This window comes from Perca flavescens, chromosome 1 (assembly GCF_004354835.1).
Source record: "Perca flavescens isolate YP-PL-M2 chromosome 1, PFLA_1.0, whole genome shotgun sequence".
NCBI lineage: Eukaryota > Metazoa > Chordata > Actinopteri > Perciformes > Percidae > Perca > Perca flavescens.
Genome location: NC_041331.1, coordinates 5,920,722 through 5,992,500, shown reverse-complemented (window position 1 = coordinate 5,992,500; position 71,779 = coordinate 5,920,722). Strand labels below are relative to the sequence as shown.

At 40.6% G+C, this 71,779-nt stretch overlaps 4 protein-coding genes across 11 annotated transcripts; 1 reads left to right on the top strand and 3 right to left on the bottom strand.

Annotated features, from left to right (window-relative positions):
• Positions 1-50: 50 nt before the first annotated feature.
• mtch2 (mitochondrial carrier homolog 2) lies at positions 51-15,377 on the bottom strand. Its single transcript, XM_028582138.1, has 13 exons — positions 15,231-15,377; positions 13,774-13,858; positions 12,182-12,288; positions 11,029-11,055; positions 10,879-10,935; positions 8,666-8,723; positions 8,436-8,487; positions 8,251-8,310; positions 7,152-7,245; positions 4,579-4,626; positions 4,414-4,481; positions 3,609-3,684; positions 51-857 (listed from the first exon to the last, which is right to left on the bottom strand). Exons 1-13 carry the CDS (start codon positions 15,315-15,317, stop codon positions 771-773), a joined length of 906 nt encoding a protein of 301 aa, XP_028437939.1. The 5' UTR covers positions 15,318-15,377; the 3' UTR covers positions 51-770.
• Positions 15,378-25,862: 10,485 nt separating this feature from the next.
• LOC114568468 (low choriolytic enzyme) lies at positions 25,863-32,219 on the bottom strand. 8 transcript variants are annotated; one of them, XM_028598479.1, is made up of 10 exons: positions 32,126-32,219; positions 29,797-29,895; positions 29,568-29,658; positions 28,922-28,985; positions 28,637-28,792; positions 28,157-28,277; positions 27,892-28,070; positions 26,407-26,488; positions 26,058-26,182; positions 25,863-25,952 (listed from the first exon to the last, which is right to left on the bottom strand). In XM_028598479.1, coding segments are annotated over exons 3-10 (810 nt in total). In that variant the 5' UTR covers positions 29,649-29,658; positions 29,797-29,895; positions 32,126-32,219; the 3' UTR covers positions 25,863-25,950. The 8 variants fall into 8 exon arrangements, with proteins under 8 accessions (XP_028454280.1, XP_028454103.1, XP_028454178.1 ...); XM_028598302.1 differs by lacking the exon at positions 32,126-32,219 and adding an exon at positions 32,000-32,065; XM_028598377.1 differs by lacking the exon at positions 32,126-32,219 and adding an exon at positions 31,449-31,600.
• Positions 32,220-33,530: 1,311 nt separating this feature from the next.
• Positions 33,531-40,439, top strand: LOC114568945 (low choriolytic enzyme). The gene is made up of 9 exons (XM_028598669.1): positions 33,531-33,744; positions 33,894-33,984; positions 34,569-34,632; positions 34,728-34,883; positions 37,860-37,980; positions 38,067-38,245; positions 39,919-40,000; positions 40,106-40,230; positions 40,354-40,439. Coding segments are annotated over exons 2-9 (810 nt in total). The 5' UTR covers positions 33,531-33,744; positions 33,894-33,903; the 3' UTR covers positions 40,356-40,439.
• A 6,642-nt stretch (positions 40,440-47,081) lies between these two features.
• Positions 47,082-53,364, bottom strand: LOC114568074 (low choriolytic enzyme). Its single transcript, XM_028597484.1, has 9 exons — positions 52,832-53,364; positions 52,644-52,731; positions 52,022-52,085; positions 51,777-51,932; positions 48,298-48,418; positions 48,033-48,211; positions 47,622-47,703; positions 47,352-47,476; positions 47,082-47,189 (listed from the first exon to the last, which is right to left on the bottom strand). Coding segments are annotated over exons 1-9 (870 nt in total). The 5' UTR covers positions 52,885-53,364; the 3' UTR covers positions 47,082-47,187.
• Between the last annotated feature and the right edge of the window lie 18,415 nt (positions 53,365-71,779).

Genomic DNA, 71,779 nt, shown 5'->3' with positions numbered 1-71,779 from the left:
ATTTCACATACTTCTTAAATTCTACACCAAACACACATTTACAAGAAAGACAAGGTCAAAAAAGCTGTTTTTATTCGGGTCGGTCAGAATGAGCTGATACAATTACTCGGCTGCTCAGAGTGCCAAGACAGATTGGTCAGCTCAGGCTAGCCTCCATGCCTCTGTACATCCCATACATGCTCCTGAACATCCGCCGGGTCCTTTCCCTCCTTTCCACTAGCATTACCGCCAAGCAGCGAGCGCCATGATAATTAACACAGACAATACCACATGACAAGAGGTCCCACTTGATCACTAACGTGAATTATTAGCCATAACCACATGCAGACTTAAGTGCTGTTTTCAACAAACAAATCCCATCACGTGGATGAAGGGGAGTCATTGTCGATAATCTATATTAAAAATAAAAATTAAATTAAAAAAAAAAAAAAAAATAAACATGGGGAGGGCTAATCCAATCACATTTTGTACATGTTTTTTGTTTTTTTTTAAATATGTAATGCTCCATCTCATTTTACAGCCCTGCAGTTTCAGTCTGTACATTTGTTAATAAAACAAAACTTAGAAATTAACTGGAAATTAATGTTTTTTTTTTATTTCACATGGCAGGTTATCAAGAAGAACAAGAAAAACCCTCGTAGTAAACAAGTGCATACAAAAAAAAGATTACGTGCCGACTGTCCATCCCCAGGTCAGGCAAGGTTGATATTTTTTTTGTTGTTGTTTAGTTTCATTATCACAACTATGTTCAGCTCAGTTCTCTTGAGGCTTTAAAAAAATCTCTTCTGGTCAATTGCGTACATCTTGCCTGCCGGAAGCTTCCGGAAAAATAAACTGTTGCCTCTGCTCATGTTGCTCTGGAATGAAGAAAAGACAGAAGAAGTGTTTAGTGGTGGCTGGTGGGTTACACTATACACGTAACCAAACGGCCAATCCTCCGCATTGTACGTTGGGATTTTGAAGTTAAAAGAATTTGGGCGTTTTGCGAATTTGTGACTCCTATTGAGAAACCTCTAAAATACAGGGAGTGGGAGCCAAACAACAAAACTCTGTCTACTTGTTTTTTTTACTCTGAGTCCCAGCACTCCAGTCGTCGAGCTCTAATCTTAGGGCTCCTGCACACTGGCTGCGTGGCGTGAGCGTTACAGCTGCGTGGCGTGTCCGTTTTTTATTTCGGCTTCACCGTTAACAGGTTAGAGTTCGCACGCTGCCTGCGTGACACGCACGTGCGCCAAAAAGGAGTGCATGCTGGAAATAGGACCGACGCCTATTTTTCACGCGACACCCAAGCGTGTTGGAAGCGTTTCCAGGCAAAATAGAATACGAAAAGATGTTTATGTGTCATTTTGAGACAAATACATTGAATAAATTGATGTTTGAAAAGTCTCTAGGTGTTGACATAAAATGCAGATAATTGGATTCTGATAAAACAATAACATGGACTTCATTATCTCAGGAAAGGGAATTGAAATATATATATATATATATATATATATATATATATATATATAAAAAAAATCGAAATATGTGCAAACAAATGTACAAACACAAAAATATAGACAAAATAAAAGTTGAAGAACACGCTATTATTTCATTGGGAAATGTGCCACGTTCTGGTTTGTAGGTTTACAGAAATATCTTTTTAATGTGAATGCCTGAACTGACTGTGGTAAACTGTGGTTCTGAGGATCTGTCAGAGCTGATGACATATGTACTTTAATAAAAAGGTGACTACGGTTACCTTTATCATTATTTTCAATAGCTGTAGTCATAAGCAAAAATACCTTGGTTTAACCGACAAGACCCAATCTTCTCTTTGGCATCTCTATTAAAATGTGCTGCTTTATATTACATGTAGGGTTGTCACTTTGTTTTAAATTCAAACTTGTTTGCTAATATTATGCTAATAAGTAATTATGTGTGGCTTTTTGAGAAAGTGACAGCCCCAATTACACGAACGGTCTGAATCTGTGAAAAACTTAAATGCTTAAAGCTGACTCGCATCACCAAGTACAAGCAGTGAGGGAGCCGTGATACATCAGGTCTGGTTTTATCCTCTGCTCTGATTGGAAAAGCCTTCAAAGCACTAAGAATTGCTATAACATGTAAATAACCTGTGTACACACTGTACAGCACTAGGACGTTAGCATGCTGTGATGGTTACTGATGACTCAACCAACGCTAGTCAAACCTCTGCATCCTACCTAGGCCGGCACGATTAATTGTTATGAAATCACGATCTCGATTCACCCCCGTTCGCGATTGAATTTTTAAAATGACTTAAAAAAAAAAAAAAAAAAAAAGGGGGCATTTTCGGCCTTTATTTTGATAGGACAGCTAAAGACATGAAAGGCAAGCAGTTAAAGAGTGTGCTAAGAAATCATTCTGTTTTTGATACTGTACTTACAGTACTTTACAGGCTTGTGGTGATGCGCAATGTGCTATAGGTGCCAAAAAAAGTTTGGTACTGCCAAGTTGTTTTGTCATGGTTCATGTGTGCAATAAACATTACACTTTGTGAGAAAAAAAATCGTGGCAGAGAATCGTGATATCAATTCTAAGCTTAAAAAAAAATTGTGATTCATATTTTTGCCTGATTCGTGCAGGTCTTATCCTACCTAGGGGTTGGGCATCGTTTGGATTTAAACAATTCTGATTCCAATTCAGATTCTTCCTTTTGATTCTGCTTCTTAATTCCATTCTTTTGAGGGTTGGAGTTGAAACGGGCCACGTGCTTATTTCACAGGTAGAGGAAGATTCTTATTTTTGATTCAATGGGGATTTACAGTTTTACTGGGCTTTTTCAACATGAAATAACGCCACACTTTAGAGTGCTGCTTGGACGTCCGGTATATTCGCCGTTCCCGACCGGTCACCGCGCCACATCTGTTTATACTCGCGCGTGGTGGTCGCGACACTAGTTTGCAGTCTTCTCCTGAAGGGAGGCGCTAATGAGGAAAAGCTACCGACTAGAAAAAAAAAAAAAAAAAAGGTAAACAATGGCGAAGAGAAGCATTTTGGATACGTCAGAATGTCTGCCCAACGATTCAATGACCTACTTTGTCGGATCAAGCCTTTCATTCACCATAAAAAGAACTCCTCTTAACCCAGTAACTTTAAAGAGAGACTTTCATCCGGTTGCCCTCGAACTCGTCCATGCTTCGCGTTTCCGCTTTGTCGTGCGCTGCTGGAAAAAAATAGAGCGGGCCACGGCCTCTGGTCACGCACTTAAAATCCTGGCGCTCCAGCGAGATCTACGTTATTTTGACGTCACATTGGGTCGGGTGCGGCGACTGTAAAGAGGCCTTTAATGCGCTCCATGGCTGCAACGCAACAAGCGCCTGCTAGAAGTATGGCGGGCGCTACGGAAACCAAAACTTTGCGTGGTAAATTCGGAACCATAGTCCGATTCGAAACCCAATTTTCCCATTCCAATAAAAAAAAAAAACAAAAAAAAAAATAATGACACCCAACTTGGGATCGTTTCTAAAGTTACGATTCCAAGATGGAACCAGGCGCTTCTCGATGCCCCATCCTAACCCTACCCCTGTAGTGCTTAAATGTGTCTGTATCTCTCTACACAGGCGTTTGGCGTGGGATGTTGTTACCTCTTTGCTTAGATGCCTCCAGCAGTCCACCCAGGTGGGGTATACTGATGCATAGGGGGGCAGGCCTCCAGCAAGCCTGCGAGGACAGCGGAAACATAGAAAGGCGGCTTGATCAAGATTCACTATTCCTTTTTATAGTCATTGAGCAAAACACAAAAGTGAAACATGAAGGAAATTATGGCTCCTTTAGAAAACATAAAATAAATTTTATATATATATATATATATATATAAGAATAAATCATTTCCTCTTAACCCTTGTGTTGTCCTCCTGGGTCAATACTTTTTAAGACACCGTTTTTAACTTTTTGTCGCTCTTTACTCAGTTTACCACCAATTCACCATTAGTTGAACAATCATTTTTGGAATTCATGGTCAACAAACCTCATTTATATGAAGTGATCTCATTTTTGAGTTAGAAAAAAGCAGAAATGATGAATGCTTTTGACTAAGATCAGAGAAACGAAGGTAATGGATAATCAGACATGTCAAAGTTTAGCCAAGATAATGCTATAACATTTAATAAAACACCCACAATTCAATGGAAGTAGAGATCTGATCCTTAATTTCACTTGTGAAGAGCATGGTATGGAACCATCCACGTTATTTTGGGGGAATTTGGTTGAAAGAAACCCAAAGTTCTGATATAGAAACTTTAAAAAAACGGGTCAAATATGACCCGAGGACAACGGGGAGCTTTAAAGGAATAACTAATAACTTAGTAACTTCCAGCAAAGAACAGTGTAGTGGTGTGTAGTTGAGTTGAGAAGTCTTTTTTTTGGGTCTTGTCACTTGATCCTACTCACCCGCAGTTATTGACAGCCATGAGGTTTGACACCAAAACAAACGGGTACGTCAGCATGCTGGCGAAGAACTGGAAGAAAAGAAGCAGAGGAGGAACGTGATCCAACAGCGAGCTACAAGCTGACTGACGGACGGACGGACATGCTGCCGATGTGTGTCACACTCACCCCGGTCACAGCCTGAGAGCAGTTCTTGATTTCTCCTGTGTGACTCATCTGTACGGGGGAACAGAGGAATAGCGTTAACCCTGGATCTGAGCCTGGGAAAACCCTGACGAACTTCCGGCAAATTTGAGATTTGCTCTGCAAGTCAGTCTGGCCGAAAGCCCATTTCTAATTCTTCTAAATCGAGGCACCAATCGCAACCGTTGAGGCGGGCTTTACACGATGACGATAGCGCAGCGACGGCGAGCATCTTCTTGTTTACATTCAACATGACGACCACCGAAGCACAGCGACCCTCTGATGCCGCTGTCGCTGCTACGTCACCCGGATCGCTGGTCTGATTGGTGACACACAACCAGGGCTGTAGTGGTGAAATAAACCTCGCCTCAGAAGAAGAGAAGCTTGGTTTTTAAATTTTTGTTTTTCGGCCTTCTTGCAATTTGTTTACGTTTCTTTTAGAGTTGTTCCGATATTGATGCCAGTATCGGAAATGCCTCGGATACTGCCTAATATGCTGGTATCGATATCGGCGAATACTCAAGTCAATGCGCCGGTACGATGCCACGTAATTTGACAGCGAAAAAAAAAAAAAACTACTTTAAAAAGTAGTTGATGTTCTTTTTCCGTTATGACTTACAAACTAGATAATATAAATAATCAATTAAATAAAGTTCTTGGGCATTCATTTTTTTTTTTTTATCTATTTATTTATTTATTTATTAAAGGGTTTATAACCTGAGCCAGGCCATACAACATAGCAATCATACCACATCCAAACATATTTAATTTGTTTTATTTTTTAAAACACACACTGGTATCAGATTGGTACTCTGTATTGGCGCTACGCAAGTTCAGCTATCTGAATCAATATCGCGATAGAAAAAAAAAAAAAAAAAAAAAGGTATTAGAACATCTCTAGTTTCTTTGTCACGGGACTCCTGGGCTGGTCCAGAATCAGTTTTGGTTTGTTCTTTGCGTTTCTCAGGCGAGCAGTAGCCTGGCTGTTCACACCAGAAGCCCATTGCTCTACGCCAGTCAACAATTCATTCTGCTGCTCTGCCCTTTCCTAATCACGCGTACCACTGTCTGTGGGTTTACTTGGTATTCACGGATTCAGAAAAATCGGTCAGACCGTTTTATCTGCCCAGCACGCTGATTCTCATCTAGTTCAGGTTCTGTGTGCGTGTTTGTGTTGTGCAGCATTAGTTGCTACATTTGACATTTTGAACTTGTCTGATCATTGGGTTAATAGCAACTAAACATAGTGGAAGCATGGCAATTTTAATTGCCTTTAATGACTAACTGTTAACACAAGCAATTACTGATTAAGGAACTTCCTTCATTCATTCATTCATTCCTTCCTTCCTTCCTACCTACCCTTTATCTCCTGCATTGTTCGCTCTGTGTTAAGATACAAAAGTGCTGACATTCCAGATACAATGTTCCAGCTTACGCGTTGGCTACATTGTTTGCGGAGCAGTGAGTGTGCTGCGGAATCTATCTTTTAACCGGCTACAACAACCACGCACACGCGGTGTAGGGTTGTTTGAGTCGCAGGCGAGACGGAGAGCTTCCGCTTTGGGATCGTTCATTCTTCAGTTCTTTTGGAGCCGGCACGGCGCAGTGAAAACATCAATCTACTGTCAGCTGTTATCAGAGGATGCAGATGAGGGGAAATGAGAAATAAAAACAGAAACTCTCAAAATAAATACTGCCAATACGCTCACTGACAGTTTAAATTCTCTGCCCAAGCCCAAACTTGACCCGATACTATCGTCGGGCCGGGCTGGTCCGGGCCGGTCCGGGCCGGTCCGGGCCCCTGATCAAGCATTTGTGTTTTTTGAATCATTACTTTATTATCCTAATTGAGTGAGGAGAAAGCTAGGCCATAATCATGCGCAGCGTCTTCTCCATTCGCATGCTGTATTGTGTAGCTTAAGTGCAACATGGAGCTTGAAGATGTAAAGAAAAAAATGAAAACAGGAGAATTTACTTTGAGCAAGTTTGGAGGAAAGTCGGAGGTATGGAACCATTTTAAACAAGTCGTGGGCAGTGACAACATGTGTGTTGGCTTTGTCGAGTGCATTAAGTGCGGCACGCTGCTCACAGCAAAAAAAACGAGGACTTTGACAATGAACAGACACATGAAGCAAGCTCGCCGTGGCAGAAAAGATGATAGTCAGCCTTCAACTCTTGTGTTACTTCTCCAAGCATACCCCCTCTAAACAGATTTCTGCAGTTCAAACAATCCAGAGTTGTAGTAAAGAATGTCAGTTAAAAACGGCCCACGTATAAAAAAAAAATTGTCGGGTTAAAATTGAGCTCAGGCTCATAATTACAGTTAACGTGTCGGGCCAGGCCAGGCTCGGACACAACGTGCACGGGCTTGGGTTGGGCCGGGCTTGATTTCTGCTGGTGGCTGGTGTCCCCTGTTTTGTAGCGTAGCGTTGGAACGTCCGCTCCGCGTACGTTACGTGTGCAATGTAAACACTAGGAATCTAGAGTGTGCAGAAGGTGTGCTTAGACACCATTTCTGTACATTTACCCTCCACTAGGGCAGAAGAGAGGTGACATACCGAGTCATCGATGGCGTATGTGTTGATGAGGTGAGCCAGCAGGTTACAAATCCAGAGAGACAGGACGTCACCGAGCAGACGAGGAATCAAACCACTGGGGGGGGGGGGAACACGACAAGATTAAAACATCAGGAATATGAGGACAAATCAGCACCCTGAATACAAGATCACACTTCAAGTTCAGGTTATAATCCAGTTTGCCCCCGAACCACTTCCCATTCTCAGGCTGTGTACAGTGACAAACTACACAACCAAATTCATTTGTAACTACCCTCTGTCTTGTTTGGGCTTTTTGCAGCTCCAACAGTGTTGCACCACAGTGAAAATAAAATTAAAAAGCACAGTTTATAATAATGTAATAATATAGTAATCCAATACGTCTACAAAGTACTTTCAGTCCCCCCCAAGGTGGCCAATTTTTTTCCTTTGTTTTTTTTGTGCATATAACCAAACATATTTTGTTCAATCGTGAATTACAGTCATATATACAAACTGAAAAGTCTGAAAAAAAGTCATAATAAAAAAAAAACAATAAGTGTCCACCATCAAAGACGTACAAATCCAGGATCCTGAAATCTATACATAAGTTAGTTAATTAACCTATTTCCACTGCCATAAATCATCCATTTATGAATTTTTTCTCTGACTCTTAGCTACTGTTTATAAGCCATCATATACAACAGGGGTGACACTTTTTTTATTATTATTGGGGCATTTTTAGGCTTTTATTGACACGAAAGCTAAAGACATGAAATGGGAAAGAGTGACAGAATGACATGCAGCAAAGGGCCGCAGGTTGGAGTCGAACCCGGGCCCACTCCGTCGAGGAGCAAACCTCTATATATATGGGCGCCCGCTCTACCAACTGAGCTATCCGGGCGCCCAGGGGTGATACTTTTAAACAATGGTTGCAGCCTATTCAACAACATAGTGTGTACTGTGCACATATTGCAAGCAGCACCAAGGCAAACCATCTAGTGCAGTATTTTGCCTTTAAGTGATGAAAGCACACCAAAACGATTCAAAGTTGACCATCAAATCCCAAAAAAAAAAAAAAAAAAAAAAAAAAAAAAAAAAAAAAAAGGAATGTAAAACTTACGCAAAGAAGCCCAGAATGCCCTCTTCTCTGTAGACTGTGACGATGGAGTCAAACACCCCGCTGAGAACAGAAGAAAAAAATAAATAAATAAAATAAATAAATATATATATTTTAAGTTGTTTTTTTTTTACTGATTTTCATGGCTCTTCTCATTGAGGTTTGTGTCTAAAACATGAAAACTGTACCTGTATTTTGTTTCTCTCCCAATAAACTGGACCATACATCGCAAAGTAATCACTGAAAAACAAGCCGAGTAAAACATAGTTGACATGCAGACCGGTTTCTCTCCAGATCCAACCAAAACATTCAAATGTCTCACAAGTGAAACCACAAAGCTACATGCTTTGAAGCACGGTGCTGATAGCCAGTTAAACCACGCGGAAGATCTGAGCCGTTGCAGATGTTCATGACGTACCATGAAAGGGATGCGTGACGACGGTGGCACAGGAGCGAGCGATCATCTCTTTGGTCGTCTGTGGAAGAGACGGAAAACAAGCGGGATGAAGCGCGACATCATACATTTACGTAGACATGACCGATTGCATCTTTTGTAACTCCATTCTACACATGCCTGGTTTGAGCCTAAAGAGAATATAATAACTTGAGACCAACCGACCGACCAATATTAGGCATTTTCCAAAACTATCTGTATCGACATTTAGAATGGCTGATAAATGATTATTTAAAAAATAAAACAAAAACTGACAAGACACCCTTCAACCATGTTCGGAGTGTTGGCATTACATAGTTTGTCCACCAGAGGGCGCTCTACAACGTCCCTGTTGGCAACACTGATTTTTTATTTTTTTATTGTGTTTTTGTTCAAAGGACTTAAGATTGTATTTTTATACATTTTATTTATCAGAACTTTAATATATTTTGATATTCCTCTGTTCTGTTGTGACAATAAAACAAACAGGTTTTTAAACTGCATTATCATATTATTTTAGTGAGGACTCAAATAACTAATGTTAGGGAAATCTGTTTTGTTACGCGTTTCTGGATAAAAAAAATATATCTTTAATTTTTTTTATTTATCGGAATATCGGATTTTTAAAATTACCAAATATTCGTATCGATATAAAATAATAACCAACCTTGCCAGACCACAATGACAGAAGTGAAAGTGCGGGTAGAGCACAGCACTGCTAATGAACAGCACAGCACTTATCTGTGTAACCACATAGGATATTAGTTTATTAACTTTTGGTTTGTAGAGACACTTTAAAAGACAATGTTATTGTTGGAATATATAACCTACACCAGTAGTTATGTCTAGGTCGTCGCACGTTTGCCATCTTATGGACATAAATAGATATTCCAATCGTTTGAACTTGAGTTTACTTATTTTATTTTTATTTTAGAAGGAACACTCAAACGTCATTTCTGACCAGATTTGACAGCTCTGTGTGTATTGGATTGATCAGAGGAGATGAAAAAAATGAAAGGAGCCTCGTTTGTGCCTGTCACAGTCGTTTGTGCGTTTACTCACTCTAGTTCTAGAACAGCCAATCAGATGAATTGGCTGTATGGCCGAGAGCTGCCGATGCCAAATCAACAGGGTAAATCCTCCGAAAAAAGGCCAACACGGGACACACCGCACAAACTAGGCCGGCGGTCGGCTTGGTGTGTCAGGGCCTTTAGGCCACCGAGTCAACCTTATCTTGACTTCAACTGTTCAACGGACTTTAGCGGTTTAGATAACACACTCGACTGTCCAGCTGCTACAGGCGTGTGATCTAACCACAGACGGGTATGTTTTTTGGCATTAGGCGGGGGTTCCCGTTGTATAACTATAGGGGGAAACACTGGGTTTATTCTGATAGGCAGCTGGGCAGATCGAACATTTGTGATTTGATTTGATTCCAATACATTTAAAGATTAAAAATACAAACTAAATAAATGCATGAAGTGTAGTGGAATAAATGTAATGGACACTTCTGTGGCCTGAGTTTGTTCTAGTTCTTGTTGTGTCCTCATAACTTTACTAGGGCTGCAAAATATTAAAGTGGTCTCAGTTTTGCTGCTTTCAGTATTCTGCTAAAATACAACAAATGAAAGGAAATCATTTCCAACTGTCTTTTATTGAACAAATACAACATTGAATTGAATATAATGCACCACAAAAAAAAAAAAAAAAAAAAAAAAAAAAGAAAGTATGACAGTTGTGTGTAGGGCTGTCTTCGACTAAACTAACACTTATAGGATATTGTCAACTAATCGATTAGTTGATTTAATTGACAGAGCTGTGCGCTTTGAGAGGTGCCATCTGTAAAACTGAGTTTCTCCACAATTAATCATGTAAAAGCACCACTTTAAATCTTGTGTTTACCATAAATGTGCTCAGAAGTTTCTTGGAAATAAGTAATTAAGCATGAATAAGCATAAAAAAAATGACTAATCGACTAAAGAAATCTTAGTCGACTAAGACCAAAACGACCGATTAGTCGACTAATCGACTAAGAGGTGGCAGCCCTAGTTGTGTGTGCGCAGTTTCCTACTGATATAACAAGTGTTATTCGTGATATGTCGCAGCCTTTCGCGGTGTGTATATCACGGCAGTGGATATTGCGAGGCCGATGAAATGAACGATATATTGTTCAGCCGTAAACTGTACCGGTGTCTTACCTCGTTAACCACGTGCTGTAGGGAGCCCTCCGCAGCCTTCTGCTGACCTCCCAGTACCTGGACAACACAAACAGACCTCAGCATCACCGCTCATCTAGCTTCAACTAGTTTCTAAACTAGTACAAAAAAAATTTAAATATAACATCTTACCTGAGGCGTGCCTTGTTCCTGACATTTCTGTAAGAAACTAGAGGTTAACATAATAAAAGTGCCCTTGTGAATGATGTTGTACTGGCAGAAATCAAGAAGTCAGTTTATCCTACCTTAGTAACATTTCAAATCAATGCCATTTGATTTTTTTTTTTTTTTTTATTTGACTGTTCCTACTAAATCTTTTTATAATCTCCACGTAAGTGGCAAATTAGAGCCAGGTGTAAACAGGTAGAAATGTGAGCGGGAAAGTAATGCCATACTGTATGTCCATGCAACACAAGCGTCCTTTTAGAACAAATACACAAGATTTCTTTTCCTCTTCTACGTTTACATATTTAATTCTCTATTTTTGTGAAAAGAAAAACAGGGTGCTGTAGCGGTCTGAAAAAATTAAATTGTGCTAAGACACAATCCTCAGTACAATTACATAGCTATATATAAATAATATAGCCAATAATGAAACCGCACTTTCACTAAATAAAATGTAAAATCTCCATATGGCTATTTTTTTTTTTTTCCTTCAACATTTCTCCGTGCCTGGAGCAGAGGGAACAAGTGTGTCCAACAACAAGAATAATGTCATTAAATGATAAAGGAAATGCTAATAGAACAATAACATGAGCCAAGGCTTAAAAATATTCCGCACTATTTAGTTATTTATTTATTACTCTGTACATGTTCCTGGGACCTGTGCAATATGCCATCTCATATTCATCTGTATATCAGTACATTTTTTCTCCCCCACATGTAAATAATGACTTGTACAATATGCCTTTTTTTCATAAGAGATGAGATCAGTGACAAAAAGAATACAACAAAAAAAAAATTGTGAAGTGACAGAGTTGACACACTGTATATATATATTCTCCCCACCTGTAAGTACAAGAAGTGTTTATAGTGTACATATTACCTTTATTACTCTTTTCTTGTTTTTTGTGTGTGTATTTTTCTATCCTATTTATATTTAATGTGTAGTTTTGTTATTTTGTTGTGCTGCATTGAATTGCTGTGACAAGTGAACGTCCCCAGTGTGGGATCAATGAAGTCTATCTTATCTTACATCTCCGTAGAAGTATATGATTAGACTATTACTTCTATCGGAAGAACAAGCTGGAGGTGTGATTACATCCTGCGATCTGTTCAGGCTTACCTGCAGAACTTTGCTGTGCACTATGGTGCCCATGGAGCCGGCACAGAGCCTGGGAACAAGCCCATTGAAGAGACCCGCTTTCCCATCGATCTGGATGATGTGTTTTGCTGAAACATTTGGAATATACAAAAAGCAGAAGTTATAAAAAGGGATTTAAAAAAAAAAAAAAAAAAAAGTATGATTTTTAAAGTAGATGCCTTAAGAAACCACAATCATGAAATAAAAAAAATAAGGTATTCTGATCTCAAATTGTTATAGTTTTTAGAAAACCGTAAACATGTTACTTTGACACGGGAACTGTGACCCATGACCTCAACGTGAGAATTTGTCACACTAAAGGTTGTAAAGAGGTGTACACCGCGCAGTGGTCAAAAGCAATTAATTACTGAATTTGTGCTTTTACTCCGGTAATCTTACAGCCCTCATTTCCTGAAAATGTCGCTAATTTTACAAGTTGTTCTCATGTTTGAATGTCCAGTCACTTTTGGCAAGAGGCAAAATGGAATCAGACTAGGTCAGATACAATCTCATTAACACTTCCAATATAGCTTAGGACAGACATGTCACATTAAAATAAAAGCTACAGCAGCACAAGGTTAAATACCCACAGAGAGACATTAAAAGCCTGTCTCTTCCTGTCTTCTTAAGAGCACTATAGTCTATTCTGCATCTCATGACCCTCATTTCATGGCTCCTCGACTCCTCGGCTGAACCGGAAGATGTTCTGTCCCTCCTTTGTGAAAGGCCTTCTCAAAGCTCTTATTTCTGCCCTGAGGAGCAACATCGATGAGGCATCATTGAGGACCTATAGGCAAGGAAACACAAGAGCAACCTTCCCGGAAGCTTTGCAGTTGAAGGAATTGCTAACTCCGCCCAAAGATGACAAATTCATGCGACACTTCAGAGGAAAGGACGTCTCATCCCTCTAAAACACATTTGCTTGTTGCCTCTCTCCTCCTGTGATTTTCTCGCCCTTCTCCCGTGCCTCCTCAGTCGCGAGGAAGGGAGGCAAGTGGAGGATTGTAGGAGGCAATTTAAGTGACATGAGAAGCACCTTATTTCCTTGACATTCCACCTCTGGGATTGCTCTTGCTTGGTGAGTCCCCACAGCATTCTGGGATGGTAGAAAAACATGCTCTGGTTTATTGGCATTTCTTTAAACCAATCACAATCGTCTTGGGCGGTACTAAGTGCCAGACAGCAATGGGCCTCTGCAAAATAGTCTCGGGAAGGAACATGTTTTGGTGGAACATTTGCACTTTCAAAAGTTGTTTTAGTCGTGCAACAGAAAACTCAAGATTGCACAGATCAGTCTTGTAAACCGTCTGGATTTACCCTACAGAGATCTGAGGAGTGGTTATCCATAGTCCTCATATATCCACCGGAGTTTAAAATGTCAACACAAAGGAAGACCAAGGCGATGGATATCCAGCCTAAATAAGTGAAATCCGATGGAATTTTCATTGGTAACGGAGCAATCCCAGAAGTGGAACGTTGTGGATATAAACTAGGCAGTGCAAGACTAAGAGCACTGTAATAAGTTTAACAGATTCCGTTTCTGAACAGGGCTTAATGTGGACAGTCAGACTCACCATAAGCAAAGAGTCCAGGCAGCTGGTGAACTTGTCTGCCAAACAGGTTCCTGCCCAGGGTGGGAGGGAGCGGCTCATGTCCTACCTAACACACAAAAGAATAAGAAAACATGATAAGAAGCAATATTCACTGGAACTGCGTTCACTTTCATTATGTCTCAGCTCAACTGGCTCACCCACACTTCTTCTTTTGTGTCGCTCTCCCACACTCCATGCTTTCTATTTGACACATTTAATGTTGCAATTTTTGCCTCAATGTTTAGTCTTCACAAAAGTTTTTCTGTGGGCGAAGTTACTTATTTTATCTTCAGGGTTCAAAATTAACCTTATCATCCCCCAGCCAAATGGTTAGTGAATATACAAATTTTACCAGCCACTTGTTTTTTGGCTAATGAGTGAAGCAACGGTACCAGCCAGTTGCATATTTTACCAACCCGTTTATCTTTAAAAACAACTTTGACAGTAAAGCTAAAAGATGTTTATTTGCTGTAACGTTAGCTAATTAGCAACGGCTAGTGTTAGCTTACAAGCTATTTAGTGGGCCAAAGGACACCGTTCAGTAAATGATACAGGTCCCCGAACAATGTGCTCGAAACGCAGTCATTTGTGTTCTTAATGTGTTGTTCAAGATACATAACGACAGTTAGCTAGCTACCTAAGAGTGGCGTGTGCTGTTAAACTAACTGAATATCCAGAATGTTAAAGCTAAGACATGGTTGCTCGTACCTGACCTTTTAATGTTAAACAGGTCAACAAAGCCAACGTGTGGGAGTCTTTCAAGCCAACGTGTGGGAGTCTTTCAGCAATGGAAATATCTTCGGCAATTCGGGAAAAGTTCGAATATGCAGCAAAAGTGGATAACGTCAGCTAGCTAGCTAGATATGAGAACAGAGCTGGTCGGCTAATGTTAACCCACCTAACGTTAGCGGTTATCTCTAGCAGTTCGATGTAAGGCAACCCAATAGCTTGTTTAAAAACATGATTAGCTAGCTATGTATCTGGGAATATGTCACAGAGCGATAAAGTGTTATTGTACATTATCCATACAGAACATTAACGAAGCAGAACTACACACCAGCAGTACAGTATGAACTTTAAAATTTGGTTCACACACTCACTTCCGCCTGCTACAGAGTATTTTCAAACAGAAGGTCATAGGGACAGCAGACCGACCGTGTAGTTGATGTTGTTTTCGGAACATTTGATGCATGTTTAATTAAAGAGTCCATCATAGTGATTTGCGAAAGGGCTCAAGTCATGTTCTATCGCTACACTAAACATGAATCTACTAATAAGTGAGGCAACATTAAAGTAAGTGGAGTTTGACAGTTGCCTCTTCAGGCTGCTAACGTTAGCTAACGTTAAGTTATGCTGTATTTACATGTCCTAACAGTGACCAAAGCAGCTCCTGGGCCACTGACGTCTTCCCAGCGGCCGCACAAACACTTTCCCCTTACCTGGATCAGGACTTTAATGTACATCAGAGGGTGGGAGAGGACGGTGAGCCCTGATCCCAGCAATATTTGGCCACACGCGTCCGCCATTTTTGGAGAGACAAGGGAGATAGGAAGTTCGTCTTGCGTCAGAGCAGGCGATGGCGCCCATATTTTATGTAATTATAAGGGTACCGCCATCTAGTGTTCTTCTTCCTAAGTACCCCGTACTTTTTATTTTAATAATAACATTGTACAAAATCTATAGAAGAGCATTAGGGCCACATGTGGAAAATGTATTTGAGTTCTAAGTTTAAAGTTAAAATTCTGAGGAAAAAAAGTCTGAATTCAGAGTTTACTTTATTCTCAGAATTCTGACTTTTTTCTCATGTGGCCATAACCCTCATCTGTAAAAGTCAGACATCATAGATTTCACACAACATCCAGAAAGGCATAAACAATAAGGAGACAAAGAAAAAATTAATTAAAATATAGACAGCATTTTAAAATTACTGTAAATTACTCTACACTGTAGAGTACCTATATAATTTGGTGTAGAGTCTACACCAAATAAATGGTTACAATGATGTATGTTAAATAGCTACACTTTTCTTATTATGAACATGTTCCAGAGACTGCATTAAATAAAAAAAATTATCACATTTCTTTTAAAAAGGAAGACTTGGCAAATTCAAATTTGTGTAACGTTATATTAAATTTACCAAGTCCAAATCATGATATGTAGACTATCATGAAATAAAATGAATGAACATTGCTTTCAAAATAAACAATAACATCTTTAAAACTCATTTTAATAGAGGGACCAGTGTTCGTTAAGATATATACACCCATTACATCCCAAATTAAATAGAATGTGTAAGTACCCAGTAGGCTACTTACAAATAGGCTATAGCTCATTTTTCCTTTCCTCTATACCCCTGTAGATACACAGTTCTTACAAAATACTATCCTCCTTCCCTCTAAACTACTCCATAGGGACCCAGTAAATACAAAAACACATATAATTGCATCATTTTCTCTACAATAGGCCTTCTCTGTATAGGCCATCCATTTAATTTAGACAACTTACTAAACTACTTAGGGCATTAGCCTTATCTATCTATCTATCTATCTATCTATCTATCTATCTATCTATCTATCTATCTATCTATCGATCTATCTACATCTAAAATTCCCAGTTGGTACTCCCTTGTTCGACTGTAGCCTACATATATTTAAGTAGGAACCAGTCAGGTTTAAATGTAGGCTACTGATTCATATGACAATATTTTAGAATGTACTTTATTTTGAGGTGACTTTGCCTTTAATTTTCTCAAAAACTACAGTAAAATAATTAATTAATACATTTAATTGAAAAATTAAAGTGTGTGTGCGTGTCCATAGTGTCTAAATGTTGAATTGACTTACTGTTATTATTTAAGCAAAATAATAGGGACTAAAAAGCTGTGTTGTGTTTTTGGACTGACTCAGCATGTGATGGAGCCCACACACAATAATGGTCACACTCTGGATTTAATTATCTCCAAGGGTCTGACTATGTCCAAGGTTATGGTGACTGATGTTGCTCTCTCTGATCATTCCTGTGTGTTTTTTAACCGCACTATCTCTGTGCACACAAGTGTTCAAACAGAGATAATCAGAAAACGGTATTTCACTGAGAACACAAGTGAAACATTTATTCAGCTTTTCTCCTTCACACCTGCCCTCTCTTGGGTCTCATTCAATGAGCATTTGAGCATTTGAATTCTAAAATAACAAATGCTATTGATGCCATTGATCCCACTAAGGTGAAAGCTGTCTCTCTGGTAAGAAAAGATCTCCATGGAGAAATGCCACACTGGTAGGAACAGAAAAAGAGTGTCAAAAAGCTGAACGCAGGTGGTGAAAAACAAATCTCCAGGTCCATTATGACATCTATAAAGAGAGACTTTGCATTTATAATGAGAAATGCAAGGCAGTCTTTCTTCTCTGACATTATTTTTTCTTTTGATTGCTAAACGACAGTGGGCACAACTCAAGCTGCATGTGCAAAACTCTAACCACAGTCTGCACAACAGCAGTTCATGTGCACCAAACAATAGTTTGTTTTTCACAGCTTGAACACACACTGTGGATTAACAGCACTTTGTTTAAATGCTAACACACTGCTGCCAAAAATGTTAACCACACATCATTCAAAACAAAATGGATTTCAGCCTTGTGCATTTCAAACACTGCTGATTGCAATTTAAGCTCAAAGCCTAAGCAGGTGTCTTGCTTTAGGCTAGTTAGTGAACATATGCTGTATGTATATAGGGAAAGCTCAGAAAGCTTTTTTGGTAAACAAACAAATACCAAATAAGAATGAAGCACTTATTCACTGTACCGTTCGACAGAAACAGTGAACAGGTAAAAGAGCAAAGATACCAATATGTCAAGGTAGGATGTCTAAGGTTACAATCACGCTATAAAAAATTTAAAAAACACTACCTTTACTATAAGAAAACTGCACACTTTTTGAAAGTAATGGAGGTAGAAGCAATGGAAACACCATATCCATTTGTATTTATAGATGATGCAGCTGAATGGCAAGCCAGGACATCCAATGTGATGATGAAAACTTGTGGCCTGATGCTGCAGAGAGGCTGAATTAGCCCCACAATTCTTTGTTACTATTACATACCTTTAGTTTGTAATTTTATTCTAGTATTACGTAAATTATTACAGACAAAATTAAAATATATATATTGAAGCAAACTGCTGGTTTTCATTCCTTCTTGTTTATCTTAAAAACTGGTATGTTATAAAATAACAAAATATCATGTGAAAGAATTTCACTGTTTTCTTCAAAGAAAATATTGATTAGTGTGAAGTCACACAAATTATTTAAACTGTAAAGATGAACTAGACAGATTGGAAAACTGGGTTGGACTTTTGTGAATCCTACTTAAAGAATAGGCACTACTTTGTGTCTATAGGTAATGACCATAGACTGTAGTCTATGGTAATGACCCATCTGAGCGGACAAATATGACGTGCAGAGTTCCCCAAGGCTCCATTCTGGGGCCTCTTCTGTTTAACATCTACATGATTACACTGGCTCAGAGTATGGAAAACAAGTTATGCAGACGACACACAAATTTACATAAACTTATCGCCAGGGGACTATAGTCCACTACAAAAACTGAGTAAGTGCATTGGAAAAAATCAACGATTGAATGTGCCAGAACTTTCTTCAATCAAATGAGGGAAAAAAATGGAGGTAGTTGTTTTTGAAGCCGAAGAGGAACGATTAAAAGTCAGCACTCAGCTTCAATCAACAATGTTGAAAACAACGGACAAAGCCAGAAATCTTGGTGTAGTCATGAACTCTGACCTGAATTTCAATGGCCACATTAAGGGCGTTTTCACACATGAAAGTCCGAACCAAGGTCCGGACCAAGGTTCATGTTTTTGTTACATTGTATACATTTGATCCGGTAAGTTGTGGTTTCACACTGCAGCTTTGCAAGCGCACTAAAGATCTATACGTGACAAACCTACGTCCTGCCGTCATCACATACGTGAGCTACGTCTCCAGATACTTCTAACTGATTGGTTTGTTGAAGAGCTTCCTCGTCCTCTCATATCCTCTCTCTACTCTCCCCCTACTGACTGCTGCTCTCCCCCTACTGACTGCTGCTCTTTTTGATTTGTTGTGATGTTGAGAAGCAAGACACGGGAACTTTCTTTCTGGAGCATTTATTCAGAGACAAACTGAAACCTACGCTATACATTTACCAGTTAACAAATAAACTGCTGATGTATTCTCTGCTCTGATAGCCGACAGCTGTCTTCTCTGAACGCATTCACCGTCACTCTCTCTCACTAAGCACCTTAAAGGAGCTTCCCTGGTCTTATAACACAAGGAGAGCCTGCCAGAGCTTCTTGTATTTGGTCCAAAAGTCCGAACCATCCAAAAAATGCTTTCACACTATAAACGAACCGGACCATGGTTCAGTTTGGTCTGGACCGAGACCACCTCTTTTTATCGGACCAAAATTTGGTCTTTTGATCCGGACCGCCGTCCGGGGGAGGTTTCACACCTGTAATTTTGGTTCGGATCAAACTAAAAAGTCCAAAAGTCCGGACCAAACGAGGTATGTGTGAAAACGCCCTAAGACAATTATAAAGTCACCTTAAAGCTTTAGTGCGTATCTTTTTGATATTAATGAACGTCCATTACATTCAAGCCATTGCCAAATGAGCTGCTACAAAGCTAAAATCAGCTCCACACAACTTTCTCTGTATTTCTCAGTATGGCTATGTTCAGAAGATTGTGGCATCCGGTGACTTTCCAGCACAGAAGTGTGAGTGAAGATAATGACGTCTTCTGAAGCACGATCACGGAAGGCTTGTATCATGTGGACGTGCCGACTGTGTTGTTGTCATTACTTAGAATTCCTCATGGGGGCGACAAAAACTACACACTATTGCTTTACAGTTTTTTTCGATTGCTAAACGACAGTGGGCACAACTGGAGTCACATGTGCAAAACCCTAACCACAGTCTCCACAGCAGCAGTTCATGTGGACCAAACTCTAGTTCGTTTTTCATTGCTTGACCACAGTTTTCAAAACTCTACACACTTATCCCATGACTTTAACCACAACGTGCACAACGTGCACAACACTGTAGATTTACAGCACTTTGTTCATATGCTAACACACTGCTGTCAAAACTGTTAACTACACATTCAAAACAGAATAGATTTCAGTCTGGTGCCTATCAAACACTGCTGATTGGAATTTTTAGTTTTAGACTAGTTAGTGAACATATATGGTATTTATACAGAAAAAGCTCAGAAAGCCTTTTTTTGTATACAAACACCAAATAAGAATGAAACAATTATACACTGTACCGTTTGAGACAAACAGGTAAAAGAGGGTTAGGGTTGCACACACTGACTTTACCAAAACACTGGAAATCTGACTCAAAATGAAATTATTCTGTTACACTTGTTTTCACTTCACAAGGTACATGCAGTCAATCAAAGTACACCAGGTTTCAAAATACTGGCTATTGTTGACATTATAAAAACTGCATAGACTTATGTTTCAGGTATTTGCATGCAAAACATGCAATCCACCTTTTACACTAAATGTCTTGGTTGGGAACTGTATGTCCACATGTTCAATAATGTTCACATTCAAACACATTTCAGTAAAAAGCAAATCAGTTTTTTTTCCCTTACTGTTTACTAAAGGAAGTACAGTAGAAACACAGTATACAGTAATAGAACAGAACAAGTTTTACAGTAATGCTTACAGTGAACAAAATATCCATGAAACACAAGATAAACAAGGGGGAACAAAAAAGCACAAAATGACTGTATCTAATCCCTGCGATCTTCAGGGTTAGGCCACATGTTTTCATCAACATCACATCTGATATCATCCAAGGCGATGCACCTGGGATAAAACCGCTTGGCATGTCGGATCCACCCTTGGCAATCATGACCTGTGATATCCCTGCATCCAGCATCCATGGCTTCAAGGAGGGACATCTGGTCATGTGGCTTATGGTCATAAACCTTCCACCTCCATGCAGAACTCCTCTATGGAGTTGAGGAAAGGTGAATAGGGTGGAAAGAAGAGACTTACCAGTCTTGGGTGGTCTTCAAACCATGTTGTTATTGCTTGCGAAGGGTGGAAAGCAACATTGTCCCAGGAAATGACAAAGGTCCTCATGTTTTCACCCTCCTGATCCTGCTCTGGTACCAGGCGCTGGTGGAGATCATTGAGAAAGGCGAGGAGGCGCTCTGTATTATAGGGTCCAACCTGACATTTGTGAAGGAGTAATCCTGCATTTGCCATTGCTGCACACATGGTAATGTTTGCCCCTCTCTGTCCTGGCACATCAACTGTGGCCCTCTTTCCAATTATATTTCGTCAACGTCGACGCCTTTTGGACAGATTGAATCCTGCCTCATCTATGTAAATGAATTCATGAGGGGCCTGGTTGGCCTCCAATTCCATAACTCTCTGAAACAAAGTTTATGTATATCATGTCATTATTGTATATCATACTGTACTGTAACCTATTACTGTGTACGATATCTACTTGCAAAGTGCAAAGCTTATAGAACTGGACATTGAGTTGAATATACACTATACCTGGACATATTGTCGTCGTAGCTCCTTGACTCTCTCACTGTTCCTCAGTGTAGAGCTGCTTCATCCGCACTCTGTGTTTAGACAATGTCCGCGTAATGGTTGTGAGGCTAATGCTTTAGATATTGTTAAATATCTCATGGTCCTCCGCAATTCGGGCTTGAATTTCACTCCGTTTTATTGCATTATTTGCAACAACCATTTCTACAATGGCAAGCTCTTGATCATTATTGAGGAGCTTTCCTCTTCCCCCAGAGGGTGGAAGATGTTGCATTCTTTAGAGGGACAAAAGAAATTCAACATATGCATTTCTGTATGACCTTATTGACATGTCAAGTGAGAATAGAAACAATTCATGTAAAATGCAATACTTACCTGTTGACCGCCTCAACTTGGGTTGCACTCTTTCACCAGCCTCTCTTAGTGAAAGACCGTGGTTGATTACATGGTCAATGATAGTGGCACGAATATCATCACTGACTACTGTTCTTGCAGCCCTTGGAATGCCACCACCACGCATTCTTACACCTCTACCTTGCCCTCTCCTTGGGCCTGCACTTCTCCCCAGCCCTGCTCCTCTCACTGCTCCTCTCACTGTTCCTCTCACTGTTCCTCTCACTGCTCCTCTCACTGCTCCTCTCACTGTTCCTCTCACTGTTCCTCTCACTGCTCCTCTCACTGCACCTGCACCTCCTTCTGCATCTCTTACTGCTTCTGCACCTCTCCCTCCATCTCTCACTGGGCCTGCTCTTCTCCCTGGGCCCCTTGTTCTTCCTCTTCCTCTTCCTCGTCCAGACATTACAGTGTTTGTATTGTTCTGTTTCTGTTTCCAAAAACATCACTCCTCAAAGTCCTTCTTTTATAGTAATTGAAAGAAATAACCCCTGCCACTGAGTCTAACCCAGACTGGAATCAGTTTTGGTTGGCCCACTTTACCCAACATAAATCAGCTCTGTGTCAATTTTTCAATTGTCTTTTTTTTTTTTTTTTTTTCAGCTGAGATATGTTGTTTTTGAACTAATATCATTGCATAAGCAGATGTTTGTTATATTGTATCTAAGGTTTGGATAATTGTTTTTGCTATTGTGGGATGTTGTGTGTTACAGTTTTTTCTAGGGCTGTCAAAATTAACGCGTTAATTTTTGCGTTAATTTTTTTATATTTAACTCGTTAAAAAAAATTCACGAAATTAACGCAGCTGTGTTTGTTTACTTCATGTGGTGGCTGAGAAACGAAATACGTCTCCATAACAGCAGGCGGCGCTACTCTGTATTGTTGCCCAAGTAATGAAAACCGGCAGCTGATTGGACGAACGCGTCACATGGGTTTGTTTTCTCCGGATATTGAGAGCCAGACTGTCGTGGCGGCCGTTCAGAATACGATCTCATATTGTACTAAGATAGTTCACTGAAACATGTTTCTGAAAACATTTTAAGCGAGAAATAGGCCGTGCAGTTGCTGAATCTGTCTTCATTTCAGCTCAACAAAGGTCAGTTTAGAAGATTTTCGTCAGATTTTGAGAGACTCTAGTCACACTCATTCCACTCGCCATTTCCGGGTGAGTCCCGACTGCCCTGCCGCCGACTGAACTCTCGGCTCGTTGGAGATGAACTGAACTCTCGGCTCGTTGGAGATGAACTGCGCCTCGCCTGTAAAGTAGACGAGAGCAGGCGACAGCAGCCGGGGACGGTGACAAAAATCTCGCGGGGGGAGCAGCTCCAGCAGGGGACCCCAAACTTCCCTTTCCCGAGCAACATTAACCAGCTCCGACTGGGGGATCCCGAGGCGTTCCCAGGCCAGGTTGGAGATATAATCCCTCCACCTAGTCCTGGGTCTTCCCCGAGGCCTCCTCCCAGCTGGACGTGCCTGGAACACCTCCCTAGGGAGGCGCCCAGGGGGCATCCTTACCAGATGCCCGAACCACCTCAACTGGCTCCTTTCGACGCAAAGGAGCAGCGGCTCTACTCCGAGCTCCTCACGGATGACTGAGCTTCTCACCCTATCTCTAAGGGAGATTCTTCATATTTGCAAAGTTAAATGATTTAGCATTTAAATATCCATTATTATAAGCTTCAGTCTCAATTTAAAAAAGTGATTAATCGCCATTAATTACAGCAAATTGTGCAATTAATTAGTTCATTTTTTTTAATCGATTTACAGCCCTAGTTTTTTCCGATTGCTAAACGACAGTGGGCACAACTGGAGTCACGTGTGCAAAACTCAAACTACAGTCTGCACTACCAAGAGTCACCTGAGCTGAACAGTTCACATCGGCTGCAAAACAGGCTCAGTGCAGCCAAACACTATGCACAATCCTCACTGAGATAACACACACTGGCACTCAGAACACACTGAGGGTAAAAACACTAGCGTCAAACACCAATACACAAATTACAAACTTTTTCATCTTTACAGTTTGAACAATTTGAGTGACTTGACACTACTCAACAGTTTATTTTAGGAAAAAATATAGATTGTATATTATACCAATTTTTACATAAGGTAAACAAGAAGGAATGAAAATCAGCAGTTTTCTTCAATATAGTATTTTATCTCTAGTAATTTATGGAATTACTGGGCAAAAAAACTAAAGGTACATACGTAACAGTAACAAAGAATAGTGTGACTAATCCTGCCTCTCTCCAGCATCATGTGGCAAGTTTTCTTCATCACATTGGATGTCTGCATCATCTCTAAATAAAAATGAATGTGGTGTTTCTATTGCTTTCACCTCCATTACTTTCTGAAAAACAGTAAGAATGCAGTTTTACTATTATAAAGATATAGTGTTTTTCACTTTTTTTTTATAGCTGTGTACATAACCTCAGCCATCTTACCTGGACATATTGGTATCTTTGCTCTTTTATCTGTTTCTCTCAAACGGTACAGTGTATAATTGTTTCATTCTTATTTGGTGTTAGTATATAAAAAAAGGCTTTCTGAGCTTTCTCTGTATAAATACCATATATGTTCACTAACTAGTCTAAAATAAGACACCTACTTAGGCTTTCAGCTAAAATTGCAATCAGCAGTGTTTGATAGGCACCAGACTGAAATCTATTCTGTTTTGAATGTGTGGTTAACAGTTTTGACAGCAGTGTGTTAGCATTTGAACAAAGTGCTGTAAATCTACAGTGTTGTGCACGTTGTGGTTAAAGTCATGGGATAAGTGTGTAGAGTTTTGAAAACTGTGTTCAAGCAATGAAAAACGAACTAGAGTTTGGTCCACATGAACTGCTGCTGTGTCTCTAACTACAGACTGTAGTTAGAGTTTTGCACACGTGACTCCAGTTGTGCCCACTGTCGTTTAGCAATTGAAAAAAACTGTAGATGCCTGCGCTTCTCTCTGATGCCCCGAAAACGGACGTTAGAGGGAACTGAAACATCGCGGCACGGGACGCTAGTTAACACTACACTCGACAGCAGCTAACGTTAGCCTACCGTTAGCTAGCAGCTGGAGTAAACACGGTTAAAATGCTGACAACTGAACGGTGTAAAAGTGTTTCTGTATTTCACTGGAGAGAATTGTAACACCAGACTGTAGCTGCTGTTGTCTGAAAACACAGACTCAGCCTGAAATAAGTTATTGTTATAAGTTATTGTTATTACATTTTTAATAAATCATTTCATTTTGACCCTGTGGCCTTACAATACACAAGCCATTCTTTAATGTCACCCTGTGCTCCCTCTTTTTTTTAGATCAACTTTTTATTGTTTTATATTTTTGAACAGATAAATACAATTGAACAAGGTGCCCTTTTTTAAATATATATATATATATATATATATATATATATATATATATATATATAAGAGAGAGAGAGAGAGAGAGAGAGAGAGAGAGAGAGAGAGAGAGAGAGAGATGTCACCTTTTTCAGCCCTTCTGAGTTTGCAGGTATGATTTTAATATAACATTATAGTCATTATGGCCTTTAGAAAAATGTTTTTTGTGGAGGTGGGGTAGTCTAGTGCACTATAGGTCCCTGTGGGGGCTAAGCTTTTGTCCTTAATGGCATTTTTTCCCCCTTACATTACTTTTACTTTTATACTTTAAGTAATTTTGAAACCAGTACTTTTAAACTTTTACTTGAGTAAAAAGCTTGAGTTGATACTTCAGCTTCTACAGAAGTCTTTTCAAACCCTAGTATCTGTACTTCTACTTGAGTAACGAATGTGAAAACTCCTAGAAAACTGCAGTTGTGCAGCAACTCTCAGTTCTTTCAAATCCAGGCTGAAGACCTTTCTTTTTGATGCTGCCTTTCTTTAAATAATTGTTAATTTCTAATGCTGCACTCTAACTTTTATTCTCGTAGTTTATTTGTTTGATACTTTAAAGCACTTTGAATTAGTTTGCGAGGAATGTGCTGTACAGATAAAGCTTACTTGCCTTGCCTTTTCATCATTACCAACTGTGACTTTAACCTTTGACAAAACAAACAAGGATGTGATGAAAGAATGAAAAGAGAGTACTGTGTTTCAGTTAGAAAAACTTTATAGAATGATCATTGACTGTTGTGCTGATGAGTTCAGGGCTGCAGCTTCTGTTGGTCAGGGAGCCTCTGATCGTCTGTCAGCACATCTGAAAACACTTCTTCTGTAACAGTGAAACAGCACATAGGGGGATTAGCTCCAAACTCAATGCTGAATACAGGTGTATATGTATGTTTCTTTTTTATAATGTGCTCATGTGGACACTCACAGCACTTGTAGAGAGTGTTGAGCCTGGCCTTGTCGTTGCGACTCATCTCCTTGGCGTTGCCAAAGGACACGTTGGCGTTGGGGATGGGGACCATGGTGGGCTGGTTGTTCTTGGAGAAGGCGTACCTGCAAGAGGACACAGAGCAGTTAGAAGGGAGCAACACACACACACACACACACACACACACACACACACACACACACACACACACACACACACACACACACACACACACACACACACACACACACACACACACACACACACACACACACACACACACACACACACACACACACACACACACAGAGAGCAGGGCAGAAGTGAAGCCAGCTGTTTACTGCCTTACTTGTGGTACTGCATGACAGAGTTGTAATCGTAGGGAGTGCCCTGGTTCAGGGTGGCAATCTTATTGAAGTTGTGCTGCATTCCTTAAAAACAAAAAAAAAGAATAAAGTTAAGATTAAAGTTACATTTGTTTGGTTTGACTTCACATTGACTCTGGACAGAAAGGAGTCCAGCAGCTGGAGAAAGATCCCAATAATCTGCAGAGCTCCGTGGTTTGGTGCTGATGGTTTTATGTTCAGAGAAGTGCAGTCACAGAATGAGCTTCTGTTTCATGAAGGTTCAGGGATTTGCTAAAACGTGGTGTTTCCCCCTGGCAGTGTGATGTTCGAGCTCTTTTTGTCCACTAGGAGGCACCAGGGACCCACCATACTTAAATTGCAAACAAGATGGGAAGAGACATTTCAAATCTTCCCATATGAAGCAAAAGTTTCTTTTATATTTTTTCAGAAAATAATGTTTTTCTTACATGTCTGAAATCAATACACATACATAGATTTAAGTATTAATGTATCACACTCTCTGGAGGAGCAGTGAAGCCTGATGGTCGTGATGAGAACAAGGATTTGGGAAACGTGCCCCGGAGACTGTTGCCACGTGTTAGGACAGAGTCATTGATCAGCTCTCATGTAGCACACAGGCTGCTGGGGCCATGATAGGTACAACTTCCTCTCAAAAGCACAGGACTACAAACAGAGATTACAGCAGGTCCTACTCTTAATCAACCTTTTTTAAGTAGTTTCAGAGTCACTAAATCTAAGAGATTAGAGCTGCAGAGTTCAATGGACTCATCGATAAGTTATCAACTTTTTTTTACCTTATTTATTTTGGGAAGGTTCACTGAGAGGAAGCCTCTCTTTTGCAAGAATACCCTTATCACATTCACACAGTTGCACATTCATACATGGAAACTGCCCAGTACAACCACAGTCTGAGCTGCTGGCAACTGAGAAGCTCCACTGGAGCCAGCTATTTTGATAATCAATTAATAGTTTGAGTAATTTCTTTTAATGAAAAAATTTGAAATGTGAATATTTTCTAGTTTCTTCTCTCTTCTGTGACAGTAAACCAAATATCTTTGAGTTGTGGACAAAACAAGACATTTGAGGACATCATCTTGGACTTTGGGAATAACTGATCAACATTTTCTGAAAGTTTAGAAATAAAACAACTAATTGATTAATCAAGAAAATAATCAACAGATTAGGTGACGATGAAAATAGTCTTTAGTTGCAGCCCTATTTGAGATATGAAAGTGCCATTTACAGTTAGCCCCCCTTTAAGAGCGGCAGAATGTGGTTCATGAGAATAAGAACAAAAACAGAACTGTGAGGTCTATGAGGTTGTACATTTTAAGTGTATTTGTTCACAAGGTTTATGCATTAATTAACATTAGGCCTGCATGATTTCTTGTAAAAAAAAAAATCATATGAGTGTGTCTTATGTGATTATACTTGTCTGCAGTCTGAATAATAACCAGCTCCCTTACCAGACTGAACATTTTGCAGCAAGACTTTGATGTGGTTGTCCCTGTCAGAGCGGGTCTGTTCATGGTTGAAGCCCAGAGCGTGGAGCAGCTCGTGCTGCACCGTGCCATGGTAAAGGCATCCCCTCCGGGCCAGAGACACCACCTGCTTCCCACCACGACGGCCAACGAAGGAGTAGCAGCTGGACAGGAGCACAGAGGAGTTGAAGAACACTCAAGTGTGAGCAAAGCTTCCAACTCAAAGTCTTCTATAACATCACTTTCTTACCCATTCTGGGACTCGATACTCAGCCAGTCGCGGTCGCTGCTTCTGCTTGGCCTGAAGCGGATGCAGGAGAAGGAAGAGAAGGACTCCAGTCCACGGGTGATGATGGCCTTCTCCCGGTCAGCTGCCAGGACCAGAGCACACAGCATTTAGCTTCTTACCATCCCATAGCACACAGCATTTAGCTTCTTACCATCCCATAGCACGAGAACAACACAACACAATATTGGACAACTTTTGGACGGACACAAACAGGATTTTGAAAGGTGGGGGGGACATGTACCCCCTGTCCCCAGTGTAAGTTACGCCTTAGCCTCCAGGTGCGCACACAGCCGTTCTTTACACTCTCCATTGGCTTTTGGTTTTTAAGGCCATTTATGACGTATATGGCCAAATGTTTCCCCCTTGGTGAGCACAACAGGTCATTGTGGTCATCATACTGTAATGGACAGATCATATGTGTGAGATGTGTGTGACACTTACAGAAGTGGTTGGTGATGTAATAAGGAACGTAGACCTTCCCGTCAGCATTTTTTCCCCACTTGCAGCCTCGGCTGGTGCAGGGGTCGGCGTTTCTCTCGTCCTCGCTGCCAATGGCGATGTCTCCTCCAGTCAGGATGGGATCATCGTCAGAACGGACTGAAACACATCACACACACACACACACACACACACACACACACACACACACACACACACACACAGAAACATGTTGAACTGCTGCTGATAAAACAAGGAAATGTCATGGCTTCAGCAGCTCACACTCACTCAGATTACTGTTGGCTCTCTCCAGAAGTTCAGAGACAGAAAGCTCCGCTGAGTCATCCTCTGCACATCAACAACAACACCATTTCACTTTGTGTAAAAATACAGCAGTCACAGCACAACAGGTCTGATCATTAGAACAGATTACATACCTGCCTGCAGGTTCCGCGTGGGATTAGAGGAGAAAAAAACAAATACGTTAGAAAAAGATTAAACCACATGACTTGAAATGACAGCTAAAAGTTAACAGAAAAATCATTTGTCAGCCAAATAACCAAATACTGTGACTTAAAGTGTGATTTTAAAGTGCAAAGAGATGATGAAAGACCTGTTTAGCATCAAAGATCCTAAAAAAGGAGAGGAAAGATGTGTTTCTCTGCACAGCAGTCTTCTCTAAGGGCTGGCCTGTGCCACAACAATTCCAGGTTTCATTTATTAGTAGGGTGTGGATAAAAGCTCAATTTAACATATTTAACAGAACTTTGTGAATGTGGAGAAGATGATCGGCTTCATGTGACACAGGAGTTCTTTCATGATTGTTACTGACAGTCCAAGTTAATAATTTAGTTCATCTGAATGATTTGAATCGTGCAGTTTCAACATGTTTAACATTTACACTGTGACATGATGGGCCCTGTGACGCTCCTACCTCATTGTCGGCCCAACAGCAGGCAGACAGCAGCAGCAGCAGAGCCAGAGCTGAGAATCTGAAAACAGACATGCGAGCCATCCTAGCAGACCTGCAGGACACAGACACAGCTTCCACTCAGAGGAAAGATATAGTGTTTGAACCAAAAAATACAGACAGCTGAGGGTTCACACACTGAAACAAAGTGCACACTTCTTCCCTGCATTCTGCTACAGACATTTGAACTCACCTTGGATCCTCTGTGTGGACTTGTGCAGCTGAGGTTTCACTCCAGGTTTTTATACATGTTCAAATGCGTCACTGAGCCCAAATATGGATTATCTGGGTACTGAGAAAGCTAAAGAATCAGCTAAACTCACAGGCTTATCAGTCACATATGGTTCGGACACATACATTTGAAAGATGTATGCCTACACTCTATGGGTGGGAAGGGAACACTTGTAGAAAATTGAGTTGTCAGCATCCAATATCATGTCTGATATGAGAATGTTCCACGCCGTGGCAGAGTCTGTAAATATTGCAGGCATTATTGTAAGATGCACTGTTTCTCAAAGCATCCAAATTGGGGTGGGGGGACGACAAGGCTATAAAAGAATTCTATATTGGGGTTAGGATGAAACTTTAACCAAGTTGGTGTAGATGGGGAATAAACCGATAAGAAATATATAATTTTATATAGATGATATTTTTCTAATTGGATAATACTTCTAACCTCTTCAGTTTTCCTTTTTTTAATTTAAGACCAAAAAAATGTCAGTATATTAGTTTTAGGATTATCAGTTCCTGAAGACAGAAAGGTAAATTAACTACTGGTATGCATTTCTATACTGCAGAAAGTTCAAGGTTGCCAGACTGGTCAGAGTTATATAATTCACAACTCAAATCCCAAAAGTTCATACAACTAATTCTGCATTAGCAGTTCGTGTTTTGGAAAAACGTAATTTAAGAAAAGAAATGTGATCTAATTGTAATAGCAAATTGTATTCATTGGCACAGTTCAGTGTTCAAGTCAAGTCAACTTTATTGTTGATTCTGACTGTATGTGCCAGACATACAGAGCAATTGAAAACACGTTTCATAAATAAAGACAAAAGCAGATGAATAATATATAAAATAAATTAAAAAAACATTCTAAATAGTGCAAATGTAAGGCAAAACGAAACAGTGTAGAACATGAAAGATAAAGATATTGAAATCTTCACTACAAAAGGAAGAGTTCCTGAGTGTCTTCTTTTCATAAAGTGGCCGGTGCTGATCCTGAAGGGGTTCCAGAGTTCTTGGGGGAAGAGGAGAGGGGAGGGAGAGAGGGGAAGGGAGGGACAGATGGGAGGGTGTGTGTATCACCTATGTGAAATGATATATTTCTTCCCGGTTTATTCCCCATCTACACCAACTTGGTTAAAGTGGTCAGTGGTTGAGTCCTTAAGTCTTGTGCTGGTCAGTTAAGCAAGATCTTTAAAGTGATTTTCACTCAATCCCTCCAGACGCAAACAGTTCCAAAGATTTGGAAACATTCTACAATCATTCCTGTGGCTAAGTGTAAGAACTAGGGCCGGGACTCGATTAAAAAAATTAATCTAATTAATTACAGGCTTTGTAATTAATTAATCGAAATTAATCGCATTTTAATTCCATAAATATTTGACCTGAGAACAGTGAGAAGTAATTTTTTTCACATGGATTTTTAGTATACCATTGAATAATGACTGATTGAATAATTTTTGTTCAACCAAGTCCAGCAGACCAGTGCAATTTTTGCCAGTAAGTGTAGCAATAGCATATTTAGAAATATAGTACATTTCAGAAATTCAGGTAGCCTATAGGTAGGTAGACCTTCTGTAAACTATGTTTTTTTAAGTAAAACACAATACTTTCAAGTACATTCAGACTTAGTTACCCTGGTCCTTAAACCAGTCATCTGGTGGAGTGTGGGTTGGGTGTGAGTCCTTGTACTTGGAGTCGGGCTAACGTCCACGCTAGCTGCTAAATGTTTTGCGTCGAGGTGATACTTGAGGCTCGATGTGCTGCGGTGATATGCGAAATCCTTGTTGCATAGCTTGCACACAACCATGCTCTAATCGACGCTTCCATCCGTTCGTTTTTTTTAACAAAATGTCCCATCCACGGAGCCAACCAAAGCGGTCTCGTCAGCTTCTTCGTTCATGTTCACTGTGGTTTGTTGTTGTCTGAAGTCATGAACGCTAGTTAGTGCTCCAGTATAATCGGTCCGCCGAAACTCATCCAGTGAGAAACGTCCCGCGGTGCAAAAATAAGTGTGATTAAAATGCGCAAAAAATGTTTAACGTGTTATTTTTTGTGTAATTAATTAACGCATCAAAGTCTGTAATTAATTAATCTTAATCAACGCGTTAAAGTCCCGGCTCTAGTAAGAACCCCAAGGTCTTAAATGACTTTCAACCTGTAGCTCTCACCTCATTGGTGATGAAGACTTTTGAGAAGTTGGTTAAGCAGGAGTTACTGAAGCAGGTGGAAGAACAGTTAGACCCTCTCCAGTTTGCTTACAGGGCTAGCAGAGGTGTTGAGGATGCAATACTTACATTGTTAAATTCCCTTTATCAACATCTGGAATCCTCAAAAACTAATGCAAGGCTTCTTTTTATCGATTTTCTCTTCAGCATTCGATACCATTCAGCCCTATACTCGTTGGATGAGAAACTTCAGTCTATTTTTAACTTGAACCCTAACTTAATTGGCTGGATACTGGATTTTCTGTCGAATAGGTCGCAGTGTGTTAGGGTTAATGGTGTCTTAACCTCATGAGCCCTTACTTCCACAGGCTCTCCTCAGGGCTGTTCTTTCACTATTGCTTTTCATTTCATACACAAATGATGTAGGAATAAGTATGAGAATAGGCACTGTGTGAAATTTGCAGATGACACTGTTATAGTGAGCCTTTTGAACAATGATGAGGCGGGGCATGGCCCTGTAGTTGATGATTTCACTGTGTGGTGTGAAAACTTCTTTCTGTCTATCAACGTTTCCAAGACAAAGGATATGATTATTGATTTCCGTAGATCACAGCACAATGTTTCACAAACTGTTATTCAGAACATGAATGTTGAGACAGTAGATGAATATAAATATTTAGGAACCATCATTGACAGTAAATTATCTTTTGAGAGCAACACAGATGCTGCCTGTAAAAAGGCCCAACAGAGACTTTTCTTCTTTTTCATCCTAACCACAATATCCAATTCTTTTATAGTCTTGTCGTGCCCCCACTCCACTTTGGATGCTTTGGGAAACAGTTCATCTTACAATAATGCCTGCAATATTTACAGACTCTGCCACGGTGTGGAACATTCTCATATCAGACATATCATTGGATGCTGACAACTGACAAGCGTTCACTTCCCACCATGACATGACATACAGTCAGAATTAACAATAAAGTTGACTTGACTTGAACATTGAACCGTGCCAATGAATACAATTTGCAATTACAATTAGATCACATTTCTTTTCTTAAATTCGCTTTTTCCAAAACAGAACTGCTAATGCAGAATAGTTGTATGAACTTTTGGGAAATTGGGTTGTGCATTAAATAACTCTGACTGGTCTGACAACCTTGAACATTCTGCAGTATAGAAATGCATAGTTAATTTACCTTTCTGACTTCAGGTACTGATAATCCTAAAACTAATATACTGACATTGTTTTGGTCATAAATAAAAAAAAGAAAACTGAAGAGGTTAGAAGTATTATCCAATTAGAAAAATATCATCTATGTAAAATGATATATTTCTTCCCGGTTTATTCCCTATCTACAGCAACTTAGTTAAAGTTTCATCTTAACCCCAATATACAATTCTTTTACAGCCTTGTCATGCCCCCACCCCACTTTGGATGCTTTTGGAAACAGTGCATCTTACAATAATGCCTGCAATATTTACAGACATTCTCATATCAGACATGATACTGGATGCTGGCAACTCAATTTTCTACAAGTGTTCCCTTCCCACCCATAGAGTGTAGGCATACATCTTTCAAATGTATGTGTCCGAACCATATGTGACTGATAAGCCTGTGAGTTTAGCTGATTCTTTAGCTTTCTCAGTACCCAGATAATCCATATTTGGGCTCAGTGACGCATTTGAACATGTATAAAAACCTGGAGTGAAACCTCAGCTGCACAAGTCCACACAGAGGATCCAAGGTGAGTTCAAATGTCTGTAGCAGAATGCAGTGAAGAAGTGTGCACTTAGTTTCAGTGTGTGAACCCTCAGCTGTCTGTATTTTTTGGTTCAAACACTATATCTTTCCTCTGAGTGGAAGCTGTGTCTGATTCCTGTCTGTGTCCTGCAGGTCTGCTAGGATGGCTCGCATGTCTGTTTTCAGATTCTCAGCTCTGGCTCTGCTGCTGCTGCTGTCTGCCTGCTGTTGGGCCGACAATGAGGTAGGAGCGTCACAGGGCCCATCATGTCACAATGTAAATGTTAAACATGTTGAAACTGCACGATTCATATCATTCAGATGAACTGAATTATTAACTTGGACTGTCCGTAACAACCAGGAAAGAACTCCTGTGTCACATGAAGCCGATCATCTTCTCCACATTCACAAAGTTCTGTTAAATATGTTAAATTGAGCTTTTATCCACACCCTACTAATAAATGAAACCTGGAAAAGTTGTGGCACAGGCCAGCCCTTAGAGAAGACTGCTGTGCAGAGAAACACATCTTTCCTCTCCTCTGTTAGGTTCTATGATGCTAAACAGGTCTTTCATAATCTCTTTGCACTTCTACAATCACACTTTAAGACACAGTATTTGGTTATTTGTCTTAAAAATGGTTCTTCTGTTAACTTTTAGCTGTCAATTCAAGTCATTTCATTCCATCTTTTTCTAACTTGTTTGTTTTTTTCCCCCTCTAACCCCACGCGGAACCTGCAGGCAGGTATGTAATCTGTTCTAATGATCAGACCTGTTGTGCTGTGACTGCTGTATTTTTACACAAAGTGAAATGGTGTTGTTGTTGATGTGCAGAGGATGACTCAGCGGAGCTTTCTGTCTCTGAACTTCTGGAGAGAGCCAACAGTAATCTGAGTGAGTGTGAGCTGCTGAAGCCATGACATTTCCTTGTTCTTTCAGCAGCAGGTCAACATGTTTCTGAGTGTGTGTGTGTGTGTGATGTGTTTCAGTCCGTTCTGACGATGATCCCATCCTGACTGGAGGAGACATCGCCATCGGCAGCGAGGACGAGAGAAACGCCGACCCCTGCACCAGCCGAGGCTGCAAGTGGGGAAAAAATGCTGACGGGAAGGTCTACGTTCCTTATTACATCACCAACCACTTCTGTAAGTGTCACACACATCTCACACATGTGCTCTGTCCATATACAGCAGGCTTCCTCATTTAATGCAGCCTGTTGTAGCAACAACCATTTAAAAAAAGGTTTGAGAGTGAGAACAAACTGTTCTTATACCAGAATCAAACAGACAGCGGCCTGTTTGCTGCTCACCGTTAAAGTAAATTCATTCATGGCAGCAGGCTGGTTCCCTGGAGTTATCAATCCATCAACATTTGTTTATATAGCCCTTTACAGCAACCAGCAAGAATCAGTTACATAAAAGCAGGAGGAAGAAAGGAAAATGTCACAGCGCTACTATTTATTAAAAGCCATTCTAAATAAATATGTTTTCAGGTTAGGTTTGAAAAGAGCTAGGTCTGTAATAGTGCAAATGTCAAGGGGTAACCTGTTCCAAAGTCTCGGGGCAGATCAGCCCACAGTTTATACCTTGACTGTGGGACTTCTAAAATTAAGTGCTTCGATGACCGCGAGGACCTGTTGTGCTCACTAAGGGTTAAAATCTTGGCCAAATACACAGCGGCCAGGCCATTAATAGCCTTCCAAAATATTTTTTTAAATTATAAAATTGATTCTAAAATGCACCGGGAGCCAATGTAGATTGTAAAGAAAGGTGCTAATGTGTGCACGCCTGGAGGTATTTGTTAAAAAGCGAGCAGCAGCATTTTGCACAAGTTGAAGGGGCCAGATGGAAGTTTGATTGAGGCCAACATAAAGAGTATCTCAACAATCCAGCCTCAAAATAAAAACTGATTTGCCTCCTCTAGATCACACCGGTTTAGGAAGGGCTTCATTTTAGCCAGAAGACGAAGCTGGAAAAAGCTCAGTCATGACATAAATTACTACAAATTAAAAAGACAGATGTACAAACAAACCAACAGTCAGCAAACAGTTAGTCTATATCCTTGACGTTCCACTTCCGTGATTGTTCCGTTGTCGCCGGAAAATCTGCCGGATTTCACTCAGTTGCCTTGTGCTTCCTTTGTTTTGTCATTTTACACTCGGGTGGACTAATGAGGACTATGGTTAACCTTTTCTCAGATCTCTGCAAGATAAATCCAGACAGCTAGCTAGACTATCTGTCCAATCTGAGTTTTCTGTTGCACGACTAAACAACTTTTGAACGTACACGTTTCACCAAAATAAGTTCCTTCCGAGCCTATTTTGCAGCGGCACCGCGGCTTTTCTCCGGCACTTAGCACCGCCCAAGACAATTGTGATTGGTTTAAAGAAATGGCAATAAACCAGAGCACGTTTTCCTCCCATCACCGAATGCTACAGTATGTGGAGTAGCCAGACCCTCCTCCAGCACGCTTTGGAGGAGGGTCTGGCAAAGCGAGAATAGCTAACAGTCAAAGATTCAAAAAAGCAAAGAAACCGCTGAGTCACTCATGGTGCTTTCACTCATCATTTATTTCCTCTACAGCAACAAAACATGTTACATGAGTCCAACTGGACTCACTAGGGCTGACACTGCACTCCATTTTAAGAGCCCCTCTTATGCTTTTATTATTTTTCCTGTCTTTTAGTGTGTTATATAGTATTTTTGTGTATGTAATTGATGTATAAATGTAAATGTATGAGTAAAAAAAAAAATGTTTCACTCCTAATGGATCTTTCTCTCTCACAGACAGCACTTTTTCTCAACTGCCTGAAACGCCTCGCCCACATTCCTGTTTCCATTCCTAAATTAGTGATATGATGATGAACCCAGATTGAGAAAGCCAGCCCCGTTTTTCACCTGTTCTCCTTAAGCGAGCACAGCCCGTGGAGTGACTCGTTTGAATTTGGTTAAACCTGTTTGAGTCATGACTCACTCGGATCTGTGTCTTTAAATTAACTCATGAGTCGCAAGTTTCTAGTATCATTAACTCGGATCAGTTGAGTCCCACTACAATTCAATCTAAAATGATAACAGCGCCACACACAAACCTCTTGCAACATTAGCTGCTACTAGGCCTAGCCATCTTAGCTGCCAAAAGCTTTATAACTTACAGTTTCATAGGCAACCACAACTCCACAAGTCAACTCAAGCGACTGAGTGAGCAGAGACTGTCGAGACAGGTTATAGGAACTTCCCGACCCGCAGACTCACAGCCGGAAACATTGCAAGCTCGCAGACTATGGGACTCACTCGAGGACTCATGAGTGAGTCAGTCAGTTGCACGAATCAGCCGGCTACGTTGTCATGAGTGGATCTGTAGAGCGAGTGAAGTCTCTCCTCGAGTCAGGGTTAAAAGCAAATGCAATTAGGTCGAGCAGATAGTCCGAAACATTGCAAGCTCACAGACCATGGCACTCATGAGTCCTTGAGAGAGTCAGTCAGCCAGTCGAATCAGCCGGCTACGTTGTCATGAGTGGATCTGTAGCAGACGAGCGAGTAGGACTGAATTCCTTGGCGATTTAGCAATACTGAATCAAGTGACTTGCACAACCCGGATCAGGTTAGTGAGTGACTCAGAATAACCCAAATCCTTAAAAGGAATCGAGTTTGCCAAGTCTAATGACAACAGAGTAGGCCAGCTGACCAATCAGAGTAGACTGGGCTTTTCAGGAAGGAGGCCAAGAGCTCAGAGGGTTTCAGGCAGAGGAGCTGCAGCAATGGGCAGTATGAGAAACATTATGTTTTTTATACATCAAAGCAAATAAACCTATTCCAGTAGACCCAAAGAATACAAATATAATGCTAAAAAGGAGTATAATAGCGGCTCTTTAAATGGAATCTGCTGTTTTGAATAATAATGAGATTGTCTTTTTCCAATGTAATTTCCAGAAAATAAAAGTTGTCAAACATTAGGGTCAGTATGGTGCTTGTTTGAGTTCTGTGGGATGCTAAGAAGCTAAATGGTGTGTGCTGTCGGATGGTAAGAAGCTAAATGCTGTGTGATGTGTAATGTTAAGAAGCTAAATATTGTGTGCTGTTGGATGCTAAGAAGCTAAATGCTGTGTGCTGTGGTCCCGTCAGCTGACCGGGAGAAGGCTATCATCACCCGTGGACTGGAGTCCTTCTCTTCCTTCTCCTGCATCCGCTTCAGGCCAAGCAGAAGCAGCGACCGCGACTGGCTGAGTATCGAGTCCCAGAATGGGTAAGAAAGTGATGTTATAGAAGACTTTGAGTTGAAAGCTTTGCTCACACTTGAGTGTTCTTCAACTCCTCTGTGCTCCTGTCCAGCTGCTACTCCTTCGTTGGCCGTCGTGGTGGGAAGCAGGTGGTGTCTCTGGCCCGGAGGGGATGCCTTTACCATGGCACGGTGCAGCACGAGCTGCTCCACGCTCTGGGCTTCAACCATGAACAGACCCGCTCTGACAGGGACAACCACATCAAAGTCTTGCTGCAAAACGTTCAGTCTGGTAAGGGAGCTGGTTATTATTCAGACTAGTTTCAGAGGAAACCCAGTAAACTGCAGACAAGTAGAATCACATAAAAAACACTCATATGATTTGTTTCCACCGAAAATATGCAGGCCTAATTTTATTTTATTAGGCCTGTTATCCATTTCATGGATAAACCTTGTAAACAAATACACTGAAAATACAACCTCATAGACCTCACAGTTCTGCTTTTGTTCTTATTCTCATGAACCACATGCTGCCACTCTTAAAGGGAGGCTAACTGCAAATGGCACTTTCATATCTCAAAGAGGGCTGCAACTAATACTTATTATCATTGTCAAATTAATCTTTCGATTTAGCAAATGGTGAAAAAATGTCGATCAGTGTTTTCAAAAGCCAAAGATGATGTCCTCAAATGTCTTGCTTTGTCCACAACTCAAAGATGTTCAGTGTACTTTCACAGAGGAGTGAAGAAACTAGAAAATATTCACATTTAAAGTGACTTTAAGTAACTTTTTAACAGTGAAAAGAACACTATTTTTATATAGTTTTTAGTAAGGCATCTACCCGGGTCTGATTTTTCCTGCAAAGTCACAGAATGATTTACGGCAGCTAGATGGCGCTACAGAGCACATATTCTGACGGGTCACAGATTTCTGTGTAACACAGGAAAAGCCTGTTAGCGTATCCAGCCAGTTGAGCCAGGTTAAAGGAAGCAGATATCTTTATATAGGCCTAATTGTATTTTAATTTTATTTGAGAAGTTATCTGTTGTAGTTATGGCTGATACTGGGGCAGGACCATTACAGAAAAGAAGGAAATTAAACGAAGTACAACTAAAAGCTAAAACAGAAAGTGAAAAACAACGGGCGATAACGCGAGTCACACACGGTCAGGCTTTCATCAGATGGAAACAATTACAGGATTGTAAATGATTCAAAACCCACCAAAAACGTAGTTATGTAATATGTCTATTTCATTCATAAAATAACTTACAATACACAATGTGGTTGTAAGACAGTAGCCAACATTAAATTACGTCCCCCTTCCATTTAGCACGGATGTTTTATTCCTTTTAGTTCGTATTTGAGTTGGCTTACTATTTTCTTTTCCCTTGTCTCCCTGTACTTGTGTAAAGCGTCCATGGGTTTCATGAAATGCGCTATATTAATCTAAGTTATTATTACGTTGATTGCTACAACAATCTCTTAATGCTTTGGCTCATAACACAGTGACAGTGATACCCATTTTAGTTACTGTATATGCAACGCTTCAAATGCAACAACGCATCTGTAACGTACTCTCTTACTGTAAATGAATGATTTTCTTGTTGAGAAAAGCATTCATACCGAGTATATCACCTCCCCGTAATGCTAATTCAGTCAATCGTGGGTCCCTGGTGCCTCCTAGTGGACAAAAAGAGCCTGAACTTTAAACTGCCAGGGGAAACGCCACGTTTTAGCAAATCTTAACTTTATTCTAAATCTTAACTTTATTCTATTTTATTTTATCTATTGTATTTTTGGAACTCATTTTAATGTTAAAAAACCTCATAAAGTGAATTTTTCATGCCATGGGAACTTTAAATCTATGTTTGTATATTGATTTCACACATGTAAGAAAAACAAACATTATTTTCTGAAAAAATATAAATAAGCTATAAAAAACTTTATTTTATTTTATTTTTTTAGGAATGGAGCACAACTTTAGAAAGATTGCCACCCTGAACCAGGGCACTCCCTACGATTACAACTCTGTCATGCAGTACCACAAGTAAGAAAAGCTGACTTCACTTCTGCCCTGCTGTGTGTGTGTTGTGTGTGTGTGTGTGTGTGTGTGTGTGGTGCTCCAGTCTAACTGCTCTGTGTCCTCTTGCAGGACCGCCTTCTCCAAGAACAACCAGCCCACCATGGTCCCCATCCCCAACGCCAACGTTTCCTTTGGCAACGCCAAGGAGATGAGTCGCAACGACAAAGCCAGGCTCAACACTCTCTACAAGTGCTGTGAGTCCACATGAGCACATTATAAAAATAATATACATATATATATATATATATATACATATACACGTGTATTCAGCATTGAGTTTGGAGCTAATCCCCCTCTGTGCTGTGTCACTGTTACAGAAGAAGCGTTTTCAGATGTGCTGACAGACGATCAGAGGCTCCCTGACCAACAGAAGCTGCAGCCTTGAACTCATCAGCACAACAGCCAATAATCATTCTATAAAGTTTTTCTAACTGCAACACAGTACTCTCTTTGCATTCTTTCATCACATCCTTGTTTGATTTCTGAAAGGTTAAAGGCAGGGTGGGTGGTGATGAAAAGCTAGTGAAATTTGAAAGTAGCATCTCCTCGGGGCTCCATCTAATCCTTACCCCTGCCCTCGGAGCCCCGGTTAGTACACGGGAGGTGTAGAGTACACGCAGCAGGGTAAGGAGGCATTTCATTGGTCATTGGTTCTTTCCAAGTGGACTGCTTCCTGTTGGGGTTTAAAGACCATATCAAACAATATATAAAAAAGTGTACATTGGAAACCGTTACCAACCCATATTCATTCATTCAATAATGTATTTATTTATTCATAACAAGCAGTTGTTTCCTTACCTGGTATGTTATAAAGTGGAATGATGCCATTAGGCTTTAATGACAAAATTACATTTACTTAAAGGTCCCATGGCATGAAACTTTCACTTTATGAGGTTTTTTAACATTAATATAAGTTCCCCCAGCCTGTCTATGGTCCCCCAGTGGCTAGAAATGGCAATAGGTGTAAACCGAGCCCTGGGTATCCTGCTCTGCCTTTGAGAAAAGGAAAGCTCAGATGAGCCGTTTTGGAATCTGCTCCTTATGATGTCATAAGGAGCAAGGTTACCTCCCCTTTCTCTGCTTTGCCCGCCCAGAGAATTTGGCCAACCCATGAGAGAGAGACATCATGGCTTTCAAACGAGAAAAGTGGCAGTTGGTCAAGGCCACACCCCCAACCTCCACCTTGCCCCTCCCACTCTCCTCCTCAATAGCTTCAGACACAGAAATGGCACATACTAAGGAAAGCTCATTGTGGGACTGGCTCTAGTGGCTGTTGTTCTGCACCAAAGATGAATTTCAGGAAAGAGACTTCAGATACAGTATTAGGGGACCACTAAGGTCTATATAAAAGCATCCAAAGAGCACCATGTCATGGGACCTTTAAGTTTAAGGGACGTGTAATTTACTTAAGTAATTCCATTTGTGCAAGTTTATAATTCTACTCCACTTCAATTTGGAAGGTTTTGTACTTTTTACTCTACCACATTTATTTGATCACATAAATTATGAGTTATTTTGCAGAATAAGATTCAAACAAAATAAAAATCAACTAATAAGTTATGATATAATGGATTAAGCTACCCAGCAGTATATGGAGTAGTTGAAGCCCCATGTGATGATGTTTACTCATTAATGCATCAATAATTATAATCCAATAATATATGTTATTCTAAAAAGGGCCATTCTGCATGATGAGTCCTTTTACTTTTGGTACTTTAAGACCAAAACAATGTCAGTATATTACTTATAGGATTATCAGTACCTGAAGTCAGAAAGGTAAATTAACTATGCATTTCTATAATGCAGAAAGTTCAAGATTGCCAGACTGGTCAGAGTTATTCAATTCACAACCCAATTTCCCAAAAATTCATACAACATTCCCGCTTAATACTGGACTGATTTCAAAGATTTTTGTTCACATTATTCACTCAGACACCAATACATGTTAAAAAAAACTGAAATTACCCTTTAAGTTTTGAGAATAGAGGCCTAAATGCCAAAGACATGGTAGTAAAGACAAGATTTGGAAGGAAGGAAGGATGTGGTGTACCAGTATGTAACCTGCAGATCTTAGGAAACATAACATTAGGTTGCATAAGATTTTTGTCTGCAGGGCATGAATACAAAATAGGTGGTCCACAAAAGCCTCTTTAGACACACAATGTCAATGCAGACATTGACGGATGGTCAAAATGATTTATTCATGATAATTAAAGAAAAGCAACACACACACATACACACACACACACACACACACACACACACACACACACACACACTGTCTGTCTGTGTAGTTACAACTTTATACAGCTTTAAAATGTGCCAAGACTGAGAGTCTACACATGCAAGCAGCGCTGTGAGGCTGTATCAGGCACAGCCGTAAATGCTAACATCAGCATGCTAACATGCTCACAATGACAACATGCTGATGTTACAGGTATAATGTTGAACCAAAGTTCCCCATCTTAGTTTAGTGTGCTAGCATGCTAACATTCGCCAGGCAATTTGACAGTTAAAGGTGCTGACACACCAAGGAGATTATCGGCCGTTGGACAGTCTGGCGAGGTCAGTGACTCAAATCTGTTCAGTGTGTCCCGCTCCGTCGTCAGTCTGGGGGGCTGTTGGCGTTCATTTTGGCCGACCTGACAAGTTAAGTCGACGGCAGGACAGTCGGGACTCACCTGGAAATGGCGAGCGGAATGAGGTGACTAGAGTCTCTCAAAATCTGACGAAAATCTTTTAAACTGACCTTTGTTGAGCTGAAATGAAGACAGATTCAGCAACTGCATGGCCTATTTCTCGCTTAAAATGTTTTCAGAAACACATTTCAGTGAACTATTTTAGTACAATATGAGATTGTATTCTGAACAGCCGCCATGACAGTCTAGCTTTGAATTTCCGGAGAAAACAAACCCATGTGATGCGTTCGTCCAATCAGCTGCCGGTTTTCATTTCTTGGGCAACAATACAGATAAGCGCCGTCTGCTGTTATAGAGATGTATTACGTCTCGTCTTTTTGGTGTATTCTGTGGCACTTTTTTGACCAACACGGGAAGACTGATCATTTCGACTGGCTTTTTGGTCAACGGTCAGCCGTCGGCCATATGTGTAAGCAGCTTAACACAAAGGCCATCTCTGCTGTTATTTGGACACATAAAACATTTGACTTGATGATGGTGCTAGATGAGAAGTCAGGTTATCACCTAGGTCAGGGGTCTTCAACGTTTTTTAATCCAAGGACCCCTTAACTGAGAGAGCAGGGAGCCCCTACTACATATGTTCTATAAAATTAAGTTACATATTAAACTGGGCCTACAATAACATGTAGGGCAGCCTAAAGCCTTTATACATACTTTTTTGTGGATAATACTAATTGGATTGTTTTAATAAATCATGTTTTATTGTTAAAACATACATGTGGCACAGGGAATCCTTAGAATAACTGTATCTCTGGATGGCTATCTTAGTGACTACCTTACCTACAGGCCAGTAAGCATATCATCAGTGGGGATTTGAAAAAACTTTCAACAATTAACAATAATTTGGAGGTCCCTCTGCATTGACCCCCTAGGGGTCCCGGACCTGCTGTTTAAGATCCCTGACCTAGGTGATTACATTTCAGGAGAACATAAATGTCTGTATCAACTTTCCTGGCAATCCATCTCATAGTTGTTGAGACCTTTCACTTTAAACCACAAATGTCAACCCTGCTGGTGGCACTGGAAGATAAAATTCATCACCAGTCAGCAGGTTGAGGTTCATCGTCTGGAGATCATGAATTTTTTAACCATATTTTTGATAGTAACGACATATTTCAGTCTGGACCTAAAAATCTGTGGACCGATCAACAGACTGACATTTACTATCTGAAGAGCTCCATTGCTAGGATAGCTGAAAAAAATCTAGCTAATCAATAACTAATAGGGAATAGGAGACAATAGTATGTTCTAATGAATGTGTCTGACACATCTGATATACTGTAGCATTATCTTGTCACACACGCAACACAAAGAAGATTCACTGCTCTTTTTACTTGACAAGAATTGTCACTTTTGCACTAATTAGATTTTTTATTGTATTCTATATATTTTCAATATATTTTGTATTTATTGGACTTGTTTATGATTATATATACAATGTGTCAAATGTAGCTGGAAATAATGAAATCTCATGATAGTGACAGTGGAGGAAGAAGTACTCAGATCATGTACTTAAAGGAGTGATAGAATGCAAAACCGATTTTACCTTGTCATAGTTGAATAACGCCAGTTCGTGGGTAAATAGGACATACATAGAATCTCAAAATCCCATTGACACCCCTTTACTATGAAAATCTCGTATTTTGAAACTGCCGCTGAAAACGGGCGAATCTCAACAAAGTTAGAAGTTGACGTCAGCATCTCAGGACCTGTACCTTTGTCCCGCCCATGGATGTATTAAGAGAACGGTCACGCCCAAACATTTACATAGGCTACAGAACTGACCTGAGATCAGATAGTCTTCTGAATCTAGGTCGCGCAGATCTCTGCTATTCCATTACAAAATTCACTTCTGAAACGTTTTTATGCGAGAAATCAACTATGTAAAGCTCAACTATGGGCCATTTTACGGAAATGAATGGCTAATTGCAAATTTTGTCCAGTGAGTTCAGCGGCCGGTTCTCCTGGGTTGCTACATCGCTGCCCTGCCTGTCCTCCTTCACAGACCCCGGCCTGCTGTGAGCTCGATTGAGCTCCGTCACGGCTGGCAGCCCGTGGTGCTCAATACCCGCGCAAACTCACTCCTTTCTGGGTGACTGGACTACCAAACGTACCAATATTTGGAAGAAAAGCTCTTGTTACAAATAGGGCCAAAACCCAGGGATGCATAAGGGCCAATGAAATATCAACCAGGCCATTTTCAGCCCAACTAATGTTACATTAGGAGACCTTAAGGAACAGTGTGAAATACCCTAGATAATCATTCTATCACCCCTTTAAGTAAAAGTAGCAACAGTGTAGAACTACTCTGTTAGCTTAATCCATTATATCATAACTTATTAGTTGATATAATTAGTTTATATATATATATATATATATATATATATATATATATATATATATATATATATATATATATTATAATATATATCATATATTATATATATTATAGGCATATTTTGCCTGCAGTGGATGAGACACTGGCAAAGTTAGAAGGAGCCAAAGTCTTCACAAGACTTGACGGAACATCAGGCTTAGCAGGTATCGCTCCATAAAGACTCATTGCTCTTGACCACCTTCATCACACCAGAAGGCCGCTACTACTTCAAGAGGCTCCCTTTTGGGATCTCATCTGCTCCAGAGCATTTTCAGAAAAGGATCTCACAGCTCATTGACGGCATAGATGGAGTTCTGTGTCATGCTGATGATGTCCTTGTCATAGAAAGAGACCGGTCAGAACACGACGACAGACTGCACAGAGTACTACAGAAATTCAGATAGGCAGGGCTCACTCTGAATGAGAAATGCCAGTTTGCCCTGACTGAAATCTGTTTTCTGGGCCATGTCATCAACTCACAAGGCATCAGAGCAGATCTGGGTAAAATCAATCACCTTAACAGGAAGTAAATCATCAAAACAGACAATCGCAAGGTTTAAAGCTGCATTCGCTAGGTACGGATGTCCAGAAGTGCTTGTCACGGACAACGGCCCACAATTCTCCTACCATGAATTGGCTCTGTGCGAGATTATGACTTCAAGCACGTGACAAGCAGCCCCTGATATCCCTGCAGCAATGGTGAGGCTGAATGGGCCGTCAGGACTGTAAAGTCTCTCTTAGAAAAAGAGGCAGATTTCCACAAAGTTCTGTTGGCCTACATGGGCCACCCCATTGGCTCATGGGAGCTCTCCAGCACAACTATTGATGGGGAGGAGAATCAGAACACCAGTTCCAGTGTCGCCACGCCAGTTACAACCGCAGTGACCTGACCTGGAGACCTTCAGAGAAAAAGACACAGCACTTAAACTGCAACAGCAACATACATACAAACTGAGGCAAAAATACTCAAAACCTGCCCTCTGTTCATACTGGACAACAGGTGTGGATCGCACCCGTATGCACAAAAGGGACAGTTGTGGGTCCAGCTTCCACTCAACGTTCACTTTGAAGTGGAGACCCCAGACGGCGGTCGGCTGCGGCGCAACTGCTCACACCTGAGGGAGGTACCGTTACCAGTGCCAGTGCATCTGGCACTGAGTGACATGAGATTGACTAGGTCAGGAAGGCTGTCTAAGGCTCCTGAAAGACTGGACCTTTAATACACTGAACACGCCCATACATTAAACAGGACGAGAAACATGTGAATTTATGAACTTATGGTAAAAGAAAATTCATAATTTCCTGGTTGAAAAGTAAAACTGTCTTAAAAAGCCATGTTCAGATTTAGTTGACTAGAAGAAAATGTAAAAAAGTAAAGTATAATGTTTTCCTTAGTTTTCACAGTTTAACATTTCATCTAAGATGTAAAGGCTGGTTATGGCCATCTGGTGGTGCTCTATAGTGGTGCTCTACTGACAAGGATATGCCGGTATGTAGGTAGAAGAAGAATGAATAAAAGTTGTTGAGTTGTATCCTGACTGTTGTCTCCTAGAATATAAAATACAGAGGAACAATACAGGTCTTTAAACCCCAAAAGTAAGCGGTCAACTTGGAAAGAACAAATGACAATGAAATGCCTACCCCACTGCGTGTACTCTACCCCTCCCATGTACGAGCCTGAGCTCAGTATGTGGCGTTGCTGCCGGAGTTACTGCAAGTGTACTTGAAACTCAGCAAAAGTTGTCACTGCTGCTGTGGTTGACTTCTTTCTGTTGGACAGGTTTTTTTGGGGGGGTGCATTTTTTGTTTGTAAGAAATGTCTCGTCCACCCTTTAGATGGAGCCCCCAGTAGATGCTACTGTCAAATATCACTAGCTTTTCATCACCACCCACCATGCCTTTAACCTTTGAGAAACCAAACAAGGATGTGATGAAAGAACGCAAAGAGAGTACTGTGTTGCAGTGAAAAAAACTTTATAGAATGATCATTGGCTGTTGTGCTGATGAGTTCAGGGCTGCAGCTTCTGTTGGTCAGGGAGCCTCTGATCGTCTGTCAGCACATCTGAAAACACTTCTTCTGTAACAGTCAACAGCACAGAGGGGGATTAGGTCCAAACTCAATGTTGAATACATATGTGTGTATATATATATATATATATATATATATATATATATATATATATATATATATATATATATATATGTTTCTTTTTTATAATGTGCTCATGTTAACACTTACAGCACTTGTAGAGAGTGTTGAGCCTGACTTTGTCATTGTGACTCATCTCCTTGGCGTTGCCAAAGGACACGTTGGGGTCGGGGATGGGGACCATGGTGGGCTGGTTGTTCTTGGAGAAGGCGTTCCTGAAAGATGACACGCAGCAGTTAGAAGAGAGCACAGCTCATCCCACACACACACACACACACACACACACACACACACACACACACACACACACACACACACACACACACACAGCAGGGCAGAAGTGAAGCCAGCTGTTCTTACTTGCGGTACTGCATGACAGAGTTGTAATCGTAGGGAGTGCCCTGGTTCAGGGTGGCAACCTTTCTAAAGTTGTGCTCCTTTCCTAAAAAAAAAAAAAAAAAAAAAAAAAAAAAAAAAGAAAGTTAAGATTTGCTAAAACGTGGTGTTTCCCCTGGCAGTGTGATATTCAGGCTTTTTTGGTCCATTAGGAGGCACCAGCTGAGGTTGAAAAAGTACTAAAATATTGTACTCAAGTAAAAGTACTAATACTTCAAAAAGGTTAATCCATGAAATGGATAACAGGCCTAATAAAATTAGGCCTGAATGTTTTTGGTGGAAACAAATCATATGAGTGTGTCTTATGTGATTGTACGTGTCTGCAGTTTATTGGGTTTCCTCTCTAACAATCTGAATAATAACCAGCTCCCTTACCGGCCTTAACATTTTGCAGCATGACCCTGATGTGGTTGTCCCTGTCAGAGCGGGTCTGTTCATGGTTGAAGCCCAGAGCGTGGAGCAGCTCGTGCTGCACCGTGCCATGGTAAAGGCATCCACTCCGGGCCAGAGACACCACCTGCTTCCCACCACGACGGCCAACGAAGGAGGAGCAGCTGGACAGGAGCGCAGAGGAGTTGAAGAACACTCAAGTGTGAGCAAAGCTTTCAACTCAAAGTCTTCTATAACATCACTTTCTTACCCATTATTGGACTCAATGCTCAGCCATTCGTGGTCGCCGCTTTGGGTGGGCCTGAAGAAGATGCAGGAGAAGGAAGAGAAGGACTCCAGTCCACGGATGATGATGGCCTTCTCCCGATCGGCTGCCAGGACCACAGCACACAGCTTTTAGCTTCTTAACATCCATATATATATATATATATATATATGCTTATTATTCCACAGGACACAGCATTTAGCTTCTTAGCATCCCATAGCACACAACATTTAGCTTATCACCATCCCATAGCTCATAATATTTAGTGTTTCAGCATCATATTTATATTCTCGGTGTCTAGTGGAATAGGTTTATATACTTTGATGTATAAAAAACATAATGTTTCTCATACTGCCCATTGCTGCAGCTCCTCTGCCTGAAACCCTCTGAGCTCTTGGCCTCCTTCCTGAAAAGCCCAGTCTGCTCTGATTGGTCAGCTGGCCTACCCTGTTGTGATTGGTCAACAAAATTCAAACGAGTCACTGGATGGGCTGTGCTCGTTTAGGGAGCACCTATGGGCAGTACAGATGAAAAATGGGGCTGGCTTTCTCAATCAGTGCCATCACTAATTTAGGAATGGAAACAGGAATGTGGGCGAGGCGTTTCAGGCAGTTGAGAGAAGAAAGATCCATTAGGAGTGAAACTTTTTTTTAACTTCATAAATCAATTACATACACAAAAAAACTATACACTAAAAGACATAAAAATCCAAAAAAGCATAAGAGGGGCTCTTAAAATGGAGTGCAGTGTCAGCCCTATTGAGTCCAGTTCGACTCATGTAACATGTTTTGTTGCTGCAGAGGAAGAAACAAATGACTGATGAGTGAAAACACCTTGAGTGACTCAGCGGTTTCTAATTCGTTACCTTTTCGAATCCTTACTATGTTGGATTTGACTGTTAGCTATTCTCGCTTTGCCAGACCATCCTCCAAAGCGCGCTGGAGAAGGGTCTGGCTACTCCACATAGCATTTGGGGATGGGAGGATGTTTTCTGGTTTATTGGCATTTCTTTAAACCAATCTCAATCGTGACTAAGAAAAGCAGCGGTGCCGCTGCAAAATAGGCTCGGAAGGAACTTCTTTCGGTGGAACGTGTACGTTCAAAAGTTGTTTTAGTAATAGTCCTCATATATCCACTGGCGTTGTCTTGCCCCAAACTAACATCTTTTTGGATGAGCATTTTTGATACTATGAGCAGAGCCTATGGGCACATTATCCCCCCTAACCTGTTATCAGCCATTTTTGGCATTTCTCATGACGGGCCCTGGCATTTGCGTCTCTGTTAGCTTGGAGACTGATCCTGCTCAACTGGAAGCTTTCCCGCCCCCCTTACACATGACAATTTGAAGCCACTGTTCATCACACCCCCGTCAGACACCGCCTATCAAGAGTCTGGGTCTGCCGAGGTTTCTTCCTAAAAGGGAGTTTTTCCTCGCCACTATTGCAATAGCCACTGCTAATGCTTGCTCTTGAGGGAATTACTGTAATTGTTGGGGCTTTTGAAATTATCTGTAATTTTATTTTATTGAATGTTATCTGTAAAGTGTCTCGCGATAACTCGTTATGATATGATACTATAAATAAAACTGAATTGAATTGAAGCTGGAGAAGCTTAGATCTTCTTTGAAAGGCTCTATCTCAGCATTTCGAGAGATGTGGAACCCTTTCCTAGAACTCGTTGATTCCCTCTGCCTGTCCTCTGATTTGGAGAACTGAGCTCCTATATTTTTGCATATCTGCAAACGAAGTCTCTCCTGATTGAATTACAGACCTTGCTCTTTTTAAACCTAACCTCAAAACATATTTATTTAGAATGGCTTTTAATACATAGTAGTGCTGTGACATTTTCCTTTCTTTCTCCTGCTTTTATGTAACCTTTTCTGATTCCTGCTGGTTGCTGTAAAGGGCTATATAAACAAATGTTGATGGATTAATGACTCCAGGGAACCTGCCAATTCGATACGGTTGACCACAACATACTTTTGGATTGATTGGAACACTGGGTTGGCCTCTCTGGCTCTGTACTAAAGTGGTTCCAATCCTATTTAAAGAATAGGAACTACTTTGTGTCCATAGGTAATTATATTTCTGAGCACAAAGATATGACGTGTGGAGTTCCCCAAGGCTGTGTCCTGGGGCCTCTCCTGATTAATATCTATATGCTTCCACTTGCCCAGATAATGAAAAACTGTAACATAAGTTATCATAGTTATGCTGATGACACACAAATCTACATAACGCTGTCGCCTGGAGACTACAGTCCAATACAAAAACTGGCTAGGTGCATTGAACAAAGTAATGATTGGATGTGCCACAACTTTCTTAAATTGAATGAAGGAAAAACTGAAGTGAACATTTTTGGAGCAAAAGAGGAACCATTAAGATCCGGAGCCAAGCTTCAAACAATAATGTTAAAAACAACGGACAAAGCCAGAAATCTTGTTGTGATTATGGACTCTGACCTGAATTTTAGCAGCCACATTAAGACAATAACAAAGTCAGCCATTTACCACCTTAAAAATATGTCAAGAGTAAAAGTACTTATGTATCAACAGGATTTGGAAAAGCTTGTCCACGCCTTTATCTTCAGTAGACTAGAGTACTGTAACGGCGTCCTTACAGGTCTCCCTAAAAAATCAATCAGACAGCTGCAGTTGATTCAGAACGCAGCTGCTCGAGTCCTCCCAAACACAAGGAAAGCGGATAACATCACTCCCATTCTGAAGTCTTTACACTGGCTTTACACTGGCTTCCTGGCCCCAAAGAATAGATTTCAAAATTCTTCTGCTGGTTTATTAGTCGCTAAATGGTTTAGGGCCAAATTACCTTTCGGATCTACTTATGAAGTATGAACCGCAGACGCCTCTAAGATCATCAGGGACAGGTTTTGCTTGCCATCCCCAGAATCAGAACAAAAAAGGGGGAAGCAGCGTTCAGTTTCTACGCTCCACGTATCTGGAACAAACTTTCGGTAAACTGTAGATCAGCACCTACGCTCACCTTTTTTAAATCAAGGTGAAGACCTTTCTTTTCGATACTGCCTTTGTTTAATTCTTTCACTGCACTGTATTGTGAATTTTATTCTTTTATTCCTGTATTTAATCTGTTTTAGATGAATTGTTTTTAAGTTTGTATTAACTATTTTTAATTTTGTATTAATTTGTATTAATTTTTAACTGTTTTACTGTTTTATATAAAGCACTTTGAATCGCACCGCTGCTGAAATGTGCTATGCAAATAAAATTGCCTTGCCTTGCCTTGGCTTACCTGCTGCTATGAATGACTTTACTTTAACAGTGAGCAGCAAACAGGCCGCAGTCTGTTTGATTCTGGTATATGAACAAATGAATGTTTGTTCTCACTCTCAAACCTTTTTTCAAAGTTGTTGCTACAACAGGCTGCATTAAATGAGGAAGCCTGCTGTATATGGACAGAGCACATGTGTGAGATGTGTGTGACATTTACAGTAGTGGTTGGCGATGTAATAAGGAACGTAGACCTTCCCGTCAGCATTTTTTAACCACTTGCAGTCTTGGCTGGTGCAGGGGTTGGCGTTTCTCTCGTCCTCGCTGCCGATAGCGATGTCTCCTTCAGTCAGGATGGGATCATTGTCAGAACGGACTGAAACACATCACACACACACTCAGAAACATGTTGAACTGCTACTGATAAAACAAGGAAATGTCATGGCTTCAGCAGCTCACACTCACTCAGATTACTGTTGGCTCTCTCCAGAAGTTCAGAGACAGAAAGCTCCGCTGAGTCATCCTCTGCGCAACAACGACAACAACATTTCACTTTGTGTAAAAATACAGCAGTCACAGCACAACAGGTCTGATCATTAGAACAGATTACATACCTGCCTGCAGGGTCAGCGTGGAGTTAGAGGGGGAAAAAAAAAAAACACGTTAGAAAAAGATGGAAAAAAATGACTTGAATTGAAGCTAAAAGTCAACAGGAGAACCATTTTTAAGCCAAATATCCAAATACTGTCTTAAAGTGTGATTGTAGAAGTGTAAAGAGATTATGAAAGACCTGTTTAGCATCATAGAACCTAACAAAGGAGAGGAAGGATGTGTTTCTCTGCACAGCAGTCTTCTCGAAGGGCTGGCCTTTGACACATTTCCAGCTTTCATTTATTAGTAGGGTGTGGGTAAAAGCTCAATTTAACATATTTAACAGAACTATGGCTTCATGTGACACAGGAGTCCTTTCCTGGTTGTTACTGACAGTCCAAGTTAATAATTCAGTTCATCTGAATGATTTAAATCATGCAGTTGCAACATGTTTAACATTTACATTGTGACATGATGGGCCCTGTGACGCTCCTACCTCATTGTCGGCCCAACAGCAGGCAGACAGCAGCAGCAGAGCCAGAGCTGAGAATCTGAAAACAGACATGCGAGCCATCCTAGCAGACCTGCAGGACACAGACACAGCTTCCCCTCAGATAAGGGTTCACACACTGAAACAAAGCACACACTTCTTCACTGCATTCTGCTGCAGACATTTGAACTCACCTTGGATCCTCTTTGTGGACTTGTGCAGCCGAGGTTTCACTCCAGGTTTTCATACATGTTCAAATGCGTCACTGAGCCCAAATATGGATTATCTGGGTACTGAGAAAGCTAAAGAATCAGCTAAACTCACAGGCTTATCAGTCACATATGGTTCGGACACACATTTGAAAGATGTATGCCTACACTCTATGGGTGGGAAGGGAACACTTGTAGAAAATTGAGTTGCCAGCATCCAGTATCATGTCTGGGGGAGGGGGGGGGGCAGGTGTTGCGGAATCACTACAAGGTTCAATGATTGTGGTTCACCGGTTACAGGCTACTTGCCAAAAACTGATCATCTGCCAAAAAGTCATTGCTGTCTACCCTACGAATGGTGAAATAGGTGACATGCTGAATCTCTACATGAGCCACAGCGGAGCCACGACTAATTGAGCCGTGCTGCAACAGGTGTTTACAGGTTGGGGTTCTCTTGGTCTCGATTTGCCAGACCTTCCTCTACAGCGCTGCGGCGGAGGGTCTGGCTAGTGCACACAGCATTACGGGATGGGAGAAAAATTGGCATTTCTTTAAACCAATCACAATCATCTTGGGCGGCACTAAGCGCCAGACGGAGCAACAGTTCCGCTGCAAAATAGCCTCGGGAAGGAACTTGTTTTGGTGGAACATGTGTACGTTCAAAAGAGTGCCTTTGTGCCTCTTAACAGACACAAAATGCAATTAAAATGTCTGTGCAAAATGACAACAAGATGCATTTAGCAACTTAACCATTGTTTAAATTCCCCTACCCTCTTAGCTGCTAGCTGCCGTCTGGGATGAGTGAGTGTGTTCAGCCAGGCTCCGGTAATAATCATCACGCAGCAGTTCCATGTGTATTTGTAGCATATATATCCGTTTTGTGTGCTGTCGTTGGTGAATATGAGTCTCTGCAGTGGTGAATTGTGTGGTAGTTTCCTTAGCCAGGCTAGCAGCCCTGACCAGCATCCTTCTACTTCCTCCCCGCCTCCCTCGCCTGCCGTGGCCGACAACAATCCACAGGCGCCCGCTGGTCTGGTGGATGTCCTCCAGAGGACAGTTCAGGCTTTCGCGGCGAAAATTTGAAGTTTATTCCCCCCTCAAAAATAGGTAATTGAGCACTGTAGTGATTATGATCATATCAGTGACTATGTAACTACATGGAAACAGACCAAATTATGCCTGTTTCTTGTAAAGTAGCATTACAGAAGGCTGCAGCCTTGTGCTGAAGTCCCGTGGGAATTCAGTTGTAGCAGGAAAAGGTTAACAACAGTGTGCAGATCGGAGCGTAGTGTGTGAAGAGTGAAGAGCGGAGGTGTTCACAAGGGAAGAAGCTTGGGGTAACGCAACTATGGAGCTAGAGCTAGCCTTCAGCAACGCTATTATACTGTACAAGAAACAGGCATCATTTGGTCTTTTTCCATATAGTTACATAGTCACTGATAGGACCACTACAGTGCTCAATTACCTATTTTTAAGGGGGGAATAAACTTAAAAATTTCGCCGCGAAAGCATGAACTGTTCCCTGGAGGACCTGTGGATTGTTGTCGGCTGCGGCAGTCAAGGGAGGCTGGGAGGAAGTAGAAGGATGCCGGTCAGGGCTGCTAGCCTGGCTAAGGAAACTACCACACAATTCGCCACTGCAGAGACATTTTATTTATCAAACGTCTTTTTATTAAAGTATACTATTTAACATACATTCCATTTATACAGTCTGAGAATCTTTTTTTATATAGCCTATTCAAAAACCAAAAAGCTGTAAACGTAAAGTGGTACAACAGTAAACATACAAGACAAAGCAAAGCAAGACAAGCAACAACAACACAAAATGATTGAAAGAACACCACCAGGCTGACCACGATCCACCACACTAACCCGACCCCCTGTCCGCCCGATTAACCCCTCCCCATGTATCTCGACCCCATCCACCTTCCCTCGCAGAGACCTTCACTCTAAAACCAAAATAGTTGTCATATATCGTGTGCTAGGATATGGACTGTTGTACTGGATTAGTAGTTTTGAGGTATGATATGAAAGGTTTCCATGTTTTATGGAATAATTTGAGCCTGTCTTTCAGCGTATACCTTATTCTTTCCAAATGAAGTGGGTTACTTAAATCTTCTAACCACATCTTAGAGGTAGGTACAGTTGTGCACTTCCTTAAGATGAGAATTAATTTATTTGCTATTATTAAACAATAAGAGAGAAAACGCTGTTGTGCCACACTCAGTTTCCTGAAGGTCTCCGATATTCCAAGAATGATTAACAGAGGCTCAGGTTTGATTGAAGTATTTATGACCTCAGACATAATGTTACATATATCGATCCAGAACAATTGGACCCTTGGGCATAGAGCAAAACTATGGAGAAGTTTTGCTACGGCAGAGTGGCACTTATCACACCTAGGTGACACCTCTGGGTATATGTTATGCAGTTTCTCCTTTGAGTAATGAAGCCTATGTATAATCTTAAATTGGACAAGACAGTGTCTTGCGTTATCTGAACAATTATGTATGTACGTTAGGAGACAGTTTCAGATAATCATCTATTTTCGATTGTGATTCAGTCTCAAATTCTCTAAGTATTTCCGGACGTAGTCCCTAACTTGTAGGTAACGGAAGAAGTTATTATTCCCCAGCTCATACTTCCTCTGTAGTTGTGTAAATGAAGCAAAGACCCCCCTCACGTACAAGTCACCAATACATTGGATACCCCTCTCACTCCACGTAGAAAAGGCTCCATCCAGACTGGAGGCGGCGAATGTGGGGTTCTTAGCGATGGGTAACAGAAGAGAGATTGGTTTAAGATTAAAGGCGGTCTTGATTTGTTTCCAGGTATGGATCATGCTATGTATGATGGGATTATTGTTATACAGGGACTTATTAAAAATAGCCAGAGCCAGTAGGACCGCGGCCATAGAATATGGGTGGCAGTCCTCCCGCTCCAGCATTAGCCAATCAGACATTGGTAGTGTTGAACGAGAGTATGTGAAAATCCAAAAAACAATTACAAATTATATTTTTGCTTTTTGAAATGTATTTGTATTAATCCAAAAGACAGCTAAGACTATACTTCTGCTTTTGAAATATATCAGCTCAAGAACAGTGGAGACTGTGCTTCTGCTTTTGACATGAGTTAACCCAAAAACAGCTAAAATATATTTGTTAAAATATATCTTTTGAGACTATAATACTGCCTTTGATTTTGGTTTATGAGTGCTAATGTGCCTTTAGAAATATAATCGTGCTAAGTCTTTGTGTTACTGATATTACTATAAACATGCTTAGAGAAATTTTAGTGTGAGTTGCGGTGTGAAGCTGCCCATTTGACCCTGCAGTCGGAAAGAGGAAGTGTCTGCACGAGGCTTCAGATGCATAAGTTGCTTAGTGTAACTGTCTGTCTGAACCTGCACAGCTGGAAAGAGGAAGTGCTGTTGGGGCCCTGTGTACAGGGGAAGGCTCTGGGTGCACATAAGAGGTGAAAAGGTTACTGCTCTGACCTTTTGATCAATGCAGTCGAACTGAGCCGTTAGATTCTATGTTAGAAAGCAAAATGCATATGTATAAAGGAAATATCGTCATATGAGATGGTTTCTATGTATATCCAACCTGATGCTTGCTTTAAGACTGTATTACCATGTAAGGTGAAACAACTGTGATAAAACACACCTTGCTGTGATGGGGGGTTGAACCCCAAGAAATGTACATATAAAATTGGGTGCTTTGCTGAAAAGCACCCGGGCTCTCTCTCTCGCTCTCGCTCTCTCCCTTGGGCTCGTTTTCGTGTCTTAGAGCATTTTTTGAGTGATTGAACTCTGTTCATTTTTCCATTTATTTTGTTTGCTTGTTAACCTTTTGCTTTTTAAAAAAAATAATAAAACCACCTGTGTTCGTCTTGAGCAAGGTGACCCAAAAAGCCTTGTGAGTCCTTTTTTGCTTTTTTAGAAGACTTTCTTTCCTTTTTTCCTTTTTTCTTCTTTTTGCCACTTGCCTGCGTGAGCGGGGACCCCCCGGAAAGAAGAAGTGGTGGCCTCCTCTTTAACCGTGCGGTTTGCAGCAACCCCGGGGACCGACCTGACAAGCAGACCTTTGATTCTCCAGCTGAGAGGAAACCTCTGTGACCACGGCAGAGACAGCTCTCCGAGTGTGAGTAATCAATTGTAATTGTGTGGTTATAAAGATCTTCTGTGTGCTGTGTATTTCACATACGGGGGACATCTAGGTTGTCAATCAAAAGCCTCTTGTCTCGTCATTGGGTTTCCACTGTAGCGAGAACCCGCCAGTGCGGGGGTGTGTGTGTCTCTTTAAAAATAATCTAAGAACCATAGGGAAGTATCTCAATTAATTCATCTGAACCTATTAATAGTTATAATACAATATTTATAATATTTGAACCTCTAATATTTTGATACCTACAGTATTAAATATAGGGAAGTATCCGAAACAACTCCTCTAATATAGGCTTAACCATCCGCCCCGCTGACAGTATCTGTAACGGCTGTACGACAAAAGAGGGCTTAGAGTGCGAGGGTTATCGGGGGGAAGAAGGGGGGTTGGCTTTAAAAGAAAAAGTGATACTATGCCTCGATAACTGTCACATCGTTCCACAGTAGTGATGTGTCTATCCAAAAGGTAAACATCTTAATCGCCGAGGCCCAGTAATATAGCAAAAAGTCTGGGAGTGCTAATCCCCCCTTTGGCTTTGGCCTACAGAGATGTTTTTTGCCTATTCTGTGAACCTTGTATCCCCACAGAAAAGGAACTATTAGAGAATCTAGGTGTTTAGATGTTTTGAAATAGATAAAACAATTGCGGGAGGAAAATCATCTTAATAGCATTAATTCTCCCCATTAAAGAAATTGGGAGCGTGTCCCAGAATGATATTCTAGTCCATAATCGCTCTATTAAAGGGGGGAAGTTTGCCTGGAATAGAGAGGAGTACTGCTTTGTCACTTCTATCCCCAAGTAGGTAAATTTGTCTGGAGAGACTGTGAATGGAAAGTGATCCAGGTGTGTTAAGTCACTCACATGGACCGGCATTAAAGCGCTTTTAGTCCAATTGATCCGATAACCCGAGAAAGTCCCAAACAGGTTGACCTTGTCCAAAAGATTCGGGATAATTTGAGGCTGCGTTATATATAAAAGGATGTCATCTGCATATAATGATATTTTATTATTTGTATCTTTGGTGGAGTATCCATAAATCTGGGGTTCTATTCTGATACATTGGGCTAGTGGCTCGATAGCCAGCGCAAAAACTAAAGGGGATAGTGGACAGCCGTGCCTTGTCCCTCTGTGTAAGCTAAACGGGGAGGATATTGTCCGGTTTGTTAGGATTTGAGCCGTGGGATTTCTATAAATGAGTTTAATTAGTGACAGGAACTTATTTCTGAAATTGAACCTATTAAGAACTTCAAAAAAGTAACACCACTCAATCTGGTCAAATGCCTTCTCGGCATCAAGTGCAAGTATGACAAGATCAGTAGGTGGACCTCTCTTCGTATATATAATATTGAAGAGACGTCTAAGATTGAAAGTAGCACTCCTATTTGGTACGAAACCTGTCTGGTCTATATGAACTAGCTTTCCCAATAGAGGATTCAGCCTGTTGGCCAGTATCTTAGCAAATAATTTCCCATCGACATTAAGGAGGGAGATAGGACGATAAGCGCCTACTTCCTGTGAGTCCTTCCCTTTTTTGTGAATTAATGTGATCACAGCCTCAGTTAGGGTGGGGGGTAAGTTACCCTGTATCTGGGCATGCTCATATAATTTCAACAGGTAAGGGGATAGGTTTTCACTAAATGTTTTGTATAATTCTCCTGGAAGTCCATCAGGGCCAGGTGTCTTATTACTCTTTAGGGAGGCAATGGCACTCCAAACCTCTGCAATTGTGAGGTCAGAATTCAAAGAATCACATTCATCCTCGCTCAGTCTGGGAAGCTCACATTTGTCTAAAAATGCATTAATAGATACAGTCTGAAGTGGTCTTTGAGGTATACAAATCAGTATAAAATTCAAGAAACCTGTCATTAATATCTTTAGGCCTCGAAAGTATTGTATTATTGTGAGCTTTTATCTTGTGTATCGTTCTGTCATTATCCAATTTTCTGAGTTGTCTAGCTTGTATTTTGTGTAGTTTGTCACCAAATTCAAAATATGTTTGCCTAGTATAGAGGAATGCTTTACTTAGTTTGGCAGAAATAATTTTGTTATATTCATATTTAAGTGTTGCTATTTTCTTGTGCAATACAATAGAGGGGGACTGTGCATTGTTTTTTATTTGATTTTCTAATTCTTTTAATTTGGTCTTATTTTCTTTTCGTCTAGAAGCTTCGAATGAGATGATACAGCCTAATATGTAAGCCTTGAATGCTCCCTAAAGAATGGAGGGAGAGGTATCAGGGTTGTCATTTATTTCAAAGTATAAAGAAATCTGGTCCTTTAAGTATTTGCAAAATTTATTTTCAGTGAGTAAGTGCGAGTTCAGCTTCCAAGAGGTGTGTGGCTTATCTACATGATCTAAACACAACGAGAAGGTGAGTGGGCTGTGATCCGAAATCACAATGCTGTGATATTTAGCATTCAATGTAGACGGTATAAGTCTGGCATCTACCAGGAAGTAGTCTATCCTACTATAGGAGTTGTGTACAGGTGAATAAAATGAATAGTCCCTACCTGAAGGGTTCATCGCTCTCCATATATCTAGTACATTTGTGTTATAAATGAACGTATTTAAAAATTCACTAGAGGCATTTCTTGGTAGTCTCTTCGTGAAGTACCTATCAAGATATGTGTCAAGGACAGTATTAAAGTCGCCCCCTATTATCAAGTGTGTTTGTGAAATATCTCTTATCAGTGAAAAAACCTTCTGAAAGAATATGGGGTTATCTATGTTGGGAGCATATGAATTAACTAGAGTGAGGGAGATGTTGTGGATATCACCAATTACTATAAGGTAACGGCCTTCTTTGTCAGTGATTGTTTATTCCTGTAAAAAGGGTACACCTTTTCTCAGTAGAATGGCCGCACCTCTTGCTTTGGATGAGAAGTTAGAGTGGTAAACTTCCCCTATCCAATTCGCTTTTAACCTGCCATGCAAGCCACTCTTCAAGTGAGTTTCCTGTAAAAACATAATGTCTGAGGTCAGTGACTTTAGATGGGTCAGAACTTTACCTCTCTTGACTGGGTTATTTACTCCGCGTACATTCCAGCTGGAAAATGTGAGACCCTTCATCCCTCTGCTGTCATTGTTTAAACTATCATACATCAGGAATCTGTGATCAGTACAGTATCCGTAGCAGTGCAACTGTCAATGTGTAGGATTTGAGTGAAAGGTCTTCCTATCCCTCCCCACCCCTCCCCTCTACCTCAGTCCTTCCCAAAACCGTTATCAAGGTCAGCCCAGTCCCCATAGTAACAAATAAAAACTAAACTACTCTAGCCAACTCGAAGTGAAAGTGGTGCGAGCCTTCTTAAGGAAGTAAGTACAGATAAACCAGTAACTAAAGTCACTTCCCCACACCTTCTGGTGGCCTGAATCTAACTCCTATCTGTGATCCCATAGCTTGGTAACTTACATAAAGCTTTTAAGTGGTTTAGTGAAGAGAAAAAAAATAAAATTAGAGTGCCATAGTGATATACAGTAGTATCTATGGGCATATATACACACACACACACACACACACACACACACACACACACACACACACACACAAAAAAACTACATATACACGCACCCACAAATACAAACATATACACAGGCCCACACACCCATATGTATACCCATATACCCAATATCTGTAGCTAAGAAGGAAAACTGTAATTAGACTTTCCCCAGGGTGGGGATGCGCTTTGTCTGTATAACAAAAAAAGATAAATAATTTAAACATATATGACCAACAATTTAGATGAGTTGCAACTCCAACCTGAGAATTAACATCATAAACATCTGTAACAATAATCAATACGAAGTATAGGAAGCAATAAGATATTGAATATAATTCAATAACAATGAGCCATTTCCACACTTTAAAGAACTAGCTTAACAGTTGTCAGGGCCCTGAATAAGATACCAGAAAGAACAGTAAGAGTGCAAACCTTGAGCTGTATGAGGCAGGACATTTTCAAATTATTCTTCTAAAGGGAATGGCAGTTTTACAGTCAGATGGTGAGGCACCAGCTGTGTGTGTAAGTGTGTAACTCACGTGGATAGGTGATAGCTAGTGTTGTGTTAGTGCTAGCCACAAGAGCTAACTAATAAGCACCAGTACATAAACACCTCTCTGTCCTGATCCTCCGCATCAGCAGTGATTGCAGTAATTTAAACGTCCTCCTGTCTCATTTCAGTCGGGCCCGGTGTCGAGAGACGTTCGGCATATTCCTCCGCTTTTTTGGCATCAATGAACGAGATCTGCGTGCCGTTGTCCTAATTAGGAAAACAACATGGAGGATGAATGTCAGAAGTATAAAGTTCCAAAAATGGAAATAAGTAAGTACAAGTCCCTCAAAATTGTACTCAAGTAAATGTAATGTTGTCATTAAGGCAGTCTCAGACAATGTTTGTATTTTTTAATTAAATTTTTTTCTTTTCAAATAGTCAATGTTCCTGTTCTTTGGAAGAACTTTGCAAGACTGTGTGTGAGGCAAACACATATTGCAACTGTGCCCACAATTTGGAGAAGTCATATGAACACAAAAAGGCTTTCACGACTCTGCACCTCTAACCATTCTAACAACACAGAGGGGTTGTGAAAACACCAATTAGGGACTGTTTGGAGTTTTGGGACCTTCTGTCAAAAAAGACTTGACCCTCCCTTTGTCGGCAATACATTTTGTAAGACCCTCCTAAATGATTAGGAAAAGAGGCATGACCCTTCTCAACATTTCATTGTTGCCTTCTATACCGGTTTGCGCTTAGTAAAGACGTACAGATGCCCATTGTTTATTTACAGCTATGAGATTTGCGGCTAAACCTCTGCTTTCTCATCTTACACATCACACTCCTCTGTTGTGGTGTGGTGGCCATTTCAGTAGATTTACTCACTAACATTGTTGTGGAAACACAATAAGCATGGAACCTAAATGCACACTTCCTGCATTACTGCATTACTTCAAATACTAAGTTACTCTTCTAGTAAACTAGTATTCACATGAAATAAAACAATAAACATTGAGACCATTCAGCAAAGCACAATGGGTAATAAACAAATTCAACACATCAACTGGTTGCTATGGACTTGTCACTAGGCTTCCTCAGTCATTGTATATTTTAGCATATAGGTAAAGCTGCCAAAGCTGAACATTATCCCAAACTCTATTTCTCAGACGAGCGTCAATTTGGGAGCTTGCATGCCACCAATCCTTCCTTCTCAAATGCCTTGAAAAAGTTGTTGTTTGCACAATTTCACAAATAATCACTGGGACCGAAAGGATATTTGAGTCGGGTATGGCTGCAGCCTGGAGACCTTCCGTCCCTTGCCCTCCCGGCTGGTGCTGTCCCCGAGCTTTTTTTTTTAAATAAAAAGCTTGCGTCTGGTCCGCTATGTTTTCGTACTTTGGTGTTTTGGATGTTTTTGAACTAAACAGTACAGCAATCAAGCTAATGAATACAATAATTTTTTTCAGCAGATGTCTTAGTTACAACACGATGGAGCTAGCAAAGCAGTTTTGTGTTTATATGTGCGGGCGGGATTTATTCACTTTGGGTAATCCCACGGTCCCTTGTTACGAACCCCCTGTCAGTACCCGATCCGTTCCACCTGCACAATCCGTTCTGCGCATGCGCAAGATGTTCACGCATGCGCAGATGTTAATACCGTTTTACGACCTGCCCGATCTGTTCCACGCTAGCCTCCACCCAAGCTAACGTTAGTTTAGCTAACAGCTAATTTGGCTAACAGCAAGCCGACAAATAACTCATGCGCAGAACGGATCGTGCAGGCAGAACGGACAGCTAGATTCAGTCTAAAATAACGTTAAGTCAAACATAATGGGAAAAGCAGGCTACAGCAAAATTAAGACTTTACAGTAACAATAAAGACGAGTATTGAGTGATTGTATTTTAAATGAGCACAAGTAAAATAGAACTGACGTAACAGCTGTTATATATGTTAACGTTTGTTTTGAAGTTTTATTTTGAGGGTCTTTTAAAAGTTTGCATGCTGTCTCAGCTACCAGTTAGCCGAATTAGCTGTTAGCTAAACTAACGTTAGCTTAACTGTGGAGGCTGACGGACGGCAGACCACTACAATCAGCTAGCGGTTAGCCAAATGAACTGTTAGCTAAAGTAACGTTAGCTTCCCAGTGGAGGCTAACGGCAGACTGCTATAATCACCTAGCGGTCCGCCCGAATTAGCTATTAGCTAAACTAACGTTAGCTTCCCGGTGGAGGCTAGTGTGGGAACAGATTGGGTAGTGTCGTAAATCATCGTACCACAGCGCATGCGCGAACATCTTGCGCATGCGCAGAACGGATTGTGCAGTTGGAACGGATCAGGTACTGACACCCTCCCTTTTCTGCCTGCTGTTGGCTTCTTTGGCTTTATTGGCTGAGCTGGCAGTTTGGGAGGGCTTAGTTGATTGGTGGACACCTGGGTAGGCCTCAACCAAGACTATTTATACAAGTCATGTTTGATTGTTCTCTCTCTGCATTCTCCTTCTCCTAGGCTCCACATCTCCTGGTTTGGGTTTGGTTTATTTCTTTTGTTGCAGTTGTTATTTGCCCACATCTTTCACTCACACGTACACCGCACACACTACTGATAACATTGATTCCACATCTGTTTTGATTCTTTTGTTAATAGTAGTTTGTTTATGTTGCAATAAACACTTTATTGGCATTTTAACCTGTTTGGTCTCCCCTCTTTTGTCACATGCATTGATTCGGTTAGTGACAAGTGGGGGCTCGTCTTAAAGTGTTAGAATATGAATAGGCACCTGGCCAGAGAACGTCTGGCCTGGCTGGAATTTCCTCACTCAGGATTGGATGAAACCACTACTTAAAAGATAAATCTCTCGTGATTGGTTGGCAGGTCTGTCATGGGTTAGGCTATTGGTCACCCTGGGCCAATATAATAAAATATATAATAATATATATATATATATATATATATATATTTATTTATTTATTATACAGTATATATTTATTTCATATATGCTATGTTGTATTCATGTCATGGTTATCCTAAGAAAAATGATTTGCCAGGAACGTGCTGTTTATTCAAAGAGAGCATTATTGACACAAAACACAAATGCAATCAGAAAAAAAACGGAGTAGAAAGCATTTGTTGCGTGTGCATACAGCACACGCAACAAATATCCCACGCTCACGAGAAGCAGCACCGTCAACCCCTAACCCGCGGCCGGCTCGGAGCTGTAGGTAACCGGCAGCATTCGGTCTGAATTCGGTCCATTTAGCAGACGTCTGTGGTGCGTTGTCCTGTAGGTCTATGGTGGCGCACTTCCAAATGCCCACTTCACCCGCAGCCAGCACACTCTGTCTCGCTTCCAGCAGCTGTAAAATCAATCAAAAAAGACAATCAGTACTGCGTGATATACTGCTTACGGACACAACACATCTATGAATGCACCTGAAAAATATTCACATTGACCAAAAACGGATCTAATCTTACCCTCTTTTCTTCTCGACCCACTCCGAGCTGAACTCTTCACAGCTTCTGCCCGCGGTGCCAGATCTGGTTGTTTCTACCTGAAGCTCCTGTGTGCGGTCTCAGACAGCTGGAAAACAATTAAATGAGTGGTATATTTTAATTCATATGAATAAAAAAAAAAAAAAAAAAAAAAAAAAAACATAAGTCACAGTAAAATTAAACAAGGAAAGACGAAAAAGTAAAAATTACTTACACACAATGGCGTCATTATCAGCGTAATGTAAATCTGGACCTGCAGACAGCTCCGCCCAAATATAGGTCACGGACTCGTTATGAGGCGAGGTTAGTCTGTTAAAAAAAAAAATGTGGTTAAGATCGGTATCTATTAACGTATCTATGTCCTTATACAGAAGAATTAATGCAATTCGTTCAATGGAAGCATATTCTTTAAATCTTACCCTTGCCCCGGTTCGTAGTGCCTGCTACAATTTGTCTCTGAGTTGTGAAGACAGCGTACTGAATTCCTGTAAATTACGAGACAAGAACAATACACTTTTATAAAGCAACTCACCCGCTCAGCTCTGTAATGAATGGCGCTGAAAGCAGCCAGGCACACAACTCTGTGCTGCTCGCGTTTAAACTTGGTGGGGTTTAAAAAATGACTGCCAAGGCTAAGTAGCCTGTTTAACATCCAAATACAGTCATTGTACTTCTCAAGAATAAACAATACAGACTAGCTCGCCGTTTCATTAATAATCATATACTTACGTTGTCTTCTTCTTTTCTGTGAGCGCATCTTTGGAGCCCCGGAGGTGATATGGAGGAGAGAAAAAAAACGCTCCAAACGTCTCGAACAACTCCTGTGTGTTTCCAAGTTAAGTTTGACAGAGTGTTAGACAACTCTTTTACCAGTTGGCCTGAAATATTCCCATATTTCTGAAGTTTTTGCTCTAACTCTCGGAGTCATCGCCCGAGTCCCGCCACTATTTTTTCGAATGGAAGCAGTGAGGGCGGGGGTAGGGTAGTGTTGACCGAAGAGCCGGTTAATTAACCCGACTCGTGTCACTGAGCCGGGAGAAACGAGTGCCATACGTCAATGAACCGACTCACTCCTGTTAATGTAACCGTGCAACCGGCCGGCCCTCTCGACTCTAATGTAACCGTGCAACCGGCCGGCCGCTCGACTCTAATGTAATCAAGCGGTGTCTTGGTTCTCGGCAAGTTTGAGTTATTAACCGAGCCTTGTTTCTGGTGCATCTTAGAGGATTGTGTTCATGGCAATTCACACATTATCGATGGGGAAGTACAGTACATCACATACAAATACACGCCATGTTATCTTGGTAGTTATGTTAAGTTAAATGTTAGAGAAGTGAATGTTGCTACGTGGTAGCTAGGCTAGGCTACTGAACGAGACCATAAGGACCGTAACCGAGGGTACTGCATGAGTCTATATTTAAACGGGTGTCTAGGTTCTCGGCAAGTTTGAGTTATCAACCGATAGCAGAAGCCTTTATTTCTCGTGCATCTTAGATGATTGTGTACATACAAATTAATAGATTACATTATCGATGGATATCACATACAAATGCACGTCATGTTATCTTAGTAGTTATGTTAAGTTAAATGTTTGTTACGTGATAGGTAGGCTGTCACCAGTAGACTGTGCACCAGACTACTGAACAAGACCGTAACCGTGCCTAATGCATGAGTCATGTAATCAAACGGGTGTCTAGGTTCTCGGCAAGTTTGAGTTATCAACCAATAGCAGAAGCCTTTATGTCTCGTGCATTTTAGATTGTGTTCATGGAAATTCATATGCTACATTACCAAGGGGAAAGTAGTAGGCCTATATCACATACAAATACACGTAATGTTATCTTGATAGATATGTAAAGTTAAACGCGATGTCTAAAGGTCTTACAGAGTTAGAGAATTTGCCAGTATTTTAAGAAGAGAAAAGGTTGGGACCTTGTCATGCAATGACAAAGCTGATATGCTTTATATGAAGCACATTCTGGTGTCAGCAGAAAGACTTCTCTTAGAAAACTGTCCAGTGGTGCCTCTGTCTCCATTCCACCAGACAATGTTGGATGAGCAAGACCAACGAAAGGTCACTGTAGTCATGCCACTATGCACAGTGGTTGAGCTCTAGGAGACTGGGAATGAATCATGGAATGCACATTTTACCTTTGTGGCAAAGCCTGATTAAAACTAATTGTTGAAATAAATTATTTTGTGTATCTTTTTGACATAACATTGGTCATTGCTAATGACATACACAGTAATTAACCTAGCATACTTTCATTAAATAAATCAATTCAAGCTAAAATTGAAGAGTGTACAATTAGGCTATACTAAGCCTGAGATTTTCTTAAAATGAAGTTAATACCTTTTAGAAAAATGTCACCTGGGGCAAAACTCCCCCTGCTGCCACCCTCATTTGCATTTGTATAGCTCACAGCATTTTCATTTACATGTTAAAGCCTCCCCTAGAATGGGGGGGGGACAACTGCCAAGCAAGGCCCACGTCAATTTCCGACAATTACCGGCAATTTTCGGTGTTGCCTGTAAATTGCCGTGTGCAGTCGTAAACCTGAAGTTCCACAACAATCTACAGTGCTTCATACTGACGAAAATCCCACTTTTCATGCAGTGTCAGTGGCGTAACGAGCCAACACCGGGCCCTTAAGCAGGATTATCAAGGCGGGCCCCCCTACTACAGCATGTGATGACGCCGCAATGTCCGCGTTAAAGGCTACCATGAATAGGACAGGATAGGATCATAGAGACACAGCATATAAGAGATGAGATGACTGACAAAATCAGAAGTGGCCTACGCGCACCACAACAACAAAAAAACACTGGTGAATGCGCACCATAACACATGAAAAAACACACAAGGGAAGTCCTTCCAGGATTTTGCGGTCTTTTTTTGAGATTGTTGCAGCTCAAAATGCCTGATTTCATGGGAGCTTTTGTTAAAAATTGCGATAAAAGTTGTGGTGTCTTTTGTATGTGTTATGCAATGAAGTTGCAGAAGACAGGGAAAGTTGCAAAAAAAGTTGCAATTTTTTTTATAGTTCTTTAAAAATAAAAAGGAAACTTGTTTTGGGGAGAATAATAATTATTACTAATAATTAATTACTCTGGGCTGAGTTTTCCTAGGAATCTTACCAAAAAGGCTCAGGATGCTGCAAATGTTGGTATAATATGAAAATGGCTGGTGGATTTAAGACAAAAAAAATAATAATTTATTGAATGAATCAAATATGAACATATATGTCACTGTCAGTGGCTTGTTGATCTTTACATTGTTAGTTAATTTCCTATCCTGGCCACACACACACACACACATTCATACGGTTTGATAAAGTACTTATTGGACTTTAACTTATCGTTGCACTTACAATAACGAGTGTAGTGTTAAGAATACTCTAAAAGACGTGTTCTTTCTGATTTCTGGAGGAGAGGCTGGGGTCGAATTGAAAGTTAAGCAAAAGGTTTAATGAAACTGCATGAAAACGACAAGACAAAACACAATCAAACATAAAACATAAAACACTGCAGCTGACAGCGGACTGATCTCATGCTTCTCCTTGCGGAGTTACAGAAGAACAGTCATGTGACATGACAAACAAATACGCTGTAAACAGCGGACTTCAACGTGCTTCCCCTGTCGGGGTCACAGATTGAAGTCCCGAAATCACCTCAGTTTCCGAATTATATTCCTGTGGAATTGTGGGTCTCTGATTAAGGACACACCTCTGAATTTAACTAAGGTTGAAGAACTAAGGTTTAGGTCACAGACTAAGGTTGATTATCATGGAAGTGTTGATTATATTCAAGTTTACAGAGTTTGCATTTCCTTTGTTCTAACCCAGACTTGGCACCAGGAGGTTGGAGACTCAAAGAGACGCTCCTCTTCATATGTTAATAGTTGGTTTTAACCTAATCAATTTAACCAAAGACAGGAAGAGAGGGGGAGAAAAAGGGTCTGTCTTTACCTATTGTTTACAGAGACAAAAGGTGGTGATTGTGATAACCAGATCAGTCTGGACCTATTCTTTACATTCATATACATTCATTGCTATTTTTGTAACTCGGTTACAGCATACAATTTATTACTTAAAACTAGGACTGTCAATCGATTAAAAAAAATTAACTAATTAATTGCACAATTTGCTGTAATTAATCGCGATTAATCGCTTTTTTAAATGGAGACTGAAGCTTATAATAATAGATATTTAAATGCTAAATCATTTAACTTTGCAAATATGAAGAAAAAAACAAACAAGGAAAGGTTCTGCTAAGTTCAGAATGTTTAATATCTTTCAGAACAACAGCAGCAACAATTTGGCTTATTTAGTCCTGCTGAAGGCTGCTGAAACGGCTAGAAACTGTCTGACTTGAGAGCAGATTGTTGTCACCGTCCCCGGCTGCTGTCGCCTGCTCTCGTCTACTTTACAGGCGAGGAGCAGTTCATCTCCAACGAGCCTATGTTCAGTCGCCGGCAGGGCAGTCGGGACTCACCCGGAAATGGCGAGTGCAATGAGGTGACTAGAGTCTCTCAAAATCTGACGAAAATCTTCTAAACTGACCTTTGTTGAGCTGAAATGAAGACAGATTCAGCAACTGCATCACGGCCTATTTCTCGCTTAAAATATTTTCAGAAACATGTTTCAGTGAACTATCTTAGTACAATATGAGATCGTATTCTGAACGGCCGCCATGACAGTCTGGCTCTCAATATCCGGAGAAAACAAACCCATGTGACGCGTTCGTCCAATCAGCTGCCGGTTTTCATTACTTGGGCAACAATACAGAGTAGCTCTGCCTGCTGTTATGAAGACGTATTACGTTTCTCAGTCGCCACATGAAGTAAACAAACACAGCTGCGTTAATTCCGTTAATTTTTTTTAACGAGTTAAATATTAAAAAATTAACGCAAAAATTAACGCGTTAATTTTGACAGCCCTACTTAAAACATAAAACATACCTAGTTATTAAAATCAACATTGTTACAACTTTATTGAACTCAACAGTAGCTGTCCTCAATTTAGGTCATCGTTTCGTCTCATCTGCGGTTTTTTCTGCATCCACCGTGTGGGATTGTATGTGTGTGTGTGTGTGTGTGTGTGTGCGTGCGCGCGTCAGTCGCGGGGGAAATGGAGCAGCAGCCTCGCCCGCTGCAGAGAGCAGACAGTACTGAATAAATGTATACAGGTTTGCAGTACAGTCTGAAATGTTTTGCACGGTCTTTCGCCGTACGTTTTGTTGGTAAATGTGAGATGTTCGAGTCACACACACGATCGTCTTCATAACAGAAACAATGAGATTAATTTGACCTTTTCTCACTACCGCTTGGTCAGTGGCTGTTCTCTCATTGCTGACAGGTGCTTAGTATGGCGAGTGGATTGTGTCATTCAAAGGATAACCAGGAGAAGGAGAAGGAGCAGGTTACCCTCCCCGCCGTCGCCAAACCGTGTGGAATTTTGGAATTGATTTAATAGGGATTGCAGACGAGAGACCAGCGGCGACTAGGCGGCGAGTGCGTACAAACATTTTCAGGCGGCGACGTGGCGATGGCGTATGTTTAGAATTCCCATCAAATTTACACCTACTAAAGTACGTCGCCTTACAAACGTGTGAAACACACGCCTTCACTATCTAAAGACATCTGAACTATGTACGTCGTCAGGGTGACTTTTCCCCTAATATTGAACTAGAGAAAAGTATATTCTCATTGTTTAGATTCACATTTTGTTAGTGTTCTTTTGCTTACTTTCTGGTTCTTATGTGTTACTCATAATGTGTGGCTAATAATATCATCATGCTTATAAAAAAAGTATTAAACTGCTGAATGAACACTCGAAATGTCTCCATGGCAACAAGAGACAGATGCCGTTTGAACAACAATCATAAATAAAATAGCAATTTGGCATATTTAACCAAAATCAACAACAATCATCAACTGTCTTATGCCTCCTTAGGACCGTAACGAAGGTAATCATAAAAATAACTTGCAGGGAGCTTGCAGCCTTAGTGATAGTTGGTCCACTTGTTACCCAAAATGAACGTCAATTCACTCAAAAAATACAAACAAATTAACCATTAAGGGTATTCAACGTTAAAACAAATATGAAGGGGCTTGATTGACATTTACCCATTACATAATAAATAAATCAGTGATTTGGCTGGTCTTAGCTAGGCCAACTAGCTAAATAAAGAACAGAGAGCCCACACAGCGACACCGTGGTGCCTTTGACTCAAATCGAATTTTTTTTTAATTGGGGTTCTCTGCAAAGATACTAAATAAAGAACTTACAGTGTATTTCGGATTTTTATCAGAAACTGCTTATTGGCCATGTAAGTGTAAACACAAGGGAATTTGAGTCTGGCTAGGTGTTGCTTTCAACATCAATGTTCCGTTTTTTTGGATGAACTCTGCAAGAGAAGTCATATAAACACAAAAGGCTTTCACAACTCTGGACCTTTGATTCTAACCAATCTCTGTGTGTCCCCACATATGCGCAGTAGGCTACAGCCAGTGTTGGGAAAGTTCACTTTCTACATGACCTAGTTCAAAGTTCAGTTCACAAATTTTAAAATGAACTAGTTCAGTTCATAGTTCATACTTCAACATTTTGAACTAACACATGCAACGGGGTTGTCGGACTCTAAATGTTTTTTATGTCAGCGCACCCCTCTCTCGCCCTCTCGCTCTCTCCGCGCACCGAGCTCCGCCTGATCTTCTATAAGACCTTAGTAAAAGTGCCAAACAGCAGCTCCATTGCCTTGTTCTAGTTCTGCCTTGCAGAGCCTGGTAAAAAAGTATAAAGGTTTGGAAATTGTGTAACTTATGCTTATTTATTTTTTATGTATTATTATTTTATTGATTTTATTTTTTAAGTACTTGAATTTACCTGGATTATTTTGATTTAAGCTATTTTTTAATTAATTAATTAATTAATTTAAAGTTATTTTATTGATTGGATGAACTATTATTTGCCTAAAGATGATTATTTTGTATTTTTGTCTGTCTGATTGAATGCTTGTGTTAGAAAATAAATCAGAAGTTACTCAACAGTTACTCAGCACTTCAGTAGTTTTTTCACCAAGTACTTTTTTACTCTTACTCAAGTAATTATTTGGATGACTACTTCTTACTTTTACTTGAGTCATATTATTCTGAAGTAACAGTACTTTTACTTGAGTACAATTTTTGGCTACTCTACCCACCTCTGCCGAAAGGATATTTGAGTCGGGTATGGCTGCAGCCTGGAGACCTTCCGTCTCATGCCCTCCTGGCTGGTGCTGTCCCA

Coding starts and splice junctions, on each gene's coding strand:
- mtch2 (XM_028582138.1), bottom strand. CDS start 15,317: ATGGCGGACGCGTGTGGCCAAATATTGCTGGGATCAGGGCTCACCGTC. Junction 13,859..15,230: donor ACATTAAAGTCCTGATCCAG/GTAAGGGGAAAG, acceptor TTTGTGTGTTAG/GTAGGACATGAGCCGCTCCC. Junction 12,289..13,773: donor GCCTGGACTCTTTGCTTATG/GTGAGTCTGACT, acceptor CAAATGTTTCAG/CAAAACACATCATCCAGATC.
- LOC114568468 (XM_028598114.1), bottom strand. Junction 28,793..28,921: donor GAGAGCCAACAGTAATCTGA/GTGAGTGTGAGC, acceptor GATGTGTTTCAG/TCCGTTCTGACGATGATCCC. Junction 28,278..28,636: donor TTACATCACCAACCACTTCT/GTAAGTGTCACA, acceptor TGGTCCTGGCAG/CTGACCGGGAGAAGGCCATC.
- LOC114568945 (XM_028598669.1), top strand. CDS start 33,904: ATGGCTCGCATGTCTGTTTTCAGATTCTCAGCTCTGGCTCTGCTGCTG. Junction 34,633..34,727: donor GAGAGCCAACAGTAATCTGA/GTGAGTGTGAGC, acceptor GATGTGTTTCAG/TCCGTTCTGACGATGATCCC. Junction 34,884..37,859: donor TTACATCACCAACCACTTCT/GTAAGTGTCACA, acceptor TGGTCCCGTCAG/CTGACCGGGAGAAGGCTATC.
- LOC114568074 (XM_028597484.1), bottom strand. CDS start 52,884: ATGAAAACCTGGAGTGAAACCTCGGCTGCACAAGTCCACAAAGAGGAT. Junction 48,212..48,297: donor AGCATTGAGTCCAATAATGG/GTAAGAAAGTGA, acceptor GCTCCTGTCCAG/CTGCTCCTCCTTCGTTGGCC. Junction 47,477..47,621: donor TCTGTCATGCAGTACCGCAA/GTAAGAACAGCT, acceptor GTCATCTTTCAG/GAACGCCTTCTCCAAGAACA.